At 36.0% G+C, this 56,290-nt stretch overlaps 5 protein-coding genes across 12 annotated transcripts; 2 read left to right on the top strand and 3 right to left on the bottom strand.

The window, feature by feature from the left end:
• Window positions 1-261: 261 nt before the first annotated feature.
• LOC110600941 (1-acyl-sn-glycerol-3-phosphate acyltransferase) lies at window positions 262-23,754 on the bottom strand. 5 transcript variants are annotated; one of them, XM_021737894.2, is made up of 7 exons: window positions 23,542-23,754; window positions 22,564-22,906; window positions 20,939-21,088; window positions 20,572-20,670; window positions 20,398-20,490; window positions 19,644-19,883; window positions 262-280 (listed from the first exon to the last, which is right to left on the bottom strand). In XM_021737894.2, exons 2-6 carry the CDS (start codon window positions 22,882-22,884, stop codon window positions 19,647-19,649), a joined length of 900 nt encoding a protein of 299 aa, XP_021593586.1. In that variant the 5' UTR covers window positions 22,885-22,906; window positions 23,542-23,754; the 3' UTR covers window positions 262-280; window positions 19,644-19,646. The 5 variants fall into 5 exon arrangements, with proteins under 5 accessions (XP_021593586.1, XP_043806827.1, XP_043806826.1 ...); XM_043950892.1 differs by lacking the exon at window positions 262-280 and adding an exon at window positions 6,444-6,461; XM_043950891.1 differs by lacking the exon at window positions 262-280 and adding an exon at window positions 14,160-14,203.
• A 3,390-nt stretch (window positions 23,755-27,144) lies between these two features.
• Window positions 27,145-34,105, top strand: LOC110602123 (heat shock 70 kDa protein 16). 2 transcript variants are annotated; one of them, XM_021739552.2, is made up of 10 exons: window positions 27,146-27,317; window positions 27,779-29,103; window positions 29,621-29,833; window positions 31,310-31,405; window positions 31,502-31,657; window positions 31,941-32,141; window positions 32,622-32,768; window positions 32,850-32,978; window positions 33,052-33,182; window positions 33,413-34,105. In XM_021739552.2, the coding sequence occupies exons 2-10, from the start codon at window positions 27,934-27,936 to the stop codon at window positions 33,489-33,491; spliced, it is 2,322 nt and encodes a 773-aa protein (XP_021595244.1). In that variant the 5' UTR covers window positions 27,146-27,317; window positions 27,779-27,933; the 3' UTR covers window positions 33,492-34,105. The 2 variants fall into 2 exon arrangements, with proteins under 2 accessions (XP_021595245.1, XP_021595244.1); XM_021739553.2 differs by lacking the exon at window positions 29,621-29,833 and having other exon boundaries at window positions 27,145-27,317.
• Window positions 34,106-35,965: 1,860 nt separating this feature from the next.
• On the bottom strand, window positions 35,966-36,997 carry LOC110601367. Its single transcript, XM_021738480.2, has one exon. The coding sequence runs from the start codon at window positions 36,511-36,513 to the stop codon at window positions 36,163-36,165; it is 351 nt and encodes a 116-aa protein (XP_021594172.1). The 5' UTR covers window positions 36,514-36,997; the 3' UTR covers window positions 35,966-36,162.
• Window positions 36,998-45,173: 8,176 nt separating this feature from the next.
• LOC110601881 lies at window positions 45,174-49,349 on the top strand. Its single transcript, XM_021739263.2, has 3 exons — window positions 45,174-45,797; window positions 46,571-46,699; window positions 47,353-49,349. Exons 1-3 carry the CDS (start codon window positions 45,390-45,392, stop codon window positions 48,901-48,903), a joined length of 2,088 nt encoding a protein of 695 aa, XP_021594955.1. The 5' UTR covers window positions 45,174-45,389; the 3' UTR covers window positions 48,904-49,349.
• A 427-nt stretch (window positions 49,350-49,776) lies between these two features.
• On the bottom strand, window positions 49,777-55,365 carry LOC110602282 (OVARIAN TUMOR DOMAIN-containing deubiquitinating enzyme 2). 3 transcript variants are annotated; one of them, XM_021739768.2, is made up of 10 exons: window positions 55,192-55,365; window positions 54,924-54,967; window positions 54,593-54,676; window positions 54,434-54,479; window positions 53,774-53,882; window positions 52,710-52,801; window positions 52,526-52,588; window positions 52,023-52,141; window positions 50,384-50,459; window positions 49,777-50,299 (listed from the first exon to the last, which is right to left on the bottom strand). In XM_021739768.2, exons 3-10 carry the CDS (start codon window positions 54,655-54,657, stop codon window positions 50,243-50,245), a joined length of 627 nt encoding a protein of 208 aa, XP_021595460.1. In that variant the 5' UTR covers window positions 54,658-54,676; window positions 54,924-54,967; window positions 55,192-55,365; the 3' UTR covers window positions 49,777-50,242. The 3 variants fall into 3 exon arrangements, with proteins under 3 accessions (XP_021595460.1, XP_021595459.1, XP_021595461.1); XM_021739767.2 differs by having other exon boundaries at window positions 54,938-54,967; window positions 55,192-55,362; XM_021739769.2 differs by lacking the exon at window positions 54,924-54,967 and having other exon boundaries at window positions 55,192-55,364.
• Between the last annotated feature and the right edge of the window lie 925 nt (window positions 55,366-56,290).

Genomic DNA, 56,290 nt, shown 5'->3' with positions numbered 1-56,290 from the left:
CTTCCATATCATATCATCATTATATCAAGTCATAACATACGAGGGCTAATGGATCATTCAATGTTCATCCGCATCAACATCATATTATGCAATGCAACATATTCGTGAATTCTAATGCAACCAACCTAATATATCTCATGGCATTCGTGATGCATGAACATGCTCAAAACTGATTTATTTACTTTGAAGTTTAGAGTTATTCTACTCACATCAGGCTAGCTCTGAAAGACACTGAAGCAGCTAACTCCCTGCTGGGGTCCTCGGTTCCTCGGGTCCGAACCTACACAGGTGGACTCAAATGAGGGACCAAACATACAAGAACATAACTCTAAAAATACTCCCCAAAAACCCCCCTAAAACACCTTAAAACAATCATAGAAAACATGCAAAGGAAGGCTGAACAGGTTACTTTCGGCGGCAGGTTCGGCGGCCGAAAGTCCCTCCAGAGCCGAAAGTCATGCACCTTCGGCGGCACTTTCGGAGGCCGAAGGTTCCTTCCAGAGACGAAACTCATGCATGTTCAGCGGCACCTTCGGCGGCCGAAACTCCCTTCCAGAGCCGAAAGTCCACTTTCGGGGGCAGGGTTCGGCAGCCAAAGGCTGGCCTCCACAGGCAGGTTCGACGGCCGAAAGTCCCTTCGGCTGCCAAACCTGAGTTCTTCCAAAGGGCAGAACTCAGCCTCCACAATGCACATTTGCCTCCCAAACCATCCAACTTAAAACCAACACTTCCACAACATGCATACACACATACATAAGCTCATAGGGGTCTCAAACTATCCTAAACCCCAACCAAAACACATCAAACATACATATACAACATACATTGTCCATATACTCAACATTAACCAAAAACTCAATGTTAACCTAAACATGCATTTCTACCCCATAAACTTTCATAAGACTCGTTTAAAACATGAAATGAGCTAAGGATCTACCCTTACCTCTTGAAGATCGAGAGGAGAGGCAATCCAACTCGGAGATGGGGGAGATCTAGCTCCTTGGGTCTCCAAGCTCCAAAACTTGCTCAAAGTTCATAAATCTTCAAAATCCAAGAAAACACTTGTTAAAACTTGAAAGATTGGAGGAAAAATCATCAAAAACAACCATGAGAGAGCATGGGCTCACCGTTGGCCGAAAATGGGGAGAAAACTCGCCCGTTTCGGCCATGGAGCCCTTATATAGGGGCTGGCCAGACCACCTTCGGAAGCCTAAAGTGTCTCCAAAACTCATGCAAGTTCGGCGGCCGAACATGGGGTTCGGCGGCCGAACATGGGGTTCGGCGGCCGAACCTGAGCCACTTTCGGAAGCCTAACTTGCCCCCCTAAACTATCCCATGTTCGGCGGCCGAACTTGAGGTTCGGCGGCCGAACCTGGAAATGCCTCCATTGTCTTTTTCATTCAAAACTTAGCTTCTTTCTTACTTAAAATCATAAAATACATTAAAACATTTTATAAAAACATTATCTTACCCTTCTAGAGGTTTTCGACATCCGAGATTCCACCGGACAGTAGGAATTCCGATACCGGAGTCTAGCTGGGTATTACATTCTTCCCCCTTAAGAACATTCGTCCCCGAATGTTCACCAAACAACACATGCAAAACATAAAACATCAACACACACACAAAACACATAAAACTCACCTTAGAAGAGATGAGGATATTGCTGGAGCATGGACTCCCGTGTCTCTCAGGTACACTCCTCTATGTTGTGGTGATTCCAAAGGACTTTCACCATCGGGATTTCCTTGTTCCTTAGCTTTCTGATCTGAGTGTCTAGGATCCGTACTGGCTGCTCAACATAGGTGAGATCTTCTTGGATCTCCATATCAGGCTCACTAAGAACCTTGCTCGGATCTTACACAAATTTCCTCAATATGGAAACATGGAAAACCGGATGGATTCTCTCCATTGAAGCAGGTAAGTCCAACTTGTACGATACATTCCCAATCTTTTGCAAGATCTCAAAGAGTCCGATGTACCGTGGAGCTAGCTTACCCTTCTTCCCAAACCGAATCACCCCTTTCATAGGAGACACCTTGAGCAATACCAAATCCCCCTCCTGAAACTCTACTTGCCTTCTGCGGATATCTGCATGCACTAAAACTATATACATAAAACCCCTTACTGAAGCCCTCATCAAATGCTCCAGTTGGGTCCATATCTCATATGCCAAGCCTGGTTCATCATATATCATCACTAAAACATTTCATAAAGATCATGTACAACAGGGATTACCACTACTGTTAGGGCCAAGCACAATACTAATCCATAAGACATCACTCTACTTTACATTACGTTACATTATTTTACATTACATGTCCACTACTAATCTATTACATAGACATAGCCTTTACCCTTGCTGACTTTCTGAGCTATCTCTGGCCCTGCAACCTGGGGGTTAGGGGAAAGGGGTGAGTTTCAAAAGCCCAGTGAGCAGAACAATAAAAACAGTTTATTAAACATATGCTTTCATGAAATGCATCACATCACAAACAAATCACATCAAGGATGGACTTGTCACCAATGGCCTTCTACATAATCCAATGTGTCCGGCCCACAACGGGAGCTCCTCAGGACTTTTGCTTAATATATCATAACATAACATATCCATATGTGCCAGGGGCGTAGAATGGGCCTCGACCTGGACTTTCATACCATATCATATCATACCATATCATATCAAGGGCCAATGGGTCATCCAATATCCATCCACATCAACATCATATTATGCAATGCGTCATATTCGTGAATTCTAATGCAATACAACCTATTACATACATGGCATTCATGATGCATGAACGTGCTTAAAAGTTTAATTGCTTTGAAATAAAAAGAGTTGTGTTCTACTCACCTCTGACTGACTCTGAATTGACTCTGAAGCAGCTATCTCACTGCTGGTCACCTCGGTTCCTCAGGTCCGATCCTACACAGGTGGACTCAAATGAGGGACCAAACATACTCTATAAGGACTTTAAACATCTCCCCAAAACCCCCCTAAAACATCATAAAACATGCATAAGAAACAAGTAAAGGAAGGCTGGGCAGGGGACTTTCGGCGGCAGGTTCGGCGGCCGAAGGTCCCTCCAGATCCGAAAGTCAGGCACTTTCGGAGGCAGGTTCGGCGGCCGAAACTGCCTTCAGATCCGAAAGTCCAAACCTTCGGGGGCAAGTTCGGCGGCCGAAACTCCCTTCCAGAGCCGAAAGTCTAGATTTTCGGGGGCGAGCTTAGGCGGCCAAAACTGCCTCCACAGGCAAGTTCGGTGGCCGAACATAGCTTCGGCAGCCGAACCTGGGTTCTCCAGAATGGCAGAACCCGATTCGCCTCTCTCATCTATCCTCCCAAAACCCCTCCAAACTCATACTTAACTCTCAAAAGCATGCATAAACACATCATCAAGCATATAGGGGCATAAAACTAGCCTAAACCCCAACAAACATCAACATAGCATCACATTTATCATTAAACAACATAAACCCTAACATTTTACAACTAGCCTAAACATACATCAAAACCCTTAACCCCTTCTTAAAACTTACTTAAAACATCATAAGTGTAATACCCGGCTGGAGACCGGCATCGGAATTCTACTTTCCGGTGGAGTTCGGGATGTCAAAAGTCTCTAGACGGGTAGGATTTATGTTTTCCTACAGTGTTATGATGTATTGTAAGGTTGTGAGTGGAATTGATTTGAGTTGGGTTGAGGGTGGAAGAGAAAAGGCTATGGAGACTTTTGCCAAGTTCGGCCGCCGAAGGTAAGTTCGGCCGCCGAAAGTGCCCAATGTTCGGCTTCCACAGGTCAGGTTCGGCCCCCGAATGTTGCATGGGTTTGCATGCGATTCGGCAGCCGAAGCTGAGTTGGCTAGCCACCAATTGAGCCTTCCTTAGTCAGCATTTTGGACAGGTGTTGGCTCCAAACCCTGTCCAGAAGCTTGGCCACGTCTCCTGTGTTGTACAGCTCCTGCAAAAGTGGGTTGTTTTGTTGGTTTTCACAAGGTGGTGAAGGGTTGAAGCAAAAAGCTTAGGTTTGAGAGGTTATGAGTTTGAAGAGAAGTTGATCTATTTTCTTGGGTCAGATCGTTCATCTTCGTGTTTACAGGAGGTAAGTGAAGATCTTGAACATGTTTTACTGTTTTACAGAAGTTTTATGAAGGTTTGGGTAGAGAGGCATGCTTAGGTGACAAAGGGTGTGTTTGTTGATGGTTTAGCTTGTAAGCATGATATTGTGTTATGTTTGATGTGTTTTATTGGGGTGTTTAGGTAGTTTTGGACCCCTTTGTACATATACATGAGTATATGTGTGTTGAGTTGAAGTGTGCATGTTTTGAGAGATTGAAGGGTTGGAGGCGCTTGTTTGCCGTCGGGGCTGAGTTCTGGATGAACTCAGGTTCGGCAGCCGAAGGTTCATTCGGCCGCCGAACCACTTGCATGGTGGCTTAGGCTGCCACAGCTTGCCCCCGCGAGTTTTGAATGTTCGGCTCTGTTTGGGGGATTTGGCCGCCGAAGGTGCCGCCGAAGGTTAGAGACTTTCGTCTCTGGAGTGCCTTTTGGCCCCCGAAACTTGCCCCCGAAAGGGTTCGGCCGCCGAAGCTTGAGATTCAGCCGCCGAAGGTGCTTGAGTTTCATCTCTGGAGAGGACGTTCGGCCGCCGAACCTGCCGCCGAAAGTGTTCTGTCCAGCTTTCTTTTGCATGCTTTGCATGGATGTTAGAGTGAGTTTAAGGGGATTCTTGGGGAGTTTAATAGAGTTATTCATAAGCTTGTTTGGTCCCTCATTTGAGTCCATCTGTATAGGTACAGAGCAGAGGAATCAGAGAGAGCAGCAGTGAGTACTGCTCCAGAGTTCCAGAGCCTGCAGAGTCAGTCCAGTTAGCCAGAGGTGAGTGGAACTAAACTTCATTCTTTTACTTGCACAATAGAATGTTTTAGCATATCTCATGCATCATGATTATGCCTTAGGTTGATTGCATTAGTATCCACGACTATGTTGCATTGCATTGTTATTTGTTGATGTGGGTAAATGCTGAATGATCCCATAGTCACAGACAGGAAGTCCAGGAGCCTTTGACTACGCCCTGGCAGGTATAGCAAGTCCAGGAGCCTTTGACTACGCCCTGGCAGGTATAGCGAAGACCAGGAGCCTTTGACTACGCCCTGGCAATGGTAAGTACAGAGGTGTTATATACACATATACATATATGACAGGAAGACCAGGTGCTCGATTCTACGCCCTGGCACAGAGCTACTGGGACTATGTGGTGACAGGTTTACTCTTGATGTGGCTTGTCTGTATTATGACGCTGTAACGACCCGGAAACCAGACCGCTACCGGTGCTAGGATTCAGGTCGGCTTAAGGCCGCCAGAACCCGTAGCAAGCCAAACATACATCCTGTGAACCTGTTTAATCTCATACATGATTAACAACATACATAAAAATTAAAACTTTTCTTTCCAAGCCTAACCTGAGCATACATAACATATCATAAACCCCTCATTGGAGTCCTCATCAAATACTCCAATGGGTAACATATCATAACATATGGTAGGCTTAGATAACATAAACATCATAAAAACATTTTTGGATCATATACACAAGGGATTAAAACAAACTCCAGTCAAGCACATTCTAAACTTTCATTACATTACATAACATACTTTTACATTACAAATAAACCATGTCCACTACTATGCTATTACATAAACTTCTCTTACTCTTCTTGACTTCTCTATCTACTCAGCACCTGCAAGACTGGGGTTAGGGGAGAGGGGGTGAGCTAAAAAGCCCAGTGAGCAGAAAATAAAAACATTTGATTTAATTCCTCCATTTTTAGGTTTATTATTGTTTATTTTATTATTCTTTTTCTTATTATCATTATTATTATTATTATTATTATTATTATTATTATTATTATTATTATTTCATTGTTTTATTTAACTTTTTCTTTTTCTTTTCATGCTTTTATGAAATGCAACACATCACAGCAAATCACATAAAGGATGGTATTGTCACCATTAGTCCTCAACATCTCCAAATGCCAGGGGCGTAGAATGGGCCTCACTGGTCTTTCTCTTACATAACATAACATTCTAAAGTGCCAGGGGAGTAGAATGGGCCTCGCTGGTCTTTCTCTTACATAGTGCCAGGGGCGTAGAATGGGCCTCGCTGGTCTTCCGTAACATATCATCATAACATAACATCAGAGGACTATGGATCACCCAACAACCATCCACATCAACATCAATTTATGCAATGCAGCATATTCGTGAATTCTAATGCAAACATCCTGAAATATTGCATGGCATAATGATGCATGGGCAATGCTTTATGATTCATTCATTTATTCATTTACTTTACTTTAAAACTTAAGGAGTTGTTCCACTCACCTGGTGACTGAAGCTTTAACAACGAACTCTGAACGACTATCTCACAACCGGGGGTCTCGGTTCCTCGGGTCCGAACCTACACAGGTGGACTCAAATGAGGCACCAAACAACAAGAACATAACTCTAAACATACCCCCAAAAACCTCCTAAAAACACCTCAAAACAACCCTAGAAAACATGCAAGAAAAGGCTGGGGAGGGCACTTTCGACGGCACCTTCGGCGGCCGAAAGTCCTTCCAGAGCCGAAAGTCAGGCAGGTTCGGCGGCACCTTCGGCGGCCGAAACTCCCAGACAGAGACGAAACTCATGCATGTTCGGCGGCACCTTCGACGGCCGAAAGTCTCGGACAGAGCCGAAACTCCCACTTTCGGGGGCAGGCTTCGGCAGCCTAAAGCTGCCTCCCAAGCTGGTTCGGCGGCCGAAAGTGCCTTCGGCTGCCGAACCTGGTTTCTGCCAAAGGGCAGAAACTTGGTTCTTCATGCCCATTTCAACCCCCTACACAACCAATCATGCATAACCCTATTCTACAACATGCATACTCAAGCATACAAGTTCCTAGGGGCCTCAAACTAACTTAAACCCCAACTACAACACACAAGCAAGCCACATTGTTCACAAATCACATAAAACCTAACATTTGCTTAAAAACTCATACAACCCTATACATGCCATTCTACCCCATAAAACAACTTAAAACTTACTTAAAACACATAAGGAGCTTAAGATCGGCTCTTACCTCTTGAAGATCGAGAGGGAGACGACCTAAACTTGGAGATCCACGAAAATGAGCTTCTGAGTTCCCAAAGCTCCAAAACTTGTTTAAAAAGTTCAAAACCTTCGATGCAAGCTTAAAACTCAAGAAAAATGGCGAGGATTTGAAGGAAAAACACTAGATTGGGAAGAGGGAGGTCGGAAGCTAGCTGTGGCCGAAAATGGGAGAAAGCTCGCCCATTTCGGCTAAGTGACCCTTTTATAGTGGCTGGCCAGACCACGTTCGGGGGCCGAACTTGCCTCCGCATACATGCCATGTTCGGCGGCCGAACTTGACTTTCGGCGGCCGAACCTGGGCTTCCCTTACTCATGCTTTCGGGGGCCTAACGTGCCTCCAAAACGCATGCATGTTCGGCGGCCGAACTTGACTTTCGGCGGCCGAACCTGGGTTTTCCTCCAAAGACTTTTCATGCAAAAACTCATTAAATTTTTTTTTATACTTAAAACCATGAAATACCTTAAAACATTTTATGAAAACATATTTCCACCCTACTAGAGGCTTCCGACATCCGAGATTCCACCGGACGGTAGGAATTCCGATACCGGAGTCTAGCCGGGTATTACATTCTCCCCCCCTTAAGAACATTCGTCCCCGAATGTTCACCAAACAACACATAACATACATACTAAGCACATAAAACACTTCACACTTACCTTAAAAGAGATGAGGATATTGCTGGAGCATGGACTCCCGTGTCTCCCACGTGCACTCTTCCAAGTTGTGGTGGTTCCACAGGACTTTCACCATCGGGATTTCCTTATTTCTTAACTTTCTGATCTGGGTGTCTATGATCCGCACTGGCTGTTCAACATAGGTGAGATCCTCTTGGACCTCCACATCAGGCTCACTAAGAACCTTGCTCGGATCTGACACAAACTTCCTCAACATCGAAATATGGAAAACCGGATGGATTCTTGCCATTGAAGCAGGTAAATCCAGCTTGTACGACACATTCCCAATCTTTTGCAAGATTTCAAAGGGTCCGATGTATCGTGGGGCCAGTTTACCTTTCTTCCCGAAGCGAACCACTCCCTTCATTGGAGACACCTTGAGCAATACCAGATCCCCCTCCTGAAACTCTAACTGCCTTCTGCGGATGTCTGCATAACTCTTCTGTCTGCTTGCAGCAGTCTTGATTCTCTCTCTGATTATGGGTACCACCCTGCTGGTAATTTCTACTAGCTCAGGCCCTGCCAAGGCCTTCTCTCCAACTTTCTCCCAGCAAACAAGTGATCTGCACTTCCTTCCGTACAAAACTTCATATGGAGCCATCCCGATGCTAGCATGATGGCTGTTGTTGTAGGCAAACTCCACCAAAGGTAGATGCTGCCTCCAAGAACCGCCAAAGTCCAGCACACACATCCTGAGCATATCCTCTATTGTCTGGATGGTCCTCTCTGACTGTCCGTCCGTCTGAGGATGGAAAGCCGTGCTAAAATCCAACCTGGTACCCATAGCGTTCTGCAGACTCCGCCAAAACCTGGAGGTGAACTGGGGCCCTCTGTCAGACACTATCGAAACAGGAACCCCATGCAACCTGACGATCTCATCCACATACACCTGCGCCAACTTGTCCACAGAATAGCCACTCCTAACAGGAATGAAGTGAGCAGATTTGGTGAGTCTGTCCACGATCACCCATATGGAGTCCACTCTGTTGGACGCCGCCGGTAACCCCACTACGAAGTCCATAGCTATGTTTTCCCATTTCCACTCTGGAATAGGTAGCGGGTTAAGCATTCCAGCCGGCTTCTGATGTTCCAGCTTCACCCTCTGACACACTTCGCAGGCTGACACGAACTGTGCCACTTCTTTCTTCATTGCTGGCCACCAATAAACTTTCTTCAAATCTTGATACATCTTGGTGGCTCCGGGGTGAATGCTGTATCTTGCATTATGAGCCTCTCTCATAATGTCTCCTTTTAGCCCTATGTCATCTGGTACGCATAGTCTGCTCCCGTAGCGGAGGATCCCCTTGCTGTCGAATCTGAACTCACTATCATTGCCTGACTGAACAGTCCTGGCAATCTTCACTAACTCGGGGTCCTCATGCTGTTTCTGAGCGACTTGCTCAAGGAACACGGGTGTCACTTTCATCTGAGCCAACAAGGCACCTGTACCCGACAACTCTAACTGTAGCCCTTCTTCGATGAGCTTGTAGTACTCCTTTACTATTAGTCTTCGTTCTGCTGTGATGTGGGATAGACTGCCGAGTGATTTCCGGCTTAAGGCATCAGCTACAACATTAGCCTTACCCGGATGATACTGGATTTTGCAATCGTAGTCACTGAGCAGTTCTACCCATCTTCTCTGTCTCAAATTCAAATCTCTTTGACTCAGGATGTGCTGCAGGCTCTTATGATCTGTGAAGATCTCACATTTTACCCCATAAAGGTAATGCCTCCACATCTTGAGTGCAAAGATTACTGCTGCCATCTCAAGGTCATGTGTGGGGTAATTCAACTCATGCTTCTTCAGCTGCCTAGAAGCATAAGCAATCACCCTCTCATTCTGCATCAGTACACAACCCAGTCCCACACGGGACGCATCACAAAAGACTGTAAAGTCCTCATCACTAGATGGCAGAGCTAAAACTGGTGCTGAAGTCAACCTCTTCTTAAGCTCTTCAAAACTCTCTTCGCACAGGTCGGTCCACAGAAATTTCTGATTCTTCCTGGTTAACCTGGTCAGAGGAGCTGCTATCTTTGAGAAGTCCTGAACGAACCTCCTGTAGTAACCAGCCAAACCCAAGAAACTTCTAATCTCTGTCACTGAAGTGGGTCTAGGCCAGTTAGCCACAGTTTCTGTCTTCTTGGGGTCCACCTCAATACCATTCTCTGACACTACATGCCCCAAGAACGAAATGCTCCTTAGCCAGAACTCACATTTAGAGAACTTGGCATACAAGCCATGTTCCCTCAAAGTCTGCAAGACCAACCGCAGATGATGGGCATGCTCTTCTGCATTCCTGGAATACACTAAGATATCATCTATGAAGACAATAACGAAGTGATCCAGGTATTGGCTAAATACTCTGTTCATGAGATCCATGAATGCTGCAGGGGCGTTTGTTAACCCGAACGGCATCACTAGGAACTCATAGTGCCCATATCTAGTCCTGAAAGCTGTCTTCGGCACGTCTTCATCTCTGATCCTCAGCTGATGATACCCAGATCTCAGATCTATCTTGGAGAAACAACCTGCTCCTGCTAGCTGGTCGAATAGATCATCGATCCTAGGCAACGGGTACTTGTTCTTGGTAGTGACCTTGTTCAACTGTTTGTAGTCGATACAAAGTCTGAGGGATCCATCCTTCTTTTTCACAAACAACACTGGAGCACCCTAGGGTGAGGTACTCGGTCGGATGAAACCCTTGTCTACCAGCTCTTGCAACTGTTCTTTAAGCTCTTTCAGCTCTGCTGGCGCCATCCTGTAGGGAGGGATAGAGATCGGTCTGGTTCCTGGCATCAATTCTATCTCGAACTCTATCTCCCTAGGAGGCGGTAAACCTGGCAGCTCGTCTGGGAAAACATCTAAGAACTCTCTAACCACAGGCACTGAGGCGGGCTCTCTGACATCTCTGTCTAGCTCTCTCACATGAGCTAGATAACCCTGACAACCCCTCCTGAGCAGCCTACGAGCCTGTAGGGTTGATATCAAACCTCTAGGTGTACTCCCCCTGTCTCCTCTAAAGACAACCTCTGACCCATCCTGACATCTGAACTTAACTACCTTGTCTCTGCAATCTAAGGTAGCACCATGGGTAGATAGCCAATCCATCCCTAGAATGACGTCAAAATCTGTCAAGTCTAGAACCACTAGGTCGGCGGATAGGCATCTTCCCTCTATGAAAACTGGACTGTACTGGCAGACTGACTCTGCCACTGACGGGTCACACTTGGGTCCACTGACCTATAGGGGACACTCTAACCCAGAGACCATCAAACCCAACCTCTCGACCGCTCTCGGAGAAACAAAAGAATGGGATGCACCCGGGTCCATTAAGGCATAAGCATCTGAACAACCAATGATGATATTACCTGACACCACGGTGTTGGATGCGTTTGCCTCCTGCTGCGTCATTGTGAAGATCCGTGCTGGAGCTGACGGACCTTCCCCTCTGTAAACTGATGAAGAAGAGGCTGACCCTCTCCCTCGGCCTCTGCCACTAGCCTGTGTTGCGGCTGAAGCTGCTGGCTGTGCTACGCTACCCGAAGTTGTCTGCTGGGGCTGTGCCGTAGGAACTGCTCTCGGACACTCCCAAGACATGTGTCCCTCTTGCCCACACCTATAGCAGGCTGTCGTCCCAAACCGGCATACCCCTCTGTGTAGCTTACCACACCTTGCACACACTGCATTATCAGCACCAGAGCTTGAGCCACTTCCTAATCCTAGACCTGACTTGATCTTGCTCCAGAACTTACTCTTCTTTGGTTTCTTAGTGGTACTGCCCCACTTCTTACTAGCTGAACTCAAGGATGAAGGGTCTATCCTTCCCCCACTTGGGGTCTTAGAACCTGAAGGCTATGTCACTGACTGTTTAACTGTCCCCTCGATGATTGCACTAGCCTCCATTCTCCTGGCCATGTCTACAATGGCATGGAAACTTTCTCTATCAGCTGACTGAATCAAGGAGGAATACCTGGAATGGAGCCTCATGGTATACCTCCTTGACTTCTTCGGATCTGTGTCCAGATGTTGCCCAGCAAACGGCAACAACTCTAAGAACTTGTCGGTGTACTCATCGACACCATTCCATCTGTCTGCCTCAGCTGTTCAAACTCAATCATCTTCAGCTCCCTTGAACTGTCAGGGAAAGCCCATCCTGCGAACTCATTCGCAAACTCCTCCCATGAAAGACTGTCCACCCTCGGTTTCACATAGCCCTTGAACCACTCACGGGCCTTTTTGCATTTCAGGGTGAAACCAGCCATCTGAATGGCTCTGCTGTCATCCGCCCCTATCTCATCTGTAATTGTTTTGACCTTCTCCAGGTACACAAACGGATCATCACTGGTATCAAACTGGGGAGCACCCAACTTCATATAGTCGGTCATCTTGGCCTTGCTCCCTCCAGATGAGGTAGGTTGAGGTCTTTGGGTTTCTGTAACTGCGGTTTCTGCTGGTGGTGGAGGTGCGGCATCCCCTGGGATAGGGTTTGCTGTGCCTGGATGGAAGGATGAAGGTGGGTACATAGGGTACTGTGGATACTGTGGGTAGAAAGGTGGGTATGGCATGTGAGAAGGGTAAGGATTAAAACTGGGGTAATCCGATGTACCTCCCATCGAATACCCGTGGTATGGTGAAAAAGGTGGGTACTGGGGTGGTGGAACAAACCCCGAGGCCTGAGTGCCTCCTTGAGACTCACCCATGCCCTCTTCTGGCATGCTTACACCAAGGCTACCGTCCCTCCTCTGCTCCACATCCATCTCTTCTTCTCCATCAACTGACATTCTTTCCTGAACTGTACCCCTTACTGATCTGCTTCTACCCAGATCCAAAGACCTTCTAGGGTCCCTCACTGCTCTGTCCCTGTTGGACCTGCTTGACATTGCCCTTGGCAATGCTGGAGGACGGGCGCTCGTGCCCTCATCCTCCGGTGGTACTCTAGTCAATCTAGCCGATCGACGAGTTCCTCACATTCTGTTTACTGAAAAACAGCACACATCACATAAACATTAGCATCGAATGGTTCATGTGGAAACACATGAACCCTCATCACATACATATCACATAACATGGCATATCATACTTTCATGCAAGACAGGACTCTACATCCTATCCTAGTGGACATGATTTCCTATTGTGCTTGACCTTTCTATCACATCTATGAGCCCGACACTCTAGGTCCGACCATATGAACCTAGGGCTCTGATACCACTCTGTAACGACCCGGAAACCGGACCGCTACCGGTGCTAGGATTCAGGTCGGCTTAAGGCCGCCAGAACCCGTAGCAAGCCAAACATACATCCTGTGAACCTGTTTAATCCCATACATGATCAACAACATACATAAAAATTAAAACTTTTCTTTCCAAGCCTAACCTGAGCATACATAACATATCATAAACCCCTCATTGGAGTCCTCATCAAATACTCCAATGGGTAACATATCATAACATATGGTAGGCTTAGATAACATAAACATCATAAAAACATTTTTGGATCATATACACAAGGGATTAAAACAAACTCCAGTCAAGCACATTCTAAACTTTCATTACATTACATAACATACTTTTACATTACAAATAAACCATGTCCACTACTATGCTATTACATAAACTTCTCTTACTCTTCTTGACTTCTCTATCTACTCAGCACCTGCAAGACTGGGGTTAGGGGAGAGGGGGTGAGCTAAAAAGCCCAGTGAGCAGAAAATAAAAACATTTGATTTAATTCCTCCATTTTTAGGTTTATTATTGTTTATTTTATTATTCTTTTTCTTATTATCATTATTATTATTATTATTATTATTATTATTATTATTATTATTATTATTATTTCATTGTTTTATTTAACTTTTTCTTTTTCTTTTCATGCTTTCATGAAATGCAACACATCACAGCAAATCACATAAAGGATGGTATTGTCACCATTAGTCCTCAACATCTCCAAATGCCAGGGGCGTAGAATGGGCCTCACTGGTCTTTCTCTTACATAACATAACATTCTAAAGTGCCAGGGGCGTAGAATGGGCCTCGCTGGTCTTTCTCTTACATAGTGCCAGGGGCGTAGAATGGGCCTCGCTGGTCTTCCGTAACATATCATCATAACATAACATCAGAGGACTATGGATCACCCAACAACCATCCACATCAACATCAATTTATGCAATGCAGCATATTCGTGAATTCTAATGCAAACATCCTGAAATATTGCATGGCATAATGATGCATGGGCAATGCTTTATGATTCATTCATTTATTCATTTACTTTACTTTAAAACTTAAGGAGTTGTTCCACTCACCTGGTGACTGAAACTTTAACAACGAACTCTGAACGACTATCTCACAACCTGGGGTCTCGGTTCCTCGGGTCCGAACCTACACAGGTGGACTCAAATGAGGCACCAAACAACAAGAACATAACTCTAAACATACCCCCAAAAACCTCCTAAAAACACCTCAAAACAACCCTAGAAAACATGCAAGAAAAGGCTGGGGAGGGCACTTTCGGCGGCACCTTCGGCGGCCGAAAGTCCTTCCAGAGCCGAAAGTCAGGCAGGTTCGGCGGCACCTTCGGCGGCCGAAACTCCCAGACAGAGACGAAACTCATGCATGTTCGGCGGCACCTTCGGCGGCCGAAAGTCTCGGACAGAGCCGAAACTCCCACTTTCGGGGGCAGGCTTCGGCAGCCTAAAGCTGCCTCCCAAGCTGGTTCGGCGGCCGAAAGTGCCTTCGGCTGCCGAATCTGGTTTCTGCCAAAGGGCAGAAACTTGGTTCTTCATGCCCATTTCAACCCCCTACACAACCAATCATGCATAACCCTATTCTACAACATGCATACTCAAGCATACAAGCTCCTAGGGGCCTCAAACTAACTTAAACCCCAACTACAACACACAAGCAAGCCACATTGTTCACAAATCACATAAAACCTAACATTTGCTTAAAAACTCATACAACCCTATACATGCCATTCTACCCCATAAAACAACTTAAAACTTACTTAAAACACATAAGGAGCTTAAGATCGGCTCTTACCTCTTGAAGATCGAGAGGGAGACGACCTAAACTTGGAGATCCACGAAAATGAGCTTCTGAGTTCCCAAAGCTCCAAAACTTGTTTAAAAAGTTCAAAACCTTCGATGCAAGCTTAAAACTCAAGAAAAATGGCGGGGATTTGAAGGAAAAACACTAGATTGGGAAGAGGGAGGTCGGAAGCTAGCTGTGGCCGAAAATGGGAGAAAGCTCGCCCATTTCGGCTAAGTGACCCTTTTATAGTGGCTGGCCAGACCACGTTCGGGGGCCGAACTTGCCTCCGCATACATGCCATGTTCGGCGGCCGAACTTGACTTTCGGCGGCCGAACCTGGGCTTCCCTTACTCATGCTTTCGGGGGCCTAACATGCCTCCAAAACGCATGCATGTTCGGCGGCCGAACTTGACTTTCGGCGGCCGAACCTGGGTTTTCCTCCAAAGACTTTTCATGCAAAAACTCATTAAATTTTTTTTTTATACTTAAAACCATGAAATACCTTAAAACATTTTATGAAAACATATTTCCACCCTACTAGAGGCTTCCGACATCCGAGATTCCACCGGACGGTAGGAATTCCGATACCGGAGTCTAGCCGGGTATTACAGACGCATTCCATGAGATCATGTTTTACTGAGATGTTCTACTGTTCTACTCACTGGGCTATAGAGCTCATCCCACTCCCTAAACCCAGTTTTGCAGGTTCAGTATACAGTATACAGGGACAGTCCAGCGGGATACAGAAAGAGTAAAGAGATGTGTAATAGTGTAGAGTGGACATGTAATGTTAAAGAGATGTAATAGTGATGTTTTCAGTTACAGATGTGCTTGACGTAGTAGTTTGTGATGTGTTATGTACATGATCTGTATATGTATATGTTTTACCGAGTATGTGAAAAACCAGGCTTAACAGGTATGAGTTAACCCATCTAGAGCAAGCTCTAGCTAGGGGTACAGAGTACAGAGTACAGTGATAGTGCATGCACAGGTTAAGCCTTGGTTCAGAAAAGAGTTTTTTATTTTCACAGAAAATGTATGAAAATGTATGATCATGTATGAGTTTTACAGGTACACAGAGAGTAGAGCAGGCTTGCTACGGGTTCTGGCGGCCTTAAGCCGACCTGAATCCTAGCGCCGGTGACGGTCCATTTTGGGGTCGTTACAATAAGAGGCGTGGATCTACACTTACCTCTTGAAGATCGAGGGCAGGCGTGGCCCAAACTTGGAAAGGGGGAGAAAATGAGCTCCGGGGGTCTCCAAGCTTCAAAACTTTGATCTTAGCTCAAAAATCTTTAAAATAGAGTAAAAACTCATCAAAACTCGAAGGGATTGAAGGAAAACACAAAATCAACCAAATGATGGTGAAATCTCACCTATGTCCGAAAATAGAGAGAGAAAACTCACCCATTTTCGGACAAGGGGCCTTTTATAGGTGGCTGGCCAGACCACCTTCGGGGGCCAAAGGTGCTTCCGCAAGAGCCCAATGTTCGGCGGCCGAACCTGGGTTTTCCCTCCTTGGTCTTTTCTTTCAAAACTCAATTTTCTTTCTTCATTAAAACTATAAAAACATGTAAAAACATTTTATAAAAACATATTTTACCCTTATAGGGGGTTCCGACATTCGAGATTCCGCCAGAAGGTAGGAATTTCGATGCCTTGATCTAGCCGGGTATTACATTTATGCTCTCCCAAAACAGGGTGAAATTCTTGGGGAGCTTGATAATGTCCATTGATACAATAGAAGCTAAAAAGAAAATACCAACTCAGATCCTGAAACAATAAAAGAAAAACATAAAAGGAAAGAAAACCAGAAAAGAATACCAGCTTTCCGATAGTCCCGCAGGTTAGACATAAATATACACTTATCGACGTCATACTTCTTCTCTATAGAGGTCAGTCGGAGAAGGCAAACTTGGTTTACTAGGCTTAACCTAGAAAAGTTGTTACAGCCCTGGGAGACCTCCCCTAAGTGAGGTCGACATTCCAATTGATCTCCGAGCTCTCTTTTAACTCAATAACGATGAAAGCCTTGACCCAACCTTTATTGAGTTCTTATACCTAGTAAATATAGACAATCTAGCCTAGGGACTAAAATAAAATCCATGGATAGACCAAACAAGTCGAAAAAAAGGTGCAAAATAACTCAATAGGAGGGGTAAAATTCCAACACAAGCAAATGGACTTGAAACAACACATGAGCAAGATTGAATTAGGGGACAATATTTGAGGAGTCACCTTAAAATGATGAAAGCCCTCAATGAAGAAAGGAGTAAAAGGGAAGGTCAGCTCAAAATCGCGGTATTTGACAAAAAAGACTAGATTATGCCCTCGCTGAGGGTCTATCAAACCCACCGGTGGTGGGTGGGGGAGAAAAATCCTCTCATTAGGTAGGGGTGCCCTAATCCTATAGATGGTGGTATCAGAATAGTCGTTGAAAAAGTAATGAGAAAGAGAGAAATAGGTGATAGAGGACAGTAGACCCATTACATCGAGAATTCTAGTAGAAGCCATGAGAAGAGTAGGATGTACCTCAAATCAGAAAGGCAAGAATTACCTCAAATCAGAAAGGCAGGAATTACAAGAAAGAGAAATGGTAAGATAGCAGAAGCAGCACAAGAGGCAGAGCAGCAAGTGAAATCAAAAGCATAAGTTTGAAATGGTAAAGGTGAAGAGGGGACATTTTGACAAGAACTCTCCTAAAGCCGCATAGTAATAATTGGGGTTTGGGGATTTACCCCTCATTAATCATGGAATAATAAATGAACAGGCAAAGGGGCACTTGATGATAATTAAGTTTTAGACACTCCAACTTAGTAGGGCCCGTGCTGGAAAGGCCAAGTCTCAATTCTATTAAGGTCCAATAGTTAGACCTGCCTCACGTATAAGTCTAGAACTCGCTTTGATAAGTCGAACCAGACTCGAGTCTACGCACGAGAGGTCCGACCTTGTTTATCCCTTTGGCCTTGTGAGACAACAAATTTCGTAACGTCCAAGATCATATCTATATGGCGTCAGATTGAATTAAAAGGCCGCCTGACGATAGAAAATAATATAGTACATCTATACGTACAACCAGTATAACTATGACAAGAGAGTACAAACGCAGTACGACAGTTATATGTCACTAGAAAATAAAAGGAAAAAGGAATAAAAGAAATAAAAAAGAGACAAACCAAACTAAATTTACCAAAATACACCTTATCTCAAAGCATCAATTTCCTTTATTATAATTTTTATTTATTTATTTTTTTATTTTTTTTTAAATTATTGTATTTTTTAAATTATAATAATATATAAATTGATTATTATAATATTATTTAATTTTTTATTATTTTAAAAAATTTATTAATATTTAATAAAATTTAATATATTTAAAATGAATATAATTGAAAAGTTTATAAAAAATATAAATTTAATATATTTAAAATGAATATAATTTAAAAGTTAATAAAAAAATTTATGTTTTTAATATATGTAAAAAAAAATAAAGTGAATAAAAATTAAGGAATAGTGAAAATAATAAACAATTTTGTTCTGCATGTTTCAAATCATATCTTAATGTTTGAAAACTTGAAAAAAAAGTGTATCAATATTTGAATATATAGCAAATTAATGTTGAAATTCATAATGAGTTTGGTCATGTAGCCGTTGTTGAAGATTATGATTGAGAAAAAAAAAAGAAAATTATTTGATGACCTTAAAATTATAATAACTCGAATATTTTAATTTATTTTTTTGGCAATTCCTAACTAATATAACGTCAATATCAAAACAATAATATTACATAATCGTATAGAGTTAATCTTAACGCTTTCCCACATAAAATAATATTAGAATAAATGATAAAGAAAACTTTCCACTTTTATCATTCTTTCCACGTAAATGTTAAAAAATGAGTTGGTATTTCTATTTCAAAAGGGAAAATTTTCAAATTAGATTCTAAAAGATATTGTGATAAAAGAATATAATATATATATATATATAAAGTAAAAAAGAGATGTAATAAAAAATTATAAAAAAATATCCATAGTTTTATAGATTATTTATAATCTATTATTTTTGATATTTTAGTTAGACAAGCCGGAAAAAAAAAAAGAAGATTATTTTTAACATGTGCTAATTAGGGGTAAACTAGTTGGTTTTCTTTAAAGAGATAAAAAATGAATTGAGTTCTCAAGTTCGAAATTCACATTTATAGTGAGACAAAAGCCTATGTTCACTAAAATAGACTTAACGGCCATGCTAAATCTGTAATCTCACACCGGATTCAAATCCGAGTATCTAAGCATCACATACAATTGAATATTCAAGAGCAGTCTCTTGTGAATCAGTTTTTTTCTTTTTCTGAAAAATTGATTCGAACTGATAATCACATGTCCCGGAAGACGATCCCAATAGCATGGGATAAAACTTATTGGTGACCATTGAGCCAACTGTACATCTGCAAAGCAATAACTATAAATAAACAAACAAATGTTTGAGATCCTGCAGGGGAAAAACAGTTCATTTGCAGGATCAGTGAGAAGGTAGTAACACATTGTTCAGACAATTACAGCAGTTAACTACACAAGGCACATGTAAAAAGCTAATGCAACCCATATGGATCAAGCAATCAGTGCTATTGCAAGAGAATCAGCAGTATAAACACCCGTAGTTTCTGCTGATCTAAGAACTACATTTCCATTATGCTTATTGCAGCTTTTAAGAAAGCACACTGCCCAGATTGTGAGAGTTACAGAAGGGAGTACCTAAACAAGAACTACGGTCTAGGGACTATTTCTGGTACCTTCTAACAAAGAGGCTTTTGAGACTCTGGTAGGTTTTCAACATATGTGTCATGTACCATTTTTACATAGTCATCAATTTTATCGGCTGTCCAATCATCAGTTTTTATTGGACGGAGAAACTTGACTGTTATAGGCACTGGCCGAACATGTAAGCTGCCCTTCCTCCATGCTAGGTGGGTACCTGTTAGGACCATTGGAACTATTGGAAGACGTGTTTGCAGTGCCAAATGAACAAAACCCTGCAAGGGAAAACACAAATGAAGAAGGGAAATCTACATCCACATCTCTAGATGCTCAGGACGCACAACAGCACAAGGTTATGAAGAACAACATCTGATTGAGGAAGAGGAAAAAAACGTGCTTATGGCAGTCTCATATCCACATCATAACTCAGAAAAATTAAGATTTTTGTTGGTAAAAGGAATATAGAAACAAATTACTAAAGTTGTTGTCTACCATATATCAGATCACCTAATCATGAAATGGAACTCTAGGCATACCACTGGTGAGCAAGAGGTTTTAACTCATAAATATTTTCTAATAACACAAGTTTGCAACACAAATCAGATTGATCTAGCTGTGCGATGAGTAAAAGTCATTACCAAAGCATTCAATGAATGAGCAGTAAGAACATGATACAACAGAATGATGTCATCTGACAAAATAACTCTGTCGTTCTACCATCATTCCAGAGCATAACTCTAACATGACTACGAGAAATAATAACTTTTTCTGACAAGGAACTAAACTTACCTTCTTAAAGGAGAGCAATCGTCCATTTATGGACCTGGTGCCCTCAGGAAAAATGATCAGGGATAGGTTGTTTCTGACAACTGCGCAAGCTGCCTGCAAGAAGAAAACTTGTGAGTTTCATACATAGAAAAATTGATTGGCAAAGTGGAGGGTAGAATAGATAGAAATGATTACCTCTTTCATTGATTGAATTGCAGCAGCTGGGTTGGACCGATCTATCCGAAGATGACTGGCCAACACATAAAGTTGTCCAAAGAGAGGATACCATATAATCTGGAAAAAATATATATAAAAATATAAATCATCATTGAATTTGAAGCTTCTCAATATCTCCTCAAATGGACTTGAACTTGCAACATGTCTAGGTGAAGTGTGCCTTTACATATTCTGCAGCTAGAAACCGAACAAATTGATTTCTAGCACACAAACTGATACGGAGTAACATGGCTTATCATTCTTGAAGCACCATCATTATATTTTACAGCTTTAGACAATACCGATCATCATTAAACAAGGAGTCATCAAAACAATAGAAAAGTACCTCCTTCTTTGCAATGCCCACTGTGCCTGTGGGAGTCAGCCACATCATAAGGAGAATGTCCATAGGAGATGCATGGTTACTGATATAAATGGCTTTCTCATTTGAGAATTCGGTACCTTCAATCTTTACAGAATTACCTAATATCCACATCTGCAATAAAAATTCTGGATTTTCATTATCTAGCACAACTGCCTCGTTAAAAACAAAATGAAAAGAAATGCAGGATGATAATGGAAAAGGTTTAAATAGTTAAAGGTTATTGAAATAATTCTATTTAAAGGTTATTGAAATAAATTATCAAGTCTATGTATTTACACGTTGAAATCATCTCCTAAGAATACATTAGAGTGTACTCCAATATGATTTTCATGAGGGGATTAAACAGTCGTGTCCCCTAGCCCCTCTTCCAATAATTTCTGCCGAAAAAATAATTTTCTATAATGGACTGGTCAGGTATCAGTAAAGGGAAGTTCTACAAACTTTTATTTAATCAAGAACCCAAGCCAAAATGTAGATGGTGAAGAAAGACCTTAAGATGCATTACTAACAAACTATCTTTTAAGCTTAAAAGAGTAAAATGCAACTTGCGTAGAATTTCTCATTAAAATTCCTTTTCCTAAGTACACTCTATTAACCTTGTTATCATTTTACTCTGTAACCATATCCCTTCACCCGCCGGAGCACCACGAGTTTCTGCTAAATCTGCAGGATATTTTATCCCAAACAATTCATAGCAGAGCCGTGTACCATATCAGCCACAGCAGATGCTCAGACTTGCCAACAAGTGAAAAATAAGGGAAAATGTCTTTTCCTTGGCATCTAAACATTCATTTATTGTGAACCCCGTGACTTCTGAAAAATTCAAGGCACAAAAAAGATAAATTAAGATTACAACCAAACGCTTAAAGATTGAATTTCTTAGTAATGGAACCTGAAATCAACAAATAACAAGTTCAATATTAGATGCCATCTGGCAAAAAAGGAGAAACTCATTATGAACATATCAGAAGAGGCAGACAATTCTGTAGTTCCGGACACAATGAAATACATGAGAAAGTTGTAAGAAAAATAGAAAAAAAATACCAAACAAATGGTCTAGAGGAAGCAGACAGGCTTTATGGACATATTAGAAGAGGCAGACAAGCTTTGTAGTTCCGGGACACAATGTTCTAGAGGAGCAAAGAACAAAAATAGCAAACAAATGATGAGAAAAAAAACTTCACAATTTCTGTAATCCACTTTTTTTTCCTTTTTTCTTCTTTTGTTATAAAAGAGTGCAAAAGCTCAGAGCAAACAACCCATCACACTTTCAGTAAGCCGCCATGTCATTACTGAAACATGAAATAAAACAGAGAGAAAAAGAAGTCAATTTTAGTTATTTTGTACATCAAGATAAGCCAAGTCCAAAACATTGTGCAAGAAAAAGTTTAATTTTGAGAAATGTATAACATCATAAGAAAAGAAATTTCCTTCCGTTTCTCAGCAACCACGAGGGAAAGGAAGTGATTGACAAAGAGAGGGTGGGAGGGAATTAAAAAGATAGGAACATTTAATTTTTTATCTACTTCAAAATTTTTCTATAAGTAAACTTGAAATGAATCATAAATAAAGTTGAAGCAACTCACCAGCATTCTACCAGTTACATGTCCATAAATATTACTCTGCCTAATCCTCTCATGAGGCCATGGCAAGAGGAAAAGCATGATTAAAGCCCATATAAATGTTGTAAGCATCATTGACACAAAACAGAACACAATCCTTATATAAGATATCAATGCAGAGATCCACCCATCATCATCAACATAAACATCCCTGCTAACCCTTTTCTCCTCTTCTTCCTTCCCCCACTTTTTCGGAATTTCTTTCGCATTTGGGGTGCTGTTTGTGTTGAGGAAACTCTCCAATCTCCTATTCCTCATAAAAGAACCACCTCCAGTGTTCTCCATCAGCTTTGCAGCAGAGATTATCCTGTACAAGACGAGAGCAAAAATAAACTATGAGATAGCTAAGCCTTGGTGCCAAATTAGTTAGGGTCGGCTAAGATTGTAAGGTAACTCAAGCGAATAAATACCCATCTATCTGGCCGCTGAAAAAAAAAAGTCTCTGCATGATAAATTATCTACCTAAGATTCAAATTCTGGGGTTCAAATTCCGTTGGCTTTTGTTTTTCTTTATTATTAGTCAGGTTAAAGATAAATCAGTTCCTAGCTAATTCGCTCAAAACATTAAACAAAGAGAGAGGATACTACTGACCAAGAGTCAACTAAACCTCCAACTCTACTGAAAACAGAGTGGAGTCAAGCCATAAAAAGAAAATTGTTTGGTCGCCTAGAAAAAAAGTAGTCCAAAAAAAAACCATAATCCGCCCCTCTTAAAGAAGAGCAAAGAGGAAAAAGGACACTACCACCTGACGTTCTCCTTCACAATCGAAAAAAAGAAACAAATAAACATTTGAGTCCAGCTACTTCCATGTCTTACAGCTTATTACTTGGACAAAACTGTATGAGCAACGTATTTTCTTGTTCTTTTGATTTTCCTGGCAGCCAAACAAACCCATAACACAAATTTAGAGTTTTGACAAATACCCAGCGAAGCTCACTTACCAAATATACTGGTTTCTCGAGAAAATAAAGGAAACAAGACGCAAAATCTGCTAGAAAGTTGAAAAAAATATGATAGGATAGGAAACGAGAGTGTAGAGCTTCTGGGACTTGGAAGTCTCTATTACAAAGAAGAAGATATAGAAGGCTTCCAAATTATAAGGCAAAAGGAAGAGAGAAAATGTGGCGCTAAAGAATTGAGACACAGATTGGCAGTTGGCGACAAAGTATTTTTGTCCTTTGGCTTCACTATATTACTCGGAGACGCATGCTTCCTGAGGCTCAGCTCCGCTGTACTTAGGGGCGGACACAAAGCTCTTGGGTGGCCCCCATTGCCCTTTTCTATTACATATATGCACTAATTTTTTACTTTTTTTTAATATATTAAAATTTTATTATGCCTTAAAATATTTTATAGAAATTATTTTTTATATAATTTATATATTTTCTTTAAAATATATTTATAATCATTTTTCACTTTTTTCTATACCAAAATGTATTGTATTTTCTTTTTTTGGATTTAAAAAAGAAAAATGTTGATGTTGTCTTCTTGGAAAGCGAGAAATTGAAAAGATGAGGTATTGAATGTAGTATAATAGAAATGTGGAAGATGGACCCAGCTACTGGGATAAGAGGATCAATGTTTTCTGGGTGTTATTTAATTTCTGTAAGCCACCTGAAAATAATAATAATAATAAATTTCCAAATTAGCCTTTTGCAATTTGGCATATGCTTTTGTGCTTTTTGGCATTTTAAATTGTGATATTTATCTTTTAAATGGGTTAAAATATTAATAAAATTTTTAGAAAAAAAAAAAAAAGGCACACGCATGCTACGTAAATGAAGTAAATTCTAGAATACACACGTGTATCACGTGTATATATTTCATAATATTTTTTTTTTTGAAGTCATATTTCATAATAGTTAAATTTTTTTTTGAATGGATAATAATTAAATTTATACCGTTATTATTAAGATCTCCAATTACATTTTTCTTTTAACTCTATATCTATTGAAATTCAATCAGAGACAGGTTAGAATTCTAATTGTCATAATATAATATAATTTGTATTTTTAAATTTTATTAGTTCTAATCAAACTCAATAATTTTTTTTATTTTATGATAAAGTTATACTGAGAAATTGAAGAAAAAAAAAAAAAGAACTCTAATGAATTGACTCGCGTCATAACTGAAGCTAAATGAAAATAACGTTTCAATTTAAAATCTCCGAATTTGACTCGAAATGTAATGGAATTAATTGGCCAGCTAGACCTACGTATGTGTTGGCATTCTAACAAATAATAATTATAATTTTAACTTTTTTATATTTTAATTAAAATATCAAAGCATAAAATCATATTATTAATAAAATTTTTATATAAAAAGTTTAACCATGGTAAATCATCAAAATTTTAAAAAATAATTTATATTTTATTTTAATCAATTAAATAAAAAAAATTTAAATATTTATCACTTTTCACTTTTATATTTTAATTTTAAAAACAATAAAATCAATACTTTCACCTAATTTTAATTATTTATTTATTTATTTTTAATTAAAATAAATTTAGTCTACATATTATGTATTAAAAGAATATGTTAATTTATATTTATATTTTAAATTTTAAATTTTAAATAATAAAATTAATTTATTTTTTTATTTTATTTTAATTATAACTAAAAAATTAAATTGAATTTAAAAAATTATAATATAATTTTTAAAATTTTATTTGACTGATAAAATCATCTTTAAAATATATTTTTTAATTCAATTATTTACTTTTTATTTTTATTTTTATATACATATCGTAATTTAATAAAAATTTAAAATATAAAATTATAATATATAATATATAATATTTCATTTTATTTAATATTATTGTTAATATATATTATAAATTTATTTATTATATAAATAAGTAAAATAAAAATATTGAAATATTTCAAATAATTTATAAAAGAGGATTAATATATTTAAAATTTTATAAAAATATATAACATTTTATTTTCTTTTATTTTATATTATTAATATAAAATATAATTTTTTATAAGTTAAAAATATATATGTAATAATTTATAATAGTGAGTATAAATGTTTAATAAAATATTTTATGTAATATTTTATATAGTGAAATATTTATTTATAATAAATATTTATTTAATATTATATATGATAATATAAAATAAATATGTTTTTAATATAAAACTTAAATTAAAAATCTATATGTTTATTAATATAAAATTTTAGAGACTATATTATAATTTTTTTTTTTTTTGAAATAGGGGGTTTGGGAAGTCGAACCTTAGACCTTTCAAGGCTACAGGATGCACTTTCCACCAGGCTAAGTCTTGGAGTGCAGACTATATTATAATTTATCACTAACTTTTTCATATTCAATTTAATCTTTTAGTTATAATTGTGGTAAATTAAAAAAAAATTAATTTTATTATTTAAAATTTAAAAATTTTGATTAAATATAAATTAATATAAATATTTATTTTTTTTATTTAATAAATCTTTTGAAGAATAATTATAAGTGATTAAAAATTTTTTATCAAAGTTATTTAAAATAAATAGTTAAAATTGATGTTAATGTGAAATAATTAATTTTATTATTTAAGATTTTAAGATTAAGATATAAATATAAAAAGCACTAAACATTTAAAAAAAAATTTATCCAATAAACTTTTTATTTAAAGATAACTTTTTATGAATAATATTCTAAAATTAATTGAATTGATGATAAGTTCAAGACCTTCTAAAAACATTGATTAAACTAAACTCAAAATGTCATAAAAGAAATGAAATTATTAACAATTTATCCAATATACATGAGAGTTTATATAAACAAAATATAACTAATAAACAATTAGAATAATCAATTTAATATAATTATGTGCAATTTGGATGCCAATAAAATTGATATTTCAAAAGGATAATAAAAAAAAAAAGTTTACTATGTTACATATATTAAGGATTAATAACTAAAATTTTAAATATATATTGAGAAATTTTTTTATATAATACTAAATTAAAATTATATATTCGTATGCGTTAAAGATATTCAAATAAAAATTATGAAGATATTCATCAAACAATTTTTATTTAGAGTTTGTAAACAACCATTTTTTGAGAAGTTTGGTGGACTACATTTTCTCAATTCCTTATTGAGGGAAAAAGAAAGTTTTGAGAACCAACTTCCTCTTCTTCTTTTTTTTTTCAACTATTTTCTCTATAGGAAAAGACTTTTCCATTGCAGCAGCGGCAATGAGCGACAAGTTGTTTTTCCTTTCACATTAGCTCTGGGATTTAGTTGTTGGATCTTGGGCCTGTTTTTGGATTGGAGCTTTATTTTTTGGGCTTCAAAAGCTTTTTTTAGCCTTGTACAAGTTTGGTTGTATTATAGGTTTGAGCCTTCATTAACAAAAATTTCCACGTAAAAAAAAAAAAAAAGAAAGAAAAAGCCAGAAATCCATCCTAAACTAGCAACAGGCTTATATTTAATAATTTCTTTTATGAGAAAATATATTTGCAAAAAGCACCTCAGAAATCGATAAATTTGTATTATAACCCACATTTCTAAGATTTATTTATTTTGTCTTTTCAGTTTCCTCTTGAGTTGTACGTAATGGATTAATTTCCTTCCCTAAAACGATTTCTACATCTGTAAACAAAGCGGAGATTTTGTCTCGCTACACCCACTTCACTTTCATTTCAATCCTAGGGTTCTTTCTTCAATTCTCTAGCTTCTTATCAACTGTAGTGTCCATAAATCAGGTACCGTTATACTCCCTCTCCCTCTTTGTTATTTATTTATTTATTTATTTTGCTGGGTTCTTCATCGAAGCTAAATAATATTGATATTTCGTGCATTGTATGTTATGTGTATTATTATTCTCTTTGGTGCTGAGAAAAACGAGAAATGGGAATTAAAGTTGAAATTATGTGCTTAAGGATCGTTTTGTCTTGGCTCCATATGTTTGAAAAAGGGTAAACTTTTACTTGCCATGTCAAGGCTGTCTAGCTCGCTGATTTTACGCTTTTATTGACCTAATTTTGAGTTTTTTTTCTCAGCCTATATTTTATCTGCAGCTCAAACTCAATAAAGTATTGATTTTAGTGGTGCAAATTTTAAGTTTGTGAATAGGTCATTTTATTAAACAATAATCGTATTTCATTAGTATGTTGTATTATTGATCTCACTTCTCTCTTTGTAACTTTGGGCGGTTAATTTTTAGGGGCTGTGAAGGAATTTTGAGGGATTTGGCAGCAAGAACTTGAGTCTATTAATTGGGAAGCAAGGAGAACCGGTTTAACTTCAGTTATTTATTTGTGGGTTGTGGGGTTGTGTTATTGTTGTCTACTCTAGGATATATGTTCTTGGTGAACTGAAATGAGTGTGGTTGGGTTTGATATTGGTAATGAAAACTGTGTTATTGCCGCTGTGAAGCAAAGGGGCATTGATGTGTTGTTGAACGATGAATCAAAACGTGAAACACCATCTGTGGTGTGTTTTGGGGAGAAACAGCGGTTTCTTGGGGCTGCTGGTGCTGCTTCTGCTACAATGAATCCAAAATCCACAATATCTCAAGTGAAGAGATTGATTGGCCGGAATTTCACAGATCCTAATGTTCAGAATGAGCTAAAAATGTTTCCATTTGAAACTTCTGGTGGACAGGATGGTGGCATTTTGATTCGCTTAAAATATTTGGGGGAGACATGTACATTTACACCAGTTCAGATCATGGCAATGCTCTTTTCACATTTGAAAGAAGTTGCAGAGAAAAATTTGGAAATGCCTGTTGCTGATTGTGTGATTGGGATACCATCATATTTCACAGACTTGCAGAGGCGGGCATATTTAAATGCTGCAACAATAGCTGGTTTGAAGTCTTTGAGGTTGATGCATGACTGTACTGCAACAGCACTTAGTTATGGGATCTACAAAACAGATTTCTCCAATGCAGGGCCAACATACATTGCATTTGTTGACATTGGTCATTGTGATATCCAAGTATCTATTGTATCGTTCGAGGCTGGGCATATGAGGGTTCTATCCCATGCTTTTGATAGCAATTTGGGAGGAAGGGATTTTGATGAGGTTTTGTTTAGTTATTTTGCCACACAGTTCAAGGAGAATTACAAAATAGATGTGTATTCTAATGTCAGGGCTTGTATTAGGTTAAGGGCAGCATGTGAGAAGTTGAAGAAGGTTTTAAGTGCAAATGCTGAGGCACCTCTACATATTGAGTGCTTGATGGATGAGAAAGACGTTAAAGGTTTTATCAAGAGAGAAGAATTTGAGAGATTGGCTTCAGAATTATTGGAGAGGATTTGTGTTCCTTGCAAGAAAGCTTTAGCTGATTCAGGTATACCAGTGGGGAAGATACATTCCGTTGAGCTTGTTGGTTCAGGGTCTAGAATACCATCTATTACTAAGTTGTTAGCTTCTCTGTTTGGGAGAGAACCCAGCCGCACGCTGAATGCTAGTGAATGTGTGGCACACGGATGCGCCCTCCAGTGTGCAATGCTCAGTCCAGTTTTTCGAGTTAGAGAATATGAGGTTTGTATCTTGAAATGAATTATGTGTTCTCTATAATTTACCCTGTAAATTTTTTGTTGTTTGTTGTTTCAGTATGTTAGCACAATCATTTTCCCTTTCAAATAAGATGTGTTTGTCCATTTTCTTTGAATACAAGTGTCTGCTTAAGTTCTTGTAACTTTGCTTTAGCTCAAGTAACATGTTTATAAAGAATCAAATTTATGTATACTATGATTGATTGCACCAATGAGTTAGCCAGTAGTGTCTAAAATCATCTTCCATGACTTTTCCATGTCGCCTGCTTATGTTTATCTGGTGGAGTTAGTAAGCGCACTACGAGAAACACTTTCCTTTGTTTGCAATCGCAAAGACAAATATTTCATAGTATGGTGGACAAATCTCTTTTCTCTCTCTCCCATTCCATTGGTGGTGTTACAGAAATACAATAATGTACATAAATCAGCTTAAAATTGTCCTATATTGAGAGAAATATTTACGTTCTACATACAAAAATATAATTGTAATTCATGTCATGCAGGTTCAAGATTCGTTTCCTTTCTCTATTGGATTTTCATCAGATAAAGGCCCAATTGGCACAGGGTCAAATGGCATGTTGTTTCCAAAAGGCCAACCTATTCCAAGTATCAAAATTTTGACATTCCAACGGAGTAGTTTGTTTCGTTTGGAAGCCTTTTATGCCAATCAAAATGAACTTCCCCCTGGCGTACCTTCAAAAATTAGTTCTTTCACAGTAAGCACACTGCAGCTTTTTCGGCACCCATACATAACATGAAAGATTGATTGCTAGTTGATTTCTGTGTTGGCTTCTCTCATGGTTGCCTTAAGACAGAATAAAAATCTACTGTTAATAAAATTGCTGATTCTGGTTTTTTTCACACATGCAGCATTGTTCTTGATGTGTATCAAGGTTATAAATTTTCTATTTGCACTTTAAAAATCTCATTTTATTTCAATGATAGATGATTAGATCTTTATTCATTGTCCAGTTGAAAATTGCTTCCACTTGTTGAAATCAATAATTATATAAGGAGTTTTGTTTCATCACAGGCATGCAATGCATGATCATAAAATGAAATGACATCCAACCTTACACTTTAACACTGCAGAACAATTTTTTATATCTTCCCCAAATGTGGTTGCCTTTCTCATGAGTGGTGAAGCTAGTGGTTCTTGTAAGTTCCTCAATTTAGCACATGGGCTAGTGTTCCATGTAAGCTATTTCGAAATGGAGAACATATACATTGCAACTTTTCAGGTAGAGTAATATGTGAAACCCAAGCAGCTTTTATTTACATCACTCATTGTATCAAAATCATAATGGTCATTCAAGTGTCTTTCCATCCTTTAGTTTGTTCAATCCCTGGTGATAGATGAGTTTCTGTATAAAGAGAAGAAGAAGAAGATACACCAGTGTGTCACCAATGGCAAAAGGATGAATAAAAATATTGTAACCTTTTGCTGGGACATGAGTGGACTTAAGATCTAGGGGTGTGATGAACATGGACATTTGACTTTTTATTAATGATCGGCTGTTGGTGTGGGAATGCCCTCCTGGAGTTCCCAATTTATGAATGGGACACGTAATAGTTACATAGTACATACTGATTCATTGTTACAAAAGGAAAGGAGATGCGACAGAGCAAACACTTCAATGTTTATACTCTAGTCTAGCATGATTTTCAATGCACCATCTTCATCTAATGTGCTTAATTTTCTGTATTTCTTGGAGGTGTAAGAATGCATCTGAAAATTGTAATAGTAAAAGAATGTTATATAAGGAATATGTTTTTGAGGATTGTTTGTTAAACAGTATCAGAACTTGATAGGGCAATATAAATGAGGAGATTTTTTAATTAGTGGGCAACTGGATAGAACCATAGTGGATTCTGCCTGTGCTGGGTGTTCATAAGTAGCGAATACTATAAATAAAATTGTTTAACATCGCATGCCTCTCTGTTTCCAGGATAACAGCTACTTTTTCTAAGATATGTAGATGTTTTTTCATTTGACACATGAATTGAGATACTGTGCACTTAACTTTTGCCATCTGCTTCTCACTAGTGTTGTGTGAGATGTAAATGTCTTTACATGTCAGTCTATCTATCTATGGATACCATGCAAATATATGTTCTTGTTATAGGTATGTATGTATCTTCTGTGATTGGATGATGTTGCTTCTGAGTTTATTTCAAAATATTTTGTGCAGATTGGTCCTTTCCCTGGCAGTATTAATGAAAACACAAGGATTAAAGTTAAAGTACAATTGAACCTTCATGGCATTGTCGCCATTGAGTCAGCTATGGTAAATATGAACTCTCTCTTTTTATTCTGTATCCTTATTAACTTCGTCCCTGTTTTAGGGATTTCTTATTTGGTCTAAATTATGGTATGACTTTAGTTGATGGAAGACCATGTAGATGATTATGTTAGGATGGACTATGCTCATCCAGAAGTAGACAAAATGGAGGTTGACACTGCATCTTTTTCTTCCACAAAGCTTGCAAATGGTGATGAGGATGATGTGACAATGCATGCCATGTCATCAGATCCTTCAGTGAGTTTATTATGTTGAATGTCTCTAGAGAGTTGTTAGGATTTACTTCTGCCACAATCATTGTCTAATGAGCTCAGAAAGTTCGCTTTATTATTAAAGAACTAAGGCATTGATATGATTGAAGAGCTAATAAACCTGAAAACTTAAGTTTTGTGGGTGAGAGCCCAATAGTAGGTTACATATCTCTAATAACATGTACTAGTTCTCTTTAAGTCATATGTTGCCTGAGTGGAAAGGATTAGGAGCACGCACTAAATTCATTTGAACTCCATTATTTTCTCAGGCTGATGGCATAACAAGGAATAGGGCCTGTCAGAGGCTTGAGATACCTGTTACTGAGAACATATATGGTGGAATGACTGAGGCTGAACTTTCAGAAGCTAAAGAGAAGGAATTTCAGTTAGCTCAACGGGACAAACTTGTGGAACAAGCGAAAAACCAGAAAAATGCCTTGGAATCCTTTGTTTATGAGACACGCAATAAGGTAGAACCTTAAATTTCTGACACCTATAGCTTCCCCAGATACCATAATATGGTCCCATTCTCTACTTGGTGATGATCAATTTGGTTTTTGCATGGCATGCCTTTCTGGAAATGTCTGTTGAATCTTTTTAAGGCTTTACATGTCAACTATATGCTGTGGTAAATGCAATTCATGGCATGTATATTATGTGAAATCATGATTTTTAAGTGCCATTCTTCTTGTATCTGTAGTTCTGTACAATAATATCCTGAACTTGTGAAGCTTGCTGTTTAATTATTGGGATTTGATTAGCTATGATTGACTTGCCTTAACAACAAACATGATATGAAACTAGATGAATGAAGGGCTGAATAAAATGTCTGAGATATTGATACCTCATAGTAGAGCTTAATCATTTAATCAAGCTCAAAGAGCACTTCTATTTCATTGTCCCTACCTTTTTCTGTTCTGGATTGAGAAACGATGACATGTTGTGAATAGCTTTTCAACACATATCGGAGCTTTGCCAGTGACCCAGAGAAAGAGGGAATCTCCAGGAGCCTACAGGAGACAGAGGAGTGGCTTTATGAAGATGGTGATGATGAAACTGAGAATACTTACACCTCAAAAATGCAGGATCTTAGGAAGGTTATTTCTCCAAATCTCAAAGTTTAGCATTCCATTATTGGTTCTCTTTGCTTGACATTTTCTTCCCCTGGCAATATATAGCTGGTAGATCCCATTGAGAATCGTTATAAAGATGCAGAAGCAAGAGCACAAGCTAAACGAGATTTGTTAAATAGCATTGTGGATTATCGCAAGTCTGTTGATTCTCGTCCAACAGAGGATAGGGAATTGGTAAGATAATGAAACGTTATCAACTGTAAATGTGTTTATTTATTTTTAATAACAGAGCTGTGGCTTTTTCCAGATCATTAATGAGTGCAATAAAGCTGAACATTGGCTGAGAGAGAGAACCCAACAACAAGATTCTCTACCCAAGAACGCCAATCCTGTATTATGGTCATGGGAGATAAAGAGGAGGACAGAGGAGTTGAACTCGTACTATTCTTCTATATCTGCATTTTAGAAAGTTCACTTTTTTTATTAGTTAACTGGTTGGGATCTTTTTTTTTTGTTTTGTTTTGAAAAAAAAAAGAACTTTGATCTCTAACTCATTGCACCAAGACCTGATTCAGTGATCCTATACCTTTCAGTTAATTGCATTTACTTCTGATCATGATCAGTGGTCTTCTGAGATTGTTAGTAACCTTTCCTATCATGGATTTCAGGATATGCAAACAGATAACGGAAAGGAAGTCTTCTCCGCAAAATTCAGAGGACAAGAAGGGTCCAGACCTGCAAGTATAGCTTCAAGTTGTTGAAGACCACTTCGGAAAAGTTCACTTAAAATTCACACTTCCAACTTACACAATTAACAGTTTACACAGCCTATTATACAATTTTGATATTGGCAGTCTTACAGAAAAAGTAGTAAGACTATTAAGGATCCAGTTTTCCTTGGTTTTCAGTGACCTGATAATGTGTTGTTACTACTAGGGCAGATTGTGAGGTGCTCATAAAGATGGGTGGCTGCTGTGGCGTTTGACCTAAGCCCTTCAATACTTATTTACCTGTTTCAATGCTTCTGGATGTACAAAAGAATTTGAATTTTTCATAATCTTCACTGATGTAACCGTGTTGCGTGCTTGGTTGATTGGCAAGTTTGCCGTCTGGATCTGACTTCTTTCCCTATTGACATGGATACCTTGTTACATGGGATGGCTGTTACATATTTTCTCAGAAAGTAGAAAAGGCCTTTGAAAGGAAAGCTGCTGCAAATCCTGGAAGAAGGAAAATGCAATCTTGAGTGAAGCACATGATTGTTTTTATTGTTAGCGCTTCTGATTCGCTTGTTAAACGTGCTAGTTGACTCCCCTCTCATAATTGATTTCTATAAAGGAACTCATATTAAACAGGTTTTATTTTTTGATTTTTTTTTTCCAATTGAAAGAAAAAAGAGAGAAAAGATCAGATGAAAACAATTTATGGGTTGTGATGAGCAAGCATAAGACTAGTCATGCTGAGCCACGTGGATTTACAAGGCAATCTGGCCAAGCTTAAGCTAGTTTAGCTGAATGCAAGAGAAACCATTGAATTGATTCTAATAAAAAATGTGTACAAGAATGAAAAGGGCACATGTATTACGACATAAAAAGAAAGGAAAATGTGGCGTCCCTATTCAGCTTTTCTTCCTCCCGACATTTTTATAACTTCTAAACCCTCCACACTCCTGCCAGCCAAAGAAAAAAGAAAAGAAACACATTTGCATCAGCTAAGTATGAAACACAACTTTTAAGGGAACCCTCAATCTGCTGATTGATTTCTCTTTTGTTCCCATGCAAGAAGCTGCTGCTCCTTCAAAGTTGATGCAATTCTTGAAGTTTTTCTGCTTACATCTTCATTCATAGAAGGCTCTTCAGAATCAGAATCAACTAACTGAAACCTCAGAAGAGGACTGATGGTCAGAACACATGCCCCCTTGTGCTTCGCTTATCAATTCAACATCTCAAATAATCACTTTTTTGGATTTGATATTAAAAATTGTTGGAAACGATTAACCTGCTATTTTGATGTATTGGGGAATTTTGTCATCATTTGTAACTCAATTTTCTATATGAGGTGATTTTGATTTTCTTTTAATTAAGTTTAACTGTATACTTGTGTTTAAAATTATAAGCCATTTTCCATAAAAGCGATAATTTCATGTGATTATACTTTGTAAACCATTATCCTACTTAATGTTAACTCGTTATATAGCATTAATCTAATTAAAAATCCACCTTTTCATAAATGAGAATTCGATTTTACTAAAACTATCTTAATATTATTTAGTTATAGATAATAATCTAAATGCACATGTCTTTAAAGCCACTCCAAAAATTACTTTTAATTTATTTATTGCCCGAAAATTAACTTAGTATCTTAACCATAAATTTTTTTATAACTCAGATGAAAACTTGTTTTTGGTGGAGTACTTTCTTCAACAGTATTCAAACTTGCTTGTGTCGATATTTTTATTTTAGTTTAATATTCTTAATCATTAGCCGTTAAAAGTTAATAATTAAAATTAAAAAAGAAAATTTATTTAATCTTAAAAATAATAAAGAAAACTCCCAGCGGACTCAACCGTATATATATACGTATATATAAAAAAAAAAAAAGGAATCTAAGAATCATTGAACAAGAGCAGCGTAGAGGATCATAATTTAGGGTTTGCAAATTTGCATAAAATATAAAAATAAGAAAACAAGTTAAACGTGTAAAAATATTGTAATTAATAAATGTGTTGAATAATGTATGAGGATTATATTACAATTCCTGCACACTACAGATACTTATTTTTAATTTCCCAATTGAAGAAAAAAGATAAAGAAAGGAATAAACTTCATCATTTAAAAAACACAAGTTTGGAATTGGAAAGGATTAAGGCACGCATCCTTTTTATTATTACAAAAAAAAAACATTATATATTTCTCACAACAGGAATAATTAAGATTCTTTCGGCATAGTTAGGATTTGTCTGACTGCAAAAATAAATAAATAATATTAAAAATGAAAACATGGTCTTTGTACGGCTAATTTATAAAAGGTAAGCCGCCATCTCCATGCAGATGCTTATTCATTGTCAATTAAGGTAACTCATGCCCCTTTCACCCTCTTCTTCCAAACATTTGTTTGTCAAATTAATCTTCTAAAATATTTTTAAAATTTAAAATTGATTAATAAATTTATTTGATATAAACTCAAATTAATTTAGCTAATAATTTTAAATAGCAAATGGATTATATACTCTCATCCATCCACCTATGGTATGACTCACATCACTTCATTTTCTTAGTGGTTCAACCAAACTGCATATACACACAATCAATAAAACATGTATTACATTCAAGATGTGTCTTGCTAACAAAATCAGACCATATACAGAAAATTAAGCAGAAAAAATGGAGCAGAAAGATTCCAATTATGAAACTCAGCATCACTCAGGAATACTCTGCAGATTAGGCTTCCACGATCGTTGATGTGACTCAAATTGATTGGAGCTGTTGTCCATCAACTGAGACAGAACTTGTGTTACTGATAATTCTTTCATTTCAACCATACCCACCAACTCCTGCAGCTGTTTTTTGCTAATCTTGATCTTTACTTCTGTACTTGAAGATGGTAATAAGCGTTTTTCGTCTTCATCAAACTCCTCCTCTTCTATATTGATGACCTTATTGTCTAGCCAGCTGCTTCCATTGGTAGAATAAAACCGGTCGTGCACCGGTGAGCCCCAGTCATCCCCGCCCCATTGCGTAGATGATTCATGGCGTAAACAATTGCCCATATAATTCTCTTGTTTGGGGGTGCTGCTTTTCTTTCTAAAGTGTTGGTTGGTGGGTTACTGTAGGTGTAGAGAGAGAACAATTTGGAGATGGGGAAGCGGTGGGTATATATAATGGAGGAGAGATATCAGGGAAAGAGTCAAATGTAGGAGGAACCTGCTGGATGATCTCGTATGTGCCCTTTTTAAAAAAAAAATGATAATAAATGGACTCAATTACTGCTTAGCCATCTTCGCTACTGATATAACCGCCGGGCTTCCTCTATCTTGGGTGAGACCGGGCCTAATAGGAGAATAATGATCCAAACCCCATCAAACCCTCCTTAGACTGGCCAACTCAGTATCTCAGGTCTCGATCTAGACACACCGGACCAGATGAATTATCGGCGAATCCAGACGCAGCAGGAAAAAGCCCAGTCCAGTGATGTAATGTGAGGGAGCGGAGCTGATCCAGTCACTTCACAGCCCAACCCGCACGCATGCCTAATGAATTAAATGGCCGTCTGGCATGAAAAGGAGTATGACACATTCGTACGTACGGGCCTGAGTGACATAGATCACTAGCACAATAGTGAAGAGGCGGGAAGCATCAGGGGGGCAGGTAAGAAAAGGAGGGGTCTTCCTTCTTCTTCCGGCTTCTTTCTCGGCTCCATATTTTTTTATTTTATTTTTATCTGCAATTCTGACATATCCATATTACACTAGTTCATTAACTTTACTTGAATGTCAGAGGTGTCCACCGAGAGCATTTTCGTAGATCCCTGACCATTTTTTTTTATTTTGCAAGTCTTTTTATCAAATCAAACCTTGAGAGGTATGAACCCATATGATGTATTCAAAAGAAAACTAAATCTATCATGAATCAAGAAGAAAATCAGATTCATCGAGTACTCATAGATTTAGATCTTCATCTGTAACTGCGCAATTGTTTGGTTGCTCATAAGCCAAAGGGTTCCAAAAGGGATGTGGTGAAGTGTGAACGGAGTTGGAGAGGGAATCTTTAAGTAAAATTGAAAAAAAAAGTAGGTGTGAACGCAAATTACCCAAAGGAATCTCTCAGGCCTTTGATTAGCTTTTGAGGTTTTTTTTCTTTTTATGATGATGATGGCTAATTGGCTATTGCGTAGCCTAAAAAGCAAAGAGAAATAAGCAGCAATAGTATGATTTCACGTGTGAGTGCTCACGTGATTGATGATTATCATCATTTTCATGCCAATTAGGATTAATCTTATCCACTCTCAACATCGATCCCCACCTACATAAATTCCATTAACTTTTTTTTTAATAAAAAATTAAATTCAAAGAAGCTGTAATAACAATATATTAATATGTTTCAAATAACTACTTTTATATTTTTTTAATTAAAAATTATAAATTAAAAGATAAAATATAAAATTTTTAAATTTTATTTAAATATATTTACAATGGATATCTTCAACTGCTTTTATTTTATATACGAATTAAAAGTGAATAAATATCATATTAATAATATCCATTGTTATCCGATGAAGTTGAAAAAGTAACGCTTAATTAAATATAATTTGTATATTTTCAAGAAAAAGCAAAGTTATTTTATTTTTTAATACTTTTAAAATTATTTTATTATTTTATAAAAGTTTAATATTGGTGAAAACTAGTCATAAAATAAGCTGACGTAGTTTTTTAAAAATATATTTTTAAATATTTTTATCACACTTTTTTAAATATCTCATAATTGTATAAACAAATTTTTATATTACAAAATTAAATGCTATTTATTAGCCGTACATAGATAAAATCCACCAATTTTTTTAATAAAAATTAATTATTTTCTTCATTTATTAAGTCCTGCTATATTGTAAGAAAACAAAAAAAAATAAGAAATAATGTTAAGGATAATTACAGGAATGGTTTTGGATAGTTGTGGAAATTCAACATTCAATCAATTTAATTTGAAGATTAGGTTGAGAATAAAATAAATATAAATATATCTTGGATATTTATTCAGTTCCTCTAAAGAATTCAATTCAACACTCTCAGGAACTTTCATTAAAAAAATTTAAAAAATATGTCTCAATGTAAATCAAAGAGAAAATAGTCAACATTGTGATGTTCTGATATTTAAAAATTAAAATTTTATAATGTTTATATAAATTTAAATAAAAAAAATTATTTTTTTTATTTATTAATAATATTTAATAATTTTTTTATTACAATATCATCTATTTTTATTATTTAAATCCGTACATATGGATATGTTAGACTTTTTTCCACATCAGACAACCATTTAATTTTTTCGACGTACATGTAAATAGGACTGCGAAATAACTAAATTTGCTATTTCTCCGTACATTATATTATTTAGTCTTGATTTTTTACCACCGAATTTAAACTCGCAGATAATCCTGTCTATCTCGTATATTTAAATTAAGGCTGGAAATATTGGATTAATCAATTTAAAGAGTCTCGCAAACTTTGAACTAATTATATTTTCTAGGACCTGATCACCACCATCATCAATGCGAATTCAGAATAAAAAGATAGGAGAGTTTTTTTTTTAATAAAAAAAATGTTCCAGTGATATGTGATTGAAGAAACAAATTAAAAAGAAAGAAAATGATATAATTAAAATCCTTAAAGCTTGCGTGTTTGAAGGAACAACCACAAGTTATAAAATATGGAGTTGGGCTTTGTACGTTCTGTTTTGTTTAGGTTCAGACTTAAGAATGGGCTTTGTATGCTTTTACACTTCATTTGTTTTGGAATTGTGCCCGCAATGATTTTGAAAAAAAAAAAAAAAAAAACTTGAGGAAACTACACCTGCTTACGATTATTTATTTATTTATTATTATCATCCTTTATCGGGATGCTGACGTGGGTTTCACATATATTGTCTGATATTTTAACAGATTGAAATGACTTATCCACAGCGAAGAAGTTGGGCTAAGCTCACATCATTTATTATCTCCGCATAAAGTGGCCTTTTAAAGAGATAATATCATGGGATTTGTGAAGACTTTCTGGTAATCTATCGCTTGCTCCTTTAATGTTTCATAACTCTCGTGTTCTGATCCATCCGCCCCAAACCAATTCTCATTCATTGCCTTGCCAGACCTGATTTGGATCATAAAGCTTATATATATTAGTCACAGTAATTAAAAAAAAACTCACAACTTATGTTTAAAAAAAAAACAATTAAATACTATTGTGAGAATAGATGTTTGTAATAAAAGACACCTATGAACAAAATGCAGCCCTTTCCTTTCAAACGACAAACAGACCATCGAAGCACAAACCGACCATCGACCTCCTCCACCAACACCGTGCTCAAGTTCAACAAGCCATCAAAGCTGTGTACCAATCAGGTTCATTTGGAGGCCCCACTCAAAAATTTTAAAAAAGAGGGGTGGGCCTATTGTTAGTTTCGGTAATTGAACCGGGACCCACATGTGATGACCAGGACAAAACATGTCTACGTGCTGGGTGGCTTGGAATCTTCCCTCCTCCACTAGCTCACCCATACACGTACACAATAATTAACAAAAAAAAGGGTAATAAATAATAATAATAATAATAATACAGAAGATCATATCCATAGCCGCAAAAACAATTGATGCATTGGTTATGTGTAATAATTTATATTTATTTTAACTTGGTAAGGATGGAATTAAAGGTAATAAAATAATGAAAAGAAGAGATCTGAAATGACAAAATCTAAGTTAAATACTCTCAAACCAAGTTAGACCATGTAATAATGTGAAAGTGCAACCCCCCAGGCCTACACCACTCCCTTGGCCATGTGGGTACATTTCTGTCGCCTTGCTAAATACATTTCATAGGATTTCATGGGATTCTAACACCAACTGCCACGTGGGTTCTTCATCGGATGCTTTTCACTCTTTTGCCACGATAAGCCGAAGGACACCAGATCTACATTCAAGTCCATTGCACCCTCTCAACTCCCTTCACTAACCCCACAAAAAAAAAATCTAAATATTCTCTCTCTATGCTAAATTATACTACATGAAAATGAAAATAACTTAAACCTTTGTGATATATATATATATATATATTTTTTGATCGATGACAAGCTAAATGGAGCTAAATAGAATAACTTTCAAGAAGAAATGGAATCTGTCTAGGACCAAATACGGGAAAACATATTGATGGGCTTATTATTTAAATAATATAAATTATAAAAATTATAAAAATAATGTAAATTTGAAACATTTTACAAGGATAATATTGATTTATGAAAATGCTAATTAAATTAGTATTTTTTAGCAAAATGCATACTTTTGAAAATGTCATTTTGCATTTTCTATAAAAAATGTATACTCTTGAAAATATCACTCAAAATGATATTTTCAGAGTTGACGACAATGTGTGACTCCTAAAAATGCTAATTTTAGTGGTGTTTTAATTTTTGAAAATGTCACTGAAAGAGGTATTTTAAGGAGAAATTAATATTCCTAAAAAGGCTACTCACAATAATATTTTCAGGAGCAAAATGTCAATTTGAGTGGCATTTTCAAGAGTCAAAAAATACTCCTAAAATTGCTAATTAAATTAACATTTTTAAGAGTAATATTGTTTATAAATAGATCTATTTTCATCACCGATCATAGTTGCTATTCTATCGGCATTTTTGAAATTTGTAAATTTTATATTTATACTCAATTTTTCTTCTGTTATGTGTTATGCTATATGTAATTAAATTAAAAAATAATTATTACTCATTTATTTTACCATTAAAGAAGATAAAAAAATAATAAAGGTATATTAAATTTTATTTTTATATTATTTTATTAGAAATAAATTTTAAAATAAATATTATTTATTATTTTAATAATTTACTATTATAAAATCATGATAATTTATTATTTTAATAATTTATCAATATTATTATTGAAGTATAAAGGGTAAATTGAGTTAATTCAATGTTTCTATGAAAATAATAATAATAAAATACATAGTAAAATATTTTAAAATAATTAATGTCCTCTTAAACGCCCTCTATACCACAACGTGAATATTTTTTTACACTTAGATTTCTTCCAATATCATGTTGCTGCCATTTTGGAGGAGTTTATATCTCTCTTTCTGCCTCCACATTTTTATTAATATTTATCTTATTTTATTGCATAGAGAAAAACAGTTAAAATATTATAAATTGATAAAAATCACTAAAAAAGTATAATATAGAATATGTATTGCGTATCATAATATATTGAAATAAATGCATTAAAAGTTAGAATGATATATTGATACGGTATTACATTGGATATTGAAATACACTTTGTGATAGTATCATCGTCTAAATGAATTGACTAGTATGATATTGCTTTTAGAAAAAAAATTAAATTAAAATCTAAATAAAAATTAAAATATTAAATATAATATCAATATCATCATCCCTAATAAGAAAAATCGATTAATACATTAATTTACATCCAACTATAGATTATTATAAATAACTCTAAAATTTTTTTTATCACTTCCTAAACCTATTACACTTGATATTTTACGAATCAACTCATTGAAAGTTGGCCTACTTCTGAACTTAATTCTTCTCGTATTAGCAAATTCATTTTCAATATCTTACTTGAAGCCAGATATCTATATTTGATCTCCCCAACGAACAATGAATGATTCATATGATGACATTTTTATACTATAAAAAAAATTAGTTATATCTATTTTATATCACATGAAAATATAATTTTTATTTAGTTTATATATAATTTTTATTTTTCAAATATAATACTACAAAATTTTTAATTTTATTTATAATACCATTTTTAAGATAAAATTTAAATTACTAAAATAACTATAAAACTAAAACTACATTTTCTTACAGGGATATACGCTATTTTAGCATTCTCCAATTTACAATATATCACTCGGAACATAAATAGATTTTATTTGACTAATTCTAAATCTATTATATCAATATTGGTGCATCCGAAAATAAAAGAATACACTAACTCATTATAAGTATTCACATTTGCTCTCTTCTAAATGTGCATTATTATATTAAAATAATATAATAGTATAGTTTTACTTAAAATATTAAATATCTCCGACTCTATTATTTTATATCTGATATTAATAATTTTTTCAAAAATATTTATTAATTTTATTAATATGCTCCATCAATTGAAACGATGAGTCTATTTTAATTATATATATATATATATATATATATTTATATTTTTTTCATTCGCGTTTTGACATATGCTTCTTGCAATATTTTAAGAGTCATAATCATCATAACCATCGATAAATGAAAAAAAAAAACATTACTTTACCATCTATAAAAATATTATTTCTTACCTACTTTATTTGTGATTTAAGAATAATCACAATTATTAAGAGATGATTAAAATATAATAAAATTAAACTACGTTGGATAATAAACTACAATAAATAATAAATTAATATAAAATAATTTCACACAATTAATACTATCTACAATATTAAAAATATTAATATTTTATTCACATATATAAAACTTACTTTAGTTATAAAATTATAATATCGAGAAAATGGATCAAATTTAAATTTTACTTATAAATAAATAAAAAAAGCCTACATATTAAACTTTTAAAAACTAAAAGATAAAATTTTACAAAATAATAAATTATAACATCCGAATAAAATTTGAAAAATAATAAAAAAAACAACGTATGTAAAATTCTCAAATAAGTGGCTAAATAGTAAATTCAAATTTTACCTACAAATAATTATAAATTTACACATTAAAATTTAAGAATTAAATGAGACGTTTAATCAAATAAAAAAAAGTTAATCTCATATATATAAAATTATTTACATCCTTAAATGAGAAATTTTATCAAATAAAAAATTAAACTCATATAAAACAATAAGAATTTTAAAAAAAAATTCAATATGAATGTAAGCTAAAGTGAACGAAAATTTTAAATTATATCTATAAATAATTAGTATATAAATTTTAAGGAATAAAACGGAAATTTTACATGAAAATTTTTATAAATTTATACATCAAAATTTAAGGATTAAAAAAGAAATTTTACCAAATAAAAAATTAAACTCATACAAAATTGTAAGAGAATTTTTTTTAATAAAAAAAATTCAACATGAATGCATAAAAGAAAATTTTAAATTATGTATACAAATAATTATTATATAAAATTTAAAGCCTAAAAAGAAAATTTTATATAGAAATTTCTGTAAATTTATACATCAAAATTTAAGGATTAGAAAAGAAATTTTACCAAATAAAAATTTAAACTCATACAAAATTATAAGAATTTTTTTTTATATAAAAAAATTCAACATGAATATAAGTTAAGGTGAACAAAAAATTTAAATTATATATACAAATAATTAGTATATAAATTTTAAGGACTAAAATAAAAATTTTACATAGAAATAATTGTAAATTTACACATCAAATCTAAGGACTAGCAGAAAATTTTATCAAATAAAAAATTAAATTCATATAAAATTACAGATAATTTAAAAATTTATACTTCAAAGCTCTTAAAAAATTGGAAGGACTAAAAGAAAATTTTATTACCTTATGCTTCAAAACTCTCCAACACCATACCCAACTTACCACATTCTACATATTTATATAGAAGCAAATTTAAGGCGAGATCTTCAACTTGCCTGTAGAAGCTTTTTCACTCTGCAGAGTGAGGAGCTTCTGCAACGTGAGGAAATTTATTTCCTCGCGCGACGCGACTTGCCATGGTATCAAATTAGGGCATGGCAGGTATTTGAAAACGCTTTTAATAGTAACGTTTTCAGGATAATGGTTCGGTTCCTGAAAATTTGACACTGAAATTTGTTTTTTCATTAGCATTTTTTAACAAACACTACTCTCGTAAATAGTTTAAAATTCACATTACATTTATAAATTATTTTTTATTTAAAATTTTTTAATAATTAATCCCATATTGATACAAAATTCTCGTCAATAGATGGTGTACCATCTTGCTCCCTTCTCTTTTTGTGTAGTTGAAAGAAATATAATCTGAAAAGTTTTCCATCTCCTTGATGTCTCGAGCTTCATTAAAGAAATTGATAAGATTCAAGCAATCTCCTTCCACAGTAATTCAATGTTATTCTTTAGCTGTTGCCAATTTTACACTCTCTATAAACCAAAGCCTTACTGAATCAGATATATGCTAGACAATATGGCTAACTCAATCTATTACTTTCCCCGCAATCTACGATATTGGTTTAGGTTATTGTCGACTAATGGGTGGGTCGTTTCTTTAATTTTATGGGTTGATGTGGAAGTTTAAGGGTGAGGTTGGAGTTAATTGAAAAGTTTCCAATATGAAAAAGTCTTTCCTCATTGCCAAACATAACACAGTGGAGCTGCACTCATTATTCATTATGGCTTTCCATGCACAAAAAGATACGTATCTTTTTGAATTTTAATTTGGATATTGTAATTACTAATCAGCTTATAATGAAACATAAAAAAAAACAAGGAATCGGATGGAGAAACGGCCTCGTTTACCAAAAACCGATTTAAATCATTTTAATTACAAATACAGAGACGACCGTAAAACAGCGTCGTGTAAAAATTCAGGGAAAACTAAAATCCATACTGCAGGGAGGAAATACGTTGACTACGTACATTGAGCGTATTCGTATAGTATATGTACAGATCTCTACTATCTCTGAGTCTGGGTGGCGTGTCCGTCGTTTTCTCCAGCAAAAATCCCTGAAGACAGCTGCTGCTCCTCTCCCTCTCTCTCTCAATGTATTTTTCCTCATTGCACACACATCACTGAGACCGAAACCAACTTTCTCTTTCTTTCTCTCTCTAAAAGCTCACTGTTTTCTTTCCTCTTGTATTTGCCTGCTCGCTAAATGGCCGGCTGTCGCAAACTACGAAAATGAAGGCTATCGGGAAACCGCATTCCACGGAGACATTTACAGGGAACTATATTACTTCCAAAGCTCAGAACCCGCAGCCTCATCCAGATCTTAAGCCTCGACGCAGGACCCGGAATCCTAGTCTTACCCGTTCGAAGAGAAACGGAACTCCCGTTGGGAGGCGGAGCCGACCGGAGACGCCTTTTCTCAAGTGGAAGATCGAAGATAGAGAGAGAAATGTTCGAGTTGAAGAGGATGACGATGAACTGGAGGAGAAGCTCCAGACCGGTGCCCGTAAAGGTCGCCGGAAAATCTCGAGTTCTGTATCTGCTAGGAAGCTGGCAGCTGGATTGTGGCGCTTGCAGCTGCCGGATACTTTGGCCACTGGCACCGGTGAAAGGAAGAGGAGGGATCGACTAGGGTTTCAGGTGATTTCTTCTAATTAATTTGTGTTTTTCTATTTGCTGCTCTTTGTTTGGAAAGATCCGTTGTTTTGGGGTTATATATCAGAACTGAAGTAAATGCTTGCGGTTTCTATCAATATAGACGACTACTTGATTTAAGCGCGTATTGAATGTGATCGGATAGATGTTAAAATTGTGTGATTAGTATGTTTACTTCTGCAAGTTGACTAAAATTATTTTGTTGCACCAATCACCATAAGGTGAAACATTGTAGACTTGTAGTTTAAGTTTACTTCCATTTTCAAGTAGAGAAAGTTATTATAGAAAGAGATGCCCTGCCGGTTTCATTGCTCGTTACAGATATGTGGCTACTTTAATTTTTGAACTTTTCCATACTTGACTGTGGTTTCCAATTTAAAGCTGTTGGTGGTGAGAAGTTGTTTACTTTAATCAACTGTACACATACAGGAATCCATTTATTTATATCTGCTATATTTGATACTTGTAAAGGATATTAATTCATATGTTTAAACAATCAGAGAATCCGATCGTGCACTGCACTTGGGCATTCAGTAGTTAGGTTAGATTTCAGCCTTGGAAGATATTAGGAATCTATTTATCTATATCTGCTATCTTGCAACTCCTGTTCGAATGACTTCCAGAAAACTTGAGTGTTTTCTGTGAACTACTAGAATCTATCTTTTCCTAGACACTGATTGGTTGGTATCCCTGAAGCTACTTTAGCATTTGATTTCAATGTTGGAGATCTGAGTTTGTCTTGTTGTCTATCTCTGCAGCCTGGTGGTGGTCATGTGGGCATCTCATTTTTACCTCGTCACAGTGGGCAAGCTAACAGTTACAAAGTACAGGATCCATTACAAAGTCCAAGTTCTGTCTCTGGTATGAAGAACATATTCTTGTGCAAGGTAAGTGCGTTCCAAAAGCTCTTTAACTAAATTGTTAGTTATTACTGGCTTTTTCGACAACAACAATATGGATTGATGCTAGTGATAGAACCAATTTATGACCTTTTTGAGTACCTCACTTATGTGGCATTTGTATTGCAAATATATATATAATAATAGTGTTGGGCGCCATGTCCTGTAACCATTCTAATGATCTAGCTTATGGACAGTTTCTTTTTCTGTTACGATCAGGCATCTTATTTTCAATGGAAAACTATGACGTAAAGTTAATAAAGAATTTCAATATCATAGCAAAACTATAACCTTTGATGCATGTATCTATTTACATGCACACAATTTATCTACACAAAGGACTATTAATAAAATCTAGATAATTCAGATAGAAGTGAAAGAGTTGGTTGCTTATCAATTGAATTTAGCATCGGAATCAACATGCATAAAGAATTGACTAGTTTGGTCAATATTGTCCAGATTCAAAGGGGAATATCATCGAGCAATGGATTAGTGGGAACACATGAATTACTGTTATTGTGAAATCTTCAAACCATAGAATTAAGTGTGCACATACATGTTTTTATTATTTTGTACCTATATGCAGATCTCTACAATTCTATGGTTTTTATTCTAATTTTGCACCTGCCCCTTCATTACAGTTTTCCGACTCAGCAAAGGAGGGAGCAACTAAGTGGGACCCTGGGTGCTTGGAAACACTAGACGAGGTGCGCCAGATTTACAGCCACATGAAGCGTCTTGATCAACAAGTTAGTGCTGTATCAGTTGTTTCTGCACTTGAAGCTGAACTAGAGCGTGCTCAAACACGCATTCAGGAGCTTGAGGCTGAGCGCCGTTCCTCAAAAAAGAAACTGGAGAACTTTTTGAAGAAAGTTAGTGAGGAAAGGGCTGCATGGAGGAGCAGAGAGCATGAGAAAATTCGTGCATTTGTTGATGACATTAAAGCTGATTTAAACCGTGAAAGGAAAAATCGCCAGAGGTTGGAAATTGTAAATTCCAAATTGGTTAATGAGCTGGCTGATGCAAAGGTTTCAGCAAAGCGATTTATGCTGGATTATGAAAAAGAAAGAAAGGCCAGAGAATTAGTTGAAGAAGTATGTGATGAGCTTGCCAAGGAAATTGGGGAGGACAAGGCTGAAGTTGAAGCATTAAAGAGGGAATCACTGAAACTGCGGGAGGAAGTGGATGAAGAAAGGAAGATGTTGCAGATGGCTGAGGTATGGCGTGAAGAGCGTGTTCAAATGAAGCTGGTTGATGTAAAGGTGTTACTTGAAGAGAAATATTCTCATATGAACAAGCTTGTAGCAGATTTAGAAAGTTTTCTAAGGAGCAGAAATGCCGCACCAGATTTGAAGGAAGTGAAAGAAGCAGAATCACTTATACATGCTGCTGCCTCTCTGAATATCCAGGATATTAAGGACTTCACATATGAGCCACCTAATCCAGATGATATTTTTTCCGTTTTTGAAGAAGTTAATTCGGGTGAAACAAATGAGAGAGAGATTGAGCAATGTGTTGCTTACAGTCCTGCTAGCCATGCCTCGAAAATTCATACCGTGAGTCCTGAAGTAAACATGATAAACAAGGATGGCAGCGATAGGCATTCTGATGCATTTATTGACCAAAATGGCGAAATAGAGGAAGATGAGAGTGGGTGGGAAACCGTGAGCCACCTTGAGGATCAAGGCTCAAGTTACTCACCAGAAGGGAGTGTCCCATCTATCAACAGGAATCGCCGGGACAGCATTCTCTCGGGGAGTGGAACAGAATGGGAAGAGAATGCGTGCGATGAAACCCCATTGACTGAAATCAGCGAACTATGTTCTGTGCCAGCAAGACAGCTGAAGAAGGTATCATCCATTGCAAAGCTTTGGAGATCGTGTCCAAACAATGGAGATAACTGCAGTATAATCTCAGTAAATGGTATGAACGGTAGGTTTTCTAATGGAAGGAAATCTAGTGAAGGCATTGTGTCTCCAGATAGAGGTTCAGGTAAAGGTGGACTGAGCCCAGATTTGGTAGGGCAATGGAGTTCCCCCGACTCAGGTAACCCTCACATAACTCGAGGAATGAAAGGTTGCATTGAATGGCCGCGTGGAATGCAGAAGAACAGCTTGAAGGCAAAGCTCCTGGAGGCAAGGATGGAGAGCCAGAAAGTCCAATTGCGGCAAGTACTTAAACACAAGATCTAGATGTAGTTGTAGTGATGCAAATTGCAGAGAAGCCAGATGGAAATAAGTAGAGTCATATGTCACGGTGCAGGGAGCGGGTAGCCCATTTTCTTGCTGTAAATGCCGAAAAGGATAAAATGCATCGTGGGCTTTGTGTTCTAAAAAGCTCCATTTGGTATGCATGTAATGCTTTGCCAAATGCATTTCGAGGAAATTGCATTATGTTGTCCACGCAACATCGAATGCTTATGCAGACTGCTCTTTGACTGCTTTGCCCTACCAGATCACTCGCACAGAGAGAGAAAAAGGGAAAGGAAACGCTCATCAAGGCAAAAGATTAATCCACCCTCTTAAGAAATTAAAATGTAAATAATTAAGAGACGAAAAGGGTCTTATGAATTGAGACTTGTATTTACTTATTTATTATTAGTCAATTTCTTTTGAATAGAGAGTTTTATTTACCCTACAAGGAACTTTCTTGTTTAAGAGCACAAGATTTTGGTATTATTTGCTAATTTATTAGTATCTATAATCCTAATTAGGAGCTATTAGTTATGATATGTTCCTTTTTTGTTCTTTCTTTTCTTATAGTTTATTTCTGTTCTTAGTTTACCGACTGATCAAATAATTATATCTGTTCTCTATTAAATCAAGAGATAAACAAAAATATCATTTTGCAAAAATTAGGGAAGAAAAACAAATGTTTTGCTTCACAAATTAGAGACTTAAATATAATAAAATAGCTAAGGTGTATATATATACATATAACTATTTTATTATTTTTCCAAAATGTACATGCGTATTATTTTAAAGGTCGAAAAATTTTAAAATTTACCCTTTGTTTTATTAATCTCAGCTAAGCCAATAAGTACCACATTCATTGTACAGTCTAGATTGGGCCTGGGAATAGAAAGAAATCTTATAATATCGGGCAGAGGGAACCGAGTTCACTCGCTCCCCCTTGCCGCACATCAGAGCTACCGAGTCCAACTGAAATTATTTTAAAACACCTCCAAAAACCATACCCTCCTAAATAATTCCCCTTCCAAATAAGGAAATTGTTTTTAAAAAAATATTAATTATAAATTTGAAAGATATCGTTAACCATGATTCCTCTTTCACATGCACAGCCTTTTCAAAGCATAGGCCGAAAACACATCTACCAGTGCAAGACATGAATTGTTTCTTCGCTCCAGTCAGTAATGGAAACATCAAATTTGCGTCTGCTTGATGCACACCAATATAAACAGTGTCTCAGAGTGCATATCATAACCATTTCAGAATCCAAAAATTTATTGACTGAATGGTACAATCACCAAATGAGCCCACCAAAATAAACTTTCGGTCCTCGCAATTTTTATCATCTATATTCTTGGAAGTTCACATGGCCGGTAGCTTGTGCATGTTCAACAGCCTCCTATCCATCCACATAAAGACAATTGAGATCGAGAATTATTGTCAAGCTGAAACCCAAAAAAATTTTAGTACCGTAAGAACTAACCTTCTGACCAACTACACCAATTTGGCATACCCCACAGCGCAAAGTGAAGTTGGCAGTGTCTGTATAACTTCTTTTCCTGCAAGTGTGGGCGAGCTAACATTTCAGGCATTAATAAGAAAAAAGAGGTATAATATCTCGGTCAAATTTGAAGCACACTTTTTTCCCCTTAATTTTTATTTTTTAGCCAGGTGTGAAATGTATCTATTTTCTTTTTCTTTCTGGAAATAAATAATTGAGCCTTCATTAACTTATATGGAAGCCAAGGGCTGCTTCTGGTCTGTGGAACTGAAAACCCTATCCCAGACTGCAAGGGCTGGTTCCGGTTCCAATTCCCATTCAATTCAGTTTAATTCAAACCAAAAGTTGAATTTCAAAATTTCTTTTATTTTCTTCAAAAAGAAAAGGCTCAAACCAGACCGGAAAACTGCCTGGTTCAATTTCAGTTTTGGTCAGATTCTTGGGTCAGGACCAGACCTTGGCTGGGTCAAGCTGAAGTTATAAACCGACTGATACACATAGTTATTAAAGGCACACCTCAGGCTCAAGGCTCACCGGGCTTCAATCCTAACAACTTGAGCGTTTAGGCATGCACCTTGCTAAAGGCTCTAGGAAGATGATCTTTATTTCCACCTTCAGCACCTACTTCCATTGACTTAAAAAAAGGGGGAAAAACTCTCAACTTGAAATTTGCCAATCTACCAGAATCTAATCGTGATGACTAAGAAGGTTTTGAACTTGGTAACACCAGTGAAAAGCAATAAATTAGACATTTTAATCTCTCTCACACATTTTTTTTATGTTATCTTATTATCTTTCTTATCTTAATTGCTTTTTGTTGTACCCCTTTATTTCTAATATATTTGAAATTATCTCTTTCAAATATCATTGACAACACTATATGAGCAAGTTATTGTAGTATTATGATATTGCTTCCTTTTCTTTTTCAAAAAAGACATTAATATGATATTTAGATAAAATATTTCTTAATTATATGCAATATACGCCTAAAGAAAAGAAATACTAATATATTATTTAGGTCCTATATTTCTTGGTTATCTCAAATTATTTTTTTTTTCCCATCAAATTTTTCTTTGTGCTACTCTGTTCATTTAAGCGCAAGCCTGCGCCTTGTACCTGGCACTTTAGTATATCTTTAATAACTATGCTGCTAAACTATACCACGATCACTGAACATGTGAACCAAGTGCAAAGGCAAACTATGTATAGGGGCTTCAAGGTGGCAAGTCAAATGTCCTTAATATAGCTTAAGGCATGGGTTTGAAAAAGGAGAGTAGCATTTGATAGAAAGTCAATATCTAACACGAACCAAGTGCAAGATGTATTGACATACTCTAAATTGCAAGAATTTCTTAAGATGCAATGAACGAAAAAGCAGTTCCCAAGAAATTTTCAAATTAAGACTGCCAAATTGGTCTTCGAACACCAAGCTTGAACCTCCAGAATCTTTGGACTTCAGCCATATGAAATTTCACGTGTTAATTTAATCTAGTTGTAAGTGATATCCTGTGTTTATAACAGTGTACTGGACATTCATATTTATATTAACCCCTCCATAAACTTCCTGTGTGCTTTAGTAGTCCTATAAACTTTAAGCCTAAACAAAGGTTTTAAATAATACCTTTGTTGCTCTTTGACAAGATTAAGAGCAAGCCCCTCAGCAGGTCCAATTGTTCTATCCTTTTGCACAACAAATATGGTCTGATCAAATTCCTCTGGAGCTCCCTCAGATGGTGATACCTATCAAAATTGAACACAATGAAGGCATCCATTAGTTCAAAAAACAGCAAACAATTGCTCGGATCACAACAGAAACAATTGAATAACATATGGCGGGTAAATAAATATCAGTTGCTACTAACAAATTATGCATACACAAGCTCACCACTACATTGTGAAGATTATAACACCCAATTATTTGTAGAGTTTACCCAACATAACAAATTAATCTACTTAAGTGGCAGTTGTGGTATTTAACCAGAAAATCTTTTTGCAAAGGACAGATGGACATGAAATTTCTATAGATCATACATATTTCACTATTTCTTCTCTGACAAAGCCTCTGACTTGACAAAAAGAAAGAAGAAACAGGAGAAAAGTGAAATTGAGAATGAAACATCATACAGCCAAAGCATCATAATGAAGTCCATCATAAATCAGCATCACCCTCTCAGGATACTTGCTGTCCTGTCAAATAGCAACCAAATACAAAAAGTAAGAAGCAATGACACAAGAGAGAACAGAAGAATTATTTACCAACACAACTTGGGAAGACCTTGATATAAAGTGAACAATTACTAGTACTGACCTGACCATACAAATCACACCTTGCTGTTTGGATATCATATGCAGCAATTTCACGTCCATAATAATCTGCTAATATTGAAAGCTCAATGGCACCTACGAACAAATAAAGAAAATCAGCGGCATAGTATAATTAGTGAAGAAACAGCACTCCTGCTTGACCCAAAAAAAAAAAGAGAGAATAAGAATGCTTGAAGATTTTCATTAAAGCAGACATTTTACGCAAATCTGATCAAACTATGCGAACATGTCTACTATAAGCCAATAAAACATTCTAGATTCAACAATTTCTTATTACTGCTGAAGTTAAGACAGTGCAAGACTCAAATTTCAACAACTTACTCTCAGAAGACATTTAACATTCTCAAGACAGGATAAAGAACGAATTTCACACTATGCCTCTGATTGTTTTACCCGTTAAGCAGAGAAAAGGAGAGGACAAAATAATTCAGTCCGTTCTAACAACAGAGAAATTTACAGCCAAACAGATGAGGTTTCTAGCTCCCACAAAATATCAACAGCAAAGTAAGAAACAAACTCAAGGGCTAAAATGACTCAGCAGTTAAGTTCAACTAATATAAGCCTTCAGTTAGAAAAGTACAAAAGTAGAAATACATTACTAACCATAGTGAAAGTACATCTAAGAACTATTTTGTTAGTCTTTTTCAGTTTTAACATTTCAGAAGAAATAAATAATTGTTTCCGTGCCCAAATTTTCATGAAAAGGTGCATCAAATATCTGAAGAAGCATCCAAGCAAACCAGTTTCTTGCATCTTAAATTCTTGAGTGTGAGGCTGAATTCTGACTAATATTGTAGCAGTCATCCTATGCTAGGCCTTAGACGAAAACATTGTTGCTTATCATAGGCAATGTTGGTGAGAAAAACTAATGTTCTAAATTTTTTTAAAAAATTCAGTTTACGGAAGGAAGATTTTCAGCAGATACAGCTTCTGCGTTATATTGAACATGCTAGATAATAAATCTCACGTTCTCAAATTCTAGTTTTGGTAATTTGGTATCTAAATAATGAAGCATGTAGTTAACAGGAGGGAATAAGTTATGCACACCTCCCCACTTCTCTGAGTCAAGAATCCAAGCACAATACTCCGCGTTTGGCTTTCCAAGAAATGCTTCATTATACTTCTCTGGATCACTGGCCACAGTTGCAGCTATGACCTTAAAAGAAGATATTTCATAGCAAAGAACATCAAGCAACAAGATAGAAATAAAAATTAAGCACATGCAGAACAATTAATTCTTCCGCAGCTAGGAAAGACTGGAGATTGAAATATGATTTTTTATCTGCAGTTACAAGAATTACGGTCTATCATTCTGGTAATTAAATTAACTATGTCTTAGTTTAGTATTATAAATTTATAACAGCAAGTCAAATTCAAAATTATCTGAAAACGCTAGAAATATAATAATATTTGATAGCCAATAGTTGATAAAAATGCAGTAAGTGTGTAACAAGTGAGTATTAGGTATTATTTCCTAGAAGTGAACAAGTGATTCTTAGTTTCTTACAACAGTTTATCTTATTAGCCGGATCAATTTCAACAGACAAAACAAACAAAGAATTTTCACTAAATTAACAAAAGTTTCCAATTGCAGTAAAAATGTAAAATAACATGCAACAAAATTTATTTTTCTTCATAGTAACAAACAGGAAGCATGTTCAATTTATTTCCAACGAAACCAGATTAAGACAGAAGAAAGATGAGAACCTGTCTCAACTCAGGAGCTTTGTTTCTGTCACGATCCATAACATATCTGCAACATTCAATAAGAAATACAGCAAAATTCCAGGTTTGGAGCTTAACCTCAAACTCATTCATTTGGCTAGAAGAAATAAATTAATACGAGTTTTTGATTCCAGAGTTTACCCAACCGCGTTGAAAAGGCAACTGTTATCTGAGGGAATTACCCTTCTAACCACGATTCCTTCCATGCTTCAAATAAAAATGCACCTGAAACAATCACAAATCTATTAGATGCTTTGAAATTATAATTCAAACATTATACAAAAGCTTGGCAATCTATTTACTCATGGAAGTTCTGACAACAGCAAGAAAGACACTAATTTAAGGGTTAAAAAAAATCAAAAAGAGAATTTGAAAAAACAAAATCAGGAAACAAGGAGCTCAAGTAGTCGATTAACAGAACCCAGACAAATAAAAGGAACCTAAAAAAAAAGGGAAGACAATAAAATGGCACCAGGATATACAAACCCCTTGAAATCCAAAGCCAAGCAACAAGCACTGCACCAATTAAACAGAAAAATAAATAAAAAACAGCTAGTAGAATTCCACAAGCAAAACCAACGTTATATAATAACGACAAAAAAATTGTAAAAATCCCAGGAAAATAGAAATGGATGTGGGATGAACCTTTAGATCTAGTACGCAACTAAGAATTAACTTTTAAGGCAAGAAAACCCCCCAAGCGAATAAAGAATAAACAGAAGAGAGATAAGGAATCTTACAGAGCTTCTTCTTTACAGGAGAAGGAAATGAAATGAGTAGATGAGAGACCGTGAGAGAGAAAGGCGCAGTAGGTTTCTGGGTTTGGGCTGTTTTTGTGTTATTGGGGGAATTGTGTGCAAATGGCGAGCCTTTGATGCGCCCCATTTTTAAGGGTTTGTGGATGGTCGAAAGCCAAAAAGTTATTTTCTTTCTACTGTGGCGCGGTGTTTCTGGATGCTGTTGTTCTGTGGTGTCCCTCTCATTGGCTTCTCTGGAAATGATCCTCTGCAGCTGTGTATATAATTGATTTCACGAACTCTGGGTTTTGATTTGTGTCATTGTGAACTGCGATTGACTTTTTACGGTCAAATATTCGTTGAATTATTTAAAATTAATTTATTGAATATTTAAATTAAGGTGATTTTTATTGAAAATAACGTAAAAAATTATTTTATTAAAAAAACTAATTCAATTTTCCAAAAACTTTATATTTTATTTTAAATTTTTAGTTAAACGAATTTATTTTTCACAATCAGAAAATTTACGATATTAACAGATTAATGATAATGATTCACAATATTAATTTTTTTATAAATTTCTTAAAAATTAAAATCTATGATATTTAGATTTTCATTTTCTAAATTTTAAAAAATAATTATTGTATAATTTTTTTATAATTATTAAATTAGCATAAAATAAATGACTACTTCGCAAATATAACAAAATTAACACTTAAAAATATAAAGATAGTAATATATTTTTATTATATTAATTTATATATATATATATATATTTAAAATTTTATTTTCCACCAATTTAATTTATTTTTTGTATAATAAATATCACTTTACAAATTTATAATATAAAATATATAAATTCCGTAATATTTAGTTTTTTTTAAAAATAAATCTACTTTATTAATTCCCTTTAATTAAAATTAAAGTGTATTAAATATTAAAATTTATAAAATTATAATAATTAAATATAAATTAATTATATTGCATCAAAAAATTTGAAAATGGTCGCATAGTGTAAATTTTATTGGTTCTGTCTTAAGCGTAAATGGCGCAAGTATTTAACCGACATTTTTATCTTGTGCGTGGGCCAGGACGCTCTTAT

This window comes from Manihot esculenta, chromosome 15, assembly GCF_001659605.2.
Source record: "Manihot esculenta cultivar AM560-2 chromosome 15, M.esculenta_v8, whole genome shotgun sequence".
NCBI classification, from domain to species: domain Eukaryota; kingdom Viridiplantae; phylum Streptophyta; class Magnoliopsida; order Malpighiales; family Euphorbiaceae; genus Manihot; species Manihot esculenta.
The sequence above is the reverse complement of the archived record's forward strand: the minus strand, read 5'-3'. Positions and strand labels throughout refer to the sequence as shown.

What these genes read in the sequence shown, in the direction of transcription:
- LOC110600941 (XM_021737894.2), bottom strand. Translation starts at nt 22,884, where the DNA reads ATGGAGAACACTGGAGGTGGTTCTTTTATGAGGAATAGGAGATTGGAG. An exon ending in ATGTAACTGGTAGAATGCTG is followed by an intron (nt 21,089 to 22,563) that starts GTGAGTTGCTTC and finishes TTTTTATTGCAG; the next exon opens with ATGTGGATATTAGGTAATTC. An exon ending in GATTGCTCTCCTTTAAGAAG is followed by an intron (nt 19,884 to 20,397) that starts GTAAGTTTAGTT and finishes TTTCCCTTGCAG; the next exon opens with GGTTTTGTTCATTTGGCACT.
- LOC110602123 (XM_021739552.2), top strand. Translation starts at nt 27,934, where the DNA reads ATGAGTGTGGTTGGGTTTGATATTGGTAATGAAAACTGTGTTATTGCC. An exon ending in TCGCCATTGAGTCAGCTATG is followed by an intron (nt 31,406 to 31,501) that starts GTAAATATGAAC and finishes GTATGACTTTAG; the next exon opens with TTGATGGAAGACCATGTAGA. An exon ending in AGGACAGAGGAGTTGAACTC is followed by an intron (nt 33,183 to 33,412) that starts GTACTATTCTTC and finishes CATGGATTTCAG; the next exon opens with GATATGCAAACAGATAACGG.
- LOC110601367 (XM_021738480.2), bottom strand. Translation starts at nt 36,513, where the DNA reads ATGGGCAATTGTTTACGCCATGAATCATCTACGCAATGGGGCGGGGAT.
- LOC110601881 (XM_021739263.2), top strand. Translation starts at nt 45,390, where the DNA reads ATGAAGGCTATCGGGAAACCGCATTCCACGGAGACATTTACAGGGAAC. An exon ending in GGGATCGACTAGGGTTTCAG is followed by an intron (nt 45,798 to 46,570) that starts GTGATTTCTTCT and finishes CTATCTCTGCAG; the next exon opens with CCTGGTGGTGGTCATGTGGG. An exon ending in AGAACATATTCTTGTGCAAG is followed by an intron (nt 46,700 to 47,352) that starts GTAAGTGCGTTC and finishes CCTTCATTACAG; the next exon opens with TTTTCCGACTCAGCAAAGGA.
- LOC110602282 (XM_021739768.2), bottom strand. Translation starts at nt 54,657, where the DNA reads ATGGAAGGAATCGTGGTTAGAAGGGTAATTCCCTCAGATAACAGTTGC. An exon ending in CTTGTCAAAGAGCAACAAAG is followed by an intron (nt 50,460 to 52,022) that starts GTATTATTTAAA and finishes CCACACTTGCAG; the next exon opens with GAAAAGAAGTTATACAGACA. An exon ending in TTGGTGTAGTTGGTCAGAAG is followed by an intron (nt 50,300 to 50,383) that starts GTTAGTTCTTAC and finishes GTGGATGGATAG; the next exon opens with GAGGCTGTTGAACATGCACA.